The 60,948-nt window shown below is 43.4% G+C and overlaps 1 protein-coding gene across 1 annotated transcript; it reads left to right on the top strand.

The window, feature by feature from the left end:
- The first annotated feature begins 1,689 nt into the window (after nucleotides 1-1,689).
- Nucleotides 1,690-51,264, top strand: GASK1B (golgi associated kinase 1B). The gene is made up of 4 exons (XM_083172466.1): nucleotides 1,690-2,783; nucleotides 30,411-30,625; nucleotides 42,577-42,803; nucleotides 44,450-51,264. Exons 1-4 carry the CDS (start codon nucleotides 1,898-1,900, stop codon nucleotides 44,655-44,657), a joined length of 1,536 nt encoding a protein of 511 aa, XP_083028592.1. The 5' UTR covers nucleotides 1,690-1,897; the 3' UTR covers nucleotides 44,658-51,264.
- Nucleotides 51,265-60,948: the final 9,684 nt, after the last annotated feature.

Below are 60,948 nucleotides of genomic sequence, written 5' to 3'. Positions count from 1 at the left end.
CAGAGGCATAACTAGACATTCATAGACCCCATAGCAAAAGTTTGTATGGGCCCCCTATTTAGCAACAGTTGGTAATAAATGTATATAGCACATATACCTTAGACTAAAGATGGGCCCCCTTCAGCTCTGGGCCCCATAGCAGTTGCACCCCTTGCACCGATGGCAGTTACGCCTTTGTCACCAGCATTATGATCGACATGACTTTAGGTGGAGAAGATCATAAGATCAAAATGGGTAAGTTCGATGGGTGTGGACCAGCAAGTTGTTAGACAGTCATTAGGTTGACACCATTAGGTCGACATGTATTTATGTCGACATGGGTCAGAGTCGACATTCAGAAATGTCGACATGCATCTAGGTCAACACGGATTAGGTCGACAGGGTCATTATGTCGACATGGTCATTAGGTCGAGAAGGTCATTAGGTTGACATGGGTAAGGTTACAGGGTCATTAGGTCGACATGGGTAAGGTCGACAGTGAAAAAGTCGACATGTGTTTTTTTTACCCTTATGTCCTAGTGGATGCTAGGGCATGCAATATCGTCTGTTGGCACCAAAACGTACCACCACATCCCCTTGCATCTCCAAGCTTCGGGCACACTATTTTATTCTCCCACCACACCCTAGTGCATGGTAAGGCATGAAATACCACCTGTCGGCACATGTCGTGTTGACATGGACACCGAAACGTACCGTCATGTCGATCTAAACTCATGTTGACCTATCTGCATGTCGATCTAGTGGTGTCGACCTAATGCTTGTTGACCTACTTGGTGGTGACCCAATGACCGTATCCCAGGTCAACGGGGTCATTAGGTCAACATGGGTAAGGTCGACATTGAAAAAGTCAACATGTTTTGTTTTTTTACCGGAATGTCAACACATTCAACATAAACCCTAAAATGTAGCACTGCTGCGCTCTCCATGCTTCGGGAACACTATTTTATGCTCCTACCAAGCCCTAGTGGATGGTAGGGCATGAAATACTGCCTGTAGGCACATGTCGTGTCGCCATGGACATAGAAACATAGCACAGCGTCCCCTCGCATGGCAAGCGTCAGGCACAGTACCTCGCTACGCTTGGAACTCTATTTTATTATCCCACCACGCCCTAGTGGATGTTAGGGCATGAAATACCGCCCGTCGGCACATGTTGGCTCAAAAAACAGTAAAAAAACCCATGTCGAATTAATGACCCGGTCGACCTTACGCATGTCGTCCTAATGACCCTGTCGACCTAATGACTCTGTCGACCTAACCCATGTCGACCGTCCTGCATGTCGACCTTAAGTCATGTCGACATAAATGATTGTCGACCATCATGTTTTGTGACCCAATGACCGTATCCCACGTCAGACCCTATATCTTTTTCATATTAATACACAGACATGTTTCTCATTCTCCTGGCATTCCTAAACTATTATATATTGGGACACAGAAATGAAACTGTCAGTTCTTCTCAGAGTTCACGTTGCAGTTTTATATTAAAATACTTTGGTTGTGAGGGAATAAAACCACACTGAAGGGTTCTCTGTCCCTGTGAACAGGCATTTCCTGGTATGATAGAAGGCTATGGGTTTATTTTCTCACATGAACAATTCTTAGACAGGCAGCCCCTGACATTTGGACTGGAGATCTCCGCCTCGCTGTGTTTACACAGTTGTCTCCATTCATTCAGTGAGAGGAGGAATGACTTCCCTAGTGGTAGCTGATAAAAGGCTCTCTGCGGTGCAGTGTCAGAGTCACTGGGAGACCCAGCACATTCCTATTCTCAGGCTCAGCAGAAACTTCTTCAACTTCTTAAACAAACTATTTATTTGCTTCCAAGAAGCATGCAAGCTCCTCACCGGAGAGCCCAGCTTTGTGACAGCTGTCACTATGTAGAGTGCCTGGAGAGATGACCTCAGCTCGGACAGAGACACTCAGGAGCTCATATATACGCTTATTTTGCAGCAGGATCTTTAGGGCTTTGGGTGGGAGACGCCCCAAGGGCAGGAGAAGCCTGCTGCTGCTCTGCACTGCATGTCTTCTCTATGGGATCTTCATAGTCAGCCAGGTGGTGCACCTTCTGCCCCAGCACAAGCCCACTCACAGAGTGGATGGAGAGACTGCCACAAAGCAACCCAGGAGCTTGTTGGAACAGAACACCTTTTATGTGGACAATTCCCAGCCAGATGGGGGCGCCCTGAACAGTTCCTTCACCCTGCAGCCCAATGTTGTATACATCACCCTGAGGTCCAAGAGAATCAAACCAGCCAATATCAGGGGCACAGTGAGACCAAAGAAGAGGAGGAAATCTGTAGCTCTGGGGCAGAATGGGCATGCACCTGGCAACCTGCAAAGCATTGGCAGACCACTGGACCAACATTGGGAGGAGAATCCAAAAAGAGGAGCCCCCACCTATAAATCCAAAGGGCCAGAAATAATTAATTTAAGTGATGCAGTGGGGGAGACTAATAAGCATCCCAGTAACATAAGGATTTACAGTGACAGTGCTCCCCCATGGTTTGACGCAGAAGATATCAGAACAATGCGGTTCCTGGCAGACTCCAGGATCTATCAGATCAGACAGGTGCCTGCCAGCCATGCGCATCTCATTCACTTTAAAAGTCCGTCCAAGAAAAATTCTCTGTTATCCGCACCCAGCTCAATCTGCCAGGGAAGCTGCGGTCTCATTAGGAGACCCCTGGACATGAGTGAGGTCTTTGCTTTCCACTTGGATCGGATACTGGGGCTTAACCGGACGCTGCCATCAGTGGGCAGAAAGTTTGAGTTCGTCCAAGGTAAGAGGATCTATTGTCTCCACTGTAATGAGTCTGGTTTCCTGCAGTACATGTATCTGACAGCCAGCTGTCCAGGCTGCATCTCCGCCGCTGTATCTGGCACATTAAACATTATCTTATTATATATATTGTGCTGAGATACTGTAGTTGTCACATACTATCCTGAATACCTGCTGCAGATTTTTTTTTTAATATAACTTATTAGATATAAATAATTACATATATTGACGCACAAAGCAATTTGAAAAATACTTTGGCCCTTATTCTGATCGGTGCGGCCCGATCAGAATATGCGGCCGCAACCGTGCAGGCGAATCCCCGCCTTCCATACGGATCGCCACCTGCCGTCCGTATGCGGATATGTGGCGATCCGCATGAAATTGGACGGGGATACGCCTCCTCCATGGTGGGAGCAGCCCCTGCATTCGATGGTCGCCGAACATCGAATGCAGGGCCGCACGCTCCACCAGGTCCCGCAACACAAGACCACACGGACACTTGTCCGTGTAAAATCATGTATAGGGGCGGGCAGCTGACATCCGGCGATGTCAGATGCCCGCCCCGTACCCACGCGTCACGGCCTCATTACCATGCATACGCCCCGCGTTTGCATGGGAACGCCCATGAAACGCGGGGCGTATGCATAGGGTAATGAGGCTAAGTAGCCCCTCACGCCCCTCTACGCCCCCTGTGCGGCGTATAAAGAATCCGTGCGGCGAAATCGCCTGCACATGCGCAGAGTGACCTCTGCACATGCGCAGACGATCAACATCGGCGGTCCGTCCGCATGTGGGAATTTCCGCACCGATCAGAATAAGGGCCTTTGTCGGGCTGTCTGCATAGTCATCCTAATTCAGTGGTTGATAGTGCAGGTTTTGAGGATATCCCTACTTAAGCATTGGTAAATTCAAAGTACTTCAGTTTTATTATACCATCTGTGCACATACCTGAATATCCTTAAAACATGGATTGTTAGCAGCCCCCACCACCACCCCACCACACACACACACAAAGGAAAAGAATCAGCTTCTCAAAAGGGGATACTGCTGGGTGATATTGGCCTTGTGTGCCCCAAATGCCATAAGCATCTGTCAAATGGTTCCCCAGCAGCATGTTCCCCAAATACATACATTTCACATTTCATCATACATAGATACATACATACATACATACATACATACACTTCATCATTACAATACATTACTATATTACATGCCCCACCCCCTATATGCTGCACTACATTACTACATTATATACCTAATATGCTGCACTACATTACTACACTATATACTTCCTATACGCTTCACCATACCACTACAGTGCACACCCGTATACACTACACCGCATCACTACACTGCACGCCCATAAACACTACACCGAATCACTACACTGCACGTCCATATACACTACACCGCTTCACTACATTGCATGATTACACTGCATGCTCCTATACCACATGACTACACTGCATGCCCCTATACACTACACCACATCACTACACTGCATGCCCCTATACACTAAACCGCATGACTACACTGTACGTCCATATACACTACACCACATCACTACACTGCATGCCCCTATACACTACACCGCATGACTACACTGCACGTCCATATACACTACACCGCCATAGGCGAATCTAGAATTATGGTAATGAGTGGTCCCAGATCTAGACATAACAGTAGGGGGACCTTTGCGCAGCGTAGCCGCGCGTCAAAAGGGGGCGTGGCCTCATGGGAAGGAGGCATGGCATCACAAAAAGGGGTGTGGTATTACACTTAAGACCATACACAGTAATGCCCATTACACATTTTAGCAAACTCCGTAATACCCATTACACATAAAGCCACACGCCATAATGCCAATTACACATAAGGCCACACACCATAATGCCCATTACACATTGTGCCACACATCATGATGCCCATTACATACTATATAACAAACTGTAATGCCCATTACATATTTGCCACATAAGTGCTGCTAACCTACGTGCTCATTGCTAGGGGGTTCTTGCTTGATGGCACCATAGTACCCATTACACATGATGCCACACACCATAGTACCCATTACACATGATGCCGCGCACCATAGTACCCATTACACATGATGCTGCACACATAATGTCCCTTACACATGATGCTGCACACATAATGCCGCTTACACATGATGCTGCACACCGTAATGCCCCTTACACATTAAGCCACACATTATGCGTAATGCCCCCACATACCGCCACTTGTAGCGTCCCTTAAACAATGCCCCCAAAAGTGCCACTTACTGTAAATTTTTATATGAGCCTTCGCTGCTGCTGCAGGGAGAGATGGAGAGCAGTGCAGATGCTTCTATGGGGAGAGGTGCAGAGCGCAGCGCAGAGCACGCTCCCACTCTCCTCCTGTTGTCCCCTCTAGCCGAGTGGACATTTGAAATACTGTGCGCGCTGTTGTTGTGCGTGACATCGGGGGAGCACGCCGGGCGCCGGCACCACCTGATTAAAGGGGGGGGCGGGCTGAGGTGAAAGCGGGGAGAATAATTGGAGCGGAAGCTGCAGGGGTGACAGTCATTGACAGCTGGACAGAGAGCAGGGGGCTGCCCGGCTGTATTCAGAGCACTGCAGGTCACGGCTGTTTGAAATAATACCCCTTTCACAACAGAAAATGCAGGGATTTACCCGGGAATATGGTCATGCAGGGACATTCCTAGGCTGACCCCTTATACACCAGCCTAGTCCCTACATTTTCTGGTGTGAGGGGGAGAGACAACCACTCCCCTCTCCCTACCCCCCTTTAACCAACCAGCTATATCTTCGGAACCAACTGACCCATTTACATGAGACCAGTATCATATTGAAGAACTTTTGAGTTGGCTTCGAATGATTTTGGTCCCGTGAAACTGGGCTGTTTGGTTCCAGAGAAATCTGCCCTCAAAAAACATAAAAAGTAAAAAAAAAAACAGTTTAACCTCAATATCCCTGGAACAAATTAACCCATATGGATCCAGCCTGGTATCAGATTGAAGGCCCAACGATTTGGGTTTGACTGAGATAAACCTCGAGCTTCAGTGATGCCGAAGGGGGAACTGGCAGCCGTTGAACTGGGTGGGGGTCAGAATTAGCGCGTCCCTTGTTATCCTATAGGGAAAACGTTCCAGCTTTGCCTGGCAGTATCTCCGGTTCCCAGGGGGCTAGAGACACGGGGCTGGTATCGTTGGAAAGCCCCATTCCTCAGCTCCAATTGGGTGGTCCTGTGCACCCCCGGACCACCCCCTAGATTCGCCTATGTACACCGCATCACTACATTGCATGCCCCTATACAATACACCTCATCACTTCACTGCATGCCCCTATACACTACACCGCATGACCACACTGCACATCCATACACACTACACCGCATCACTACACTGCACGCCCATATACACTACACCACATCACTGCACTGCATGTCCATGCTGGGCCTAACCAATTTGATGTGTTATGCAAGATTTTGGCTGGTGCCCTCTAGCACTATTGCTCGTTCTGACTCAGCACCCCTCTCCCAGCACAGCACCTATCACCAGTAGCACAAATCACAGCAGCAGTCAGTAACACCCATCAGTCAGCAACCCCCTAACCTATAGAATTTCTCATCCACAAAGTTTTAACTTGACATTTTGGTACTCTGTAAAAGCAAGAGCATTGATGCCTCTACCCTCATATCTCAAATAGGAACAGCAAGTGCCTGCATCACACAGTAGTGTCCCTTTTCACATTACACTACACTGTGTTGCTCCTTATTCACATTACACCACATGGTGTTGCTCCATATTCACATTACACCACCCCACATTGCTCCTAATTCACAATACATCACACTGCATTGCCCCTTATTCACATTACACCACAAAATATTTCTGCTTATAGACATTACAATACACAGTATTGCTCCCATATCCCATTTTACCTCACAGTAGTACCTTTATACATGTTACACCACACAGTAGTGTATCTTATACACATAATGCCACACTGTAGTAGCTCCACGTATCACACCGTATCACACCGTAATGCCTCTTAAACATTATGCTACACATTAGTTATGTCCATATACACATAATGCCCACACATTATGCCACATTTTCCAAAACCTTTCATTGCCATTTGATAAATTGTATTATTATTGAGTTCCTGAAAGTTATATGATGTTGGAGGAGGCCTGGTTGGTGTGAATGGGATGTGGTTGACTAGATTAGGAACATATTATTTTATTATAGTAGCTCTGCCCCCCACCTCCAAACACACACCCACACACACCCATTGTGCGGTTAGGGGTGGCAAGTATGAGATGTTGCATTTCAGTTGCATAAGGAGTTCAGGGGAAGTTGTTTATCCTACAAAAAAATGCAAAAAGCAGAAAGATAAGTAGTTTACAATGGCGTTAGTACTGTAGTTTACAGTTTACTATAAATGTTAATTGGCTGCATGTGCCAGATCCAAGGACAATAAACAGTATGCACACAAAGTCAAATTTTTAGATGAACCATATCTACATTTTGCATGTCCTGCACAGGCACCTGAAGTACAGACACTGCTTCTCTGGGGCCTTCTTATCAATAGGATCAAGTTCCTGTAGGAATGGCCCCTGATTATCGATGATTCAAAATCAGTGATAGTCGATGACCAATGTTGAATACTTTTTTCACCAATGGGGAAGATGGTTTCCCACCATTTTTGATACACAAGTAACAAATATTTGTTTTTTTCAAGGAGACACAGAGCTTAGCGCAGTCCCGACACTCCCATGAAGCTCCGCCCCCAGGCTCTCTTATGCCCGCAGCCTAATAATTATAAAGCAGTGGTGACCTTTAGTGAGGGAATCCATCGATGGGTCCATTGAAGAAGGTTTCACACAATTGAGTTTACTCATCATTGGTACCATCGATGGTGACCAAAGATGGGTAACCAACAATGGCCATCCCTAGTCTTTCCGCATCCGGACTCTTGCAGATATTAAACTCAATGGGGCAGATGTATTAAGCCAGTCGAAGAGATAAACTGGAGATAAAGTGGAAGGAGATAACGCACCAGCCAATCAACTTTCAACTGTCATATTTCAAACACAGCTGATTGGCTGGTGCATTATCTCCTTCCACTTTATCTCCAGTTTATCTCTTCACCAGGCTTAATACATCTGCCCCAATATAAGATACTCAATCTCCCTTCAAACCACACTGTACTATGACAATTCTATTACTTACATTTCTATTTTCTTACATAGAACACTGTTGAACACTAATATTTTACCCAGCAGTCTCTACATAAATGGGGCTGATTGTGAACTGGGAATAAAGCAAAATAGTAACTGGGATGTACAGTAGCAAATAAAAGCTCAGCTGCACAAATAATCAGCATTCTGTATGGTTTTCATGCATTCTACAGCAGGTCCTAAACACGAGACGTTGTAATGCTTCTTAAGAAGACATCTGGTGAAATTGAAATAGAAATGAGCTCTCTACTATATCTATCATTTTATAGTATGTTCTTGGTCAATGATCGCTAGAAGCGCATCGGTTGCTATTGGTGACTACGCTTGTGCAGTGGTGCCGAGAAGGGGGGGAGGGGGCATGGGTACTTTTTGCCCTGGTCTGATGGAGACACGGGAATTACTTTTAAATATGTACAAAGTCATAAATGAAGTGCATTATAACTTGGGGGAAGATTCAGTGATGATCCGATGTTCCGATGGTGGGGTGTCTGCGCATGCGCGTATTTGCCCATGTGCAGACCCTGGGATCGAATGGCTTCAGCGAATTATACTCTCGCCGAGCTGTTTGCTCCAGAGGGGGAGACGGGGCTGAAGCGGGGGTATGGCCAGCGTTTTATGGGCGTTCCCATGAAAACACTGGGCATTCCCCTGGGAACGCAGAGGGGCCGATGCCTGCGCCCTCTTCGTTGGACTCCAACAGAAGTAAAAGACTGACTTTTATTTATGAAAGGAAGAGAAGTCATTTGATGATCATTCGGCGACCATCGGAGGATGGGGGAGGTTCCCACAGATGGGGGAGGTGTTCACATGAAATATCCACTCGCGGTCCATTTGCTTGGCGTCTTACCGCATTCGGACGTTGTGAGCGATCCGTACGGTAGGCGGGCCTAAGAACACTCGGTGCCCGTCCGAAATTCACATCCGTCTGATTCAACTTGAATAATGGACATTGTACAGATCCCCTCTGATATGTGCCATTGTGTGTGGTGGGGCCACAGTGATACTATTCACAGCAAATTACACCCTCAAACATGGGTAGATTCAGCTGTGAGCTAGCTTTTGCCACAGCAGGGAGACACACAGCGTGGGCTCCGTCTGCCATAACAATAGCCATTGCCAAAGTGGTCAGTCCAAGCCTGGAAGTCGGGACTATTCCATAACAAATGGACAAGCTTTGATCAGTTTGGGATATGTTCTTTACAGGTGGCCTACAAGCCCCAGCAATCCTGATCTGTCACTCTGGAACTTGTTGGGCAGTAAGAGTTACTGGCACCTGTAGTCCATCTGTAAAGAAAATATTAAAATGAAGACAAGTCATGTCCTATTTAAGCTGTATTGCATAGTTGCTGCCCGCAGGACTTCCGGCATATTCTTTCTTCAGGTGCTCTTTGCTTCTTCCCAACTGACTCCTTGCCACAGCCATGTTTTGGCCCGCACGGGCAGGGCAGTGATGCAGTAAGCCACCATCGCTAAACCTATGATCACTGCCGAACACTGTAAAAGAAACAGGCTAGAATTTCAGTTTGTAAAGATTGTAGAGCAATGTGAAATACAGCTGATAAATCTCTGACATACAGTAACTACTTATCTGAATTCTGTACATTAATATACAGTAATGTTTTAGAGGAATTCAGAGAATGCAATTTACAGTATCAATGGGTGTTTGTATTTTTGAATGTTGGTTATATTAAGCAAAAGGAATGTGTCATTAAACATTATTTAATCCTATCATCCTCCCTTATTCATTTTTTTTGCACCTCCAAGCACCTCTGGAGTTTCCCAGCAGCCCCCTCCACAGTGCCAAAGATGGAGGTGAGACCGCCAGAAGCTGCAGAGACCACCAGAGAGGGTTTTTTTTTAAAATATATATAAACTTGTTTATTTTTTTTATTGGATTCTGTGGGTATGAGAGTGCGAACACCTGTAAGGTATGCAACGTTTTTACCTCACACTCATTTGAATTTCCTTTCTTGGATTCTAAATTTTGTCTCCAAAAGAGATTGGAAATGAGAATTTTACCATTTCAGGTCCAACATCTAATCAGGCTTAATAGCCCTAGCGCTAGTAGCAGATCCAATGGTGAGCCACTTTAGAATAAGAACAGTAACATCGTTCAACATTCACTGTAGACCATTTTTGAATAAAAATAAATAAAAAATTACAATTAATTGAAACATTTAAACCAGACTATTTGAATTATCAAAAACATTTTTTGGACGGCAAAGGGTTAAAGGATACCAGAGCACTGGAATCTATATTGTAAAGTTACCATCACATGAGTCTGTAATGCAGCAGCACCAGATATTTGTATGTTGTGCCTACACCCAACAGAAATTTTGGTGATCTTCAGAGATTTGTCTGTATTTTACAAAGCTGAATAGTAGTTACTACTAGTATTCACTGGGGGAAATTTACTAAGATGTGTATTCTACTTTACATGTGATGTTGCTATGGGCAACCAATCAGATCCTGTCTACTATCTTCTAGAGGGTGCTAAATAAATAAGAAGTAGATTCTGATTGGTTGCCCATAGCAACTTCACATGTGAAGTAGAATACACATCTTAGTAAATTTCCCCCACTATGTTTTGACTAGTGGTCATAGAATGATTTAGAATGATTAGCTTTGCAAATTTTTTGTATAGAAAAAATAGGAATTCAGGGCCTGATTCATACCTGTTCGCTGGGCTGTGTATACTTGCAGCCTAGCAAACAGGCCAACACTGCCCTGCCAAACGCCCGCCTGCATCCCCTTGCTAGCATGCAATGGGATGTGCACAAGATCACATGCAGCCGACGGGGAGAGAAATCATTTGAAGGTTGCCGACCATAGATTAATTTTTCTCCCCTTCAGAAATCAAAGTCAGTCTAAATTGATCGCTGAATATGGATCGGGCGCCGATGTCATGTGACGTCAGTCGTCCACCCCGAGCAGACAAAGTCACTCCTGCGTTCCCCGGGGAATGCTCAAAGTTTTTATGGGTATGGCCTTAAACGCATAGGTTCTGTAATAAGTCCCTGTGATGTGCCTGCAAAATGTTATAGGCACATTGCTGCATGTACTGTATCGCTCATCTGGCATGCCCACTACAGTTCCCTCACTGTGCAATCTAGGGGTTGAAAATTGTATTTTGGCAAGCTTCAGTCTTATGTTCTGGCAGGCACACATGGGGCCTGATGAAGACCTGTACAAAGGGCCTAATTCAGAAATGTGCGCAACCCTAATGGTTTATGTACATCTCCAGTGATGTGAGATATGCAGATCTCATTCTACAAGATCACTCTCGGTGCTCTGGACATGACAGTGACAGGTTTGGGAGCAGACCTGGGATGGCAAGAGGTAGTGTTACATAAATTGGGGTATGTCAGCCCTGTTTTTTGGGTGTGCTGAAGCCAGGGCCAGACTAGGACCAGAAATCGGCCCTGGCATTTTGAGCACACATGCCCACCTCAGCCGTGCGTCAAAAAGGGGCGTGGCATCACAAAAAGGAGGCATTACACATTATGGAACACAACGTTATGCCCATTACACATTATGCCGCACATCGTAATGCCCATTACACATTAAGCGCACACCATAATGCCCATTACACATTAAGCGCAGACCTTAATGCCCATTACACAAAATGCTGCAAACAGTGATGCCCATTACTCAGTATGCTGCATACAGTTATACCCATTACACAATATGCTAGAAATAAGTCAGAGGTTCGTAGCCTAGGGTAGGATAAGACAAGGGGTATAGGAATAAGGACTAGTAGTCAGTCATAGACAAAAAACAAGAGCAGGACACTTACTATCTTGGCACTGTGGCACCACTGGCACTGGAACTCGGCTGGACGGATGAGATGATCCCATTGGGATCCAATGTCCCCTGGATGTCTTGAGTTCCTTCTCCCTCTGGCCACAGCTGTGGCCTGTTGCATATGCCGTGGTCTTTTTGCGTCACCTGGAGGCAGCGGGGTGGGCAGCAGGGTGCTCAGGAGCGGCGTGAGGGGCTGGGTGGTGCAGACTATAATGTGCGCCGGGCGGCCAGGACTGGAGGCAGCAGGGCAGGCAGCAGGGGGCTCAGGAGCGGCTGCCGTGTCATGTCGCTGCGGCGTGCAGACTAACGGGTGCCGGGCGGCCAGGGCTCAGGAACGGCTGCTGCGTCATGACGCTGCGGTGTCATGGCATCAATATGCAAATTACCTGCGTTTACCTGTGAAGGTATCCGCGTACGCTCGCCACGCTTCGGGCCCGGTGGCTCGCTGCGCTCGCCACACTAATCTATTCTCAACTCCACGCCGACGTGGATAGTGGATGTATGAAAAGGTCGTAGGACGCGTACCGCCGCCCCTCGCGGGCTCGCGGCGCTCTCCACACTTCGGGTTCACGTTTATAGTGGGGGGGTGGCGTGGGGGTGCATTTAACATTGTAAGCACCCATTAGGGTGCTTATACGATTTTTCATCGTATAGGGGGTCAAAATCGCGTCGCATCGCATGCCATCGGGTACATGCGATACGTTCATTGTACGATGCTGAAATCGGGCGCCGCCAAAATACACAAGTACCATCTTCTGATCTTACATGCTGCATGATGAAAGATCAGAAGATTTAACAAAAGGAACGCAAATGGGATCTAATCTTTGGTGAAGATGTGCGCTTGCCTTAAATCTTTTGTCCAGGACAGACTAATAAGAAAGATTTGAAGGCTAATTTATGCGCACATCTTAAGATCACAGATCTTTTTAGTGTGTGGGCACCATGAGACCATGGATAGTGCATACCTCCCAACAGTCCCGATTTTATCGGGACAGTCCCGATTTTATCGGGACAGTCCCGATTGTCAGGGCCTGTCCCGCTGTCCCACCCGCGGGCGGCAGTGTCCCGCGGTGTGGGGGGGCTGTTGGGAGTCCCCCCTGTCAGCTGCACAGCGTCTATTCCCGCAGCCAGGGGGCTGGGGGCATGGCTAGAGGCTCACAGAGCCTCTGGGTCATGCCCTCATAGCGGCAAAATTGGGGCGTGGCCTCGTGGGGGAGCCGCGAGTATAGGCCATGCCCCCAAATTAGGCCACGCCCCCGAAAATTTCGGCGCGCCTCAGGCACGTAGCAGCAGCGTCCCGACTGCTAAACTACCAAAGTTGGGAGGTATGATAGTGCAACCAACTCTGCTTGAGTCTGAACACTTCACCACCTTATATCATTGACACTTGCACCAGTCAAATGTACGCCCTGCGTCTCCTTCTGACATTCCGCCAAACATGGCCCTGTGTCTGCAGATCTGCATTTGGGAACGCAGCTGCATTCTCTGACAAGCCCATGAAATCAGTTTAACAAACTGCACTTCCATATGTATTATTGTTTTTCACAGAGACAAATCATGTTAATTGATAGCAAAGAAACGCATAAGAAATCGTAAAGCTTTTCTGTCTACAACTCATTTTTGCCATATCTTGTCAGCCTCCCTCTTAATTCAACAGTGTATAGCAGGTATATTTGTGCAGTAAGCATTAACCATTTGGCCAACACATCCACTTGCTGACATGCTGCTTGTCCAATTAAACTGAAAACGTATTCAGACTGCATGCTTTTGGTATATACATTACTTTAGTTACACTGCATATGGCTCAGGAAATGAATGTTATGCAGTCACTTTGTCAAGTATTTTTATATGCGGCTTAGCATTTAGCAGTTGTTGAGTTATATTTTAGACTGGAAGACGGTCACGCTATACTGTTCATGTTTCAGGAAACCATACGTCAACTAAAGACATAATTGATATAGATAAATCAGAGCAGTTTGGACTTGATATTTCCATGACTGCCGAACTGCAACGTACACGTATCAGTATTCACTTCATATTGGGCAGTAAACATAATAAGTTATTACTATAAATGCCATATAGCATTCAAATCTTAAGTGTAAGGGAGAAATTTACTAAGATGGGAGTTCTGTTTTACATGGGATGTTGCTAGGGGCAACTAATCAGATTCTATTATCTTCTAGAAGGTGCTAAATAAATAAGTAGATTCTGATTGGTTGCCAATACCAACATCCCATGTGAAACTCCCATCTTAGTAAATTTCCCCCAAGTGATTTAAGGCAGTGTTCTATTCCACTCAGCATTGTAATAATTCATTTCTGATAATTACACTCTGTTGCGGTGATTTGGTAGAGGAGCAGGATTTTTCACTGTAACCCAATGTGCAGCAGCCAAATAAATGCCAATCCTTTCTCTAGTCACAGTGCGGACTTCAACGTGAAAAGGATTCACCTATATTTTATGTTCTTCCTCTCTTCTACATCTTCAAAGAAAGTGTATGGTGAGACTGATGAAAGTCATGTACAGTATACTGCAACATCATAATAGTATGAGAGATTCAGAAAGTGAGAGATTTGGTAAGAAATATCCAGTTATTTTAAAGCTGCAATCATTTACACTTAAAAATCTATTGCAGTGTAAATGATTGCCGCTTTAAAAAACCCTGGAGATTTCTTACCAAATCTCTCACAAAGCCACCTTCAACGCCGCTCATCTGCTGGTTATACCAGCAAATAAGCGGCTTTCCCGATGATGATGCGGGAGCGCTCTTTGCTTGAGCGGCTTTCAGCTCAAAGTTGCCCAGTGTATATGGGCCTTAAGGGCACAAGAAAGATTATATCATTATCCTCAAGCCCTATAAACACTAAATGAGAAATGCAAATCACCCCATGGGTGATTTCATACCCCCACTATCCAACTACACATAGAGTTGATTTTATATAGTGTGGCTAGCGCAGCGAGCCACAGAGCCCGAAGCGTGGCGAGTGCAGCGAGCCCCGGGAGGGGACGCAGAATACATGTAAATTAATCCGCGGGGCTCGCTGCGCTCGCCGCGCTTCGCTCACCACACTATATAAAATCAACTCCATACGTAGTTGGGGGATGCGGTCATTGGTCAGAATGCATTTAGGTCTACAGTCATTAGGTCGACCCCACTAGGTCGACTGGCAGGAAGGTCGACCTGACTTAAGGTCGACATGGGCCAAGGTCGACATGACTTAAGGTCGATTTTGCATAAAGGTCGACATGAGGAAGGTCGACTGGTCATAAGGTCGACATGGGTTTTTCACTGTTTTTTGAGCCGACATGTGCCGACAGGCGGTATTTCATGCCCTACCATCCACTAGGGCGTGGTGGGAGAATAAAATAGTGTGCCGAGCGCAGCGAGGCACCGTGCCCGAAGCATTGCGAGCGAAGCGAGCGATGCGAGGGTCCGATTCTCATTGCCAACTGTGTCCATGTCGACTGTGTCGACATTCGGATCAAAAAACAGTGAAAAACCCATGTCGACCTTATGACCAGTCGACCTTCCTCATGTCGACCTTTATGCAAATTCGACCTTAAGTCATGTCGACCTTGGCCCATGTCGACCTTAAGTCAGGTCGACCTTCCTGCCAGTCGACCTAGTGGGGTCGACCTAATGACTGTAGACCTAGAATCATTCTGACGAATGATCCCAACCCGTAGTTGGATAGTGGGGGTATGAAATATAAAAATTGGGTCTTTACAATGAAAAACCGCATCGCATTGCATGCCTTAAGTAGTGGCATGCAATGATAAAATCGGGCGCCCATATAATACACAAGTACCTATACAATTTTAAATCGCATACCATTGTATATGCGATACAATGCCATACAATGCGATGGTATACAATTTAAAATTGTATAACATCGCCTGCCATTGCGTAACATCGCATGCCTTATGGTCTGCGATGTGATGGGCGCCGTGCTAGTACACAAGTACCCTTTTTACTTTATTCCCACGAAAAACACAGCAGTACTTTCATATGTTTCATAAGCATCTTTTTGATTCTCCAGATAATCTCATTGGAGTGATTGGAAGTCTTATAGTAAAAAAAGAAACGGGTCAGTTCTAGAAGGTGCACTAATATCCCCATTACCAATAAAAACAAAGCCAATATTAGATATAAAAATAAGAAAACGACACTAGCACTTAATATATATTATAACCATATGCCATCTAGTTATAGAGCCATTACCCATAAATTAGCACACAGTAGTGTATGTTTCTTTGGATTTTCTAATCTTTACTAATCACATAATTCAATAAACAGCAGGAAGCTATTTGGGGTATGAGATTAGTGTAATATAGCTGCTCTGTATTTGATGTTTGTTATCTGATTAAAATACCATTATTTCATTTAGCTGATCGTCATTCCTTGTATAGTTACTGACCCTTTAGCCATTGATGCTATTACAGGGCACAGAGCACATTGACTTTGTAGCATAGGTTGTTTCTGTACCATTGTATGTAGGATTTTTCTCCATGGTGACAGCTCTTTTATTATTTCCATTGACCGCTTTCTTCCTAGACCGTCAGTGCTAGAAAAAAGTAACACATAACCTCTTTAGCATCCGCTGGGTTTAAGCTGTATCATACTATTGCTGGCAGCATCTATAGGTATGTTTTAGCTTATATAGAGTCCACTATTCTAGAAATTGTTGTTTATGCCAAAAGACGAGAGAGGAAACGCTACTCATCCTATTGTTATGAGCAAACGCACAGCGTAAATGGGGTTATTTTGGTTCACTCTTTCTGACAAATTCCTTCTTAGATGGACAAAACCATGGGCACTACAGGTGGGGCAGATGTTACTTGTGCAGAGCGAATTAGATTTGGGTGGGGTTTTACTTCAAAGTGAGATCTATATTGCAGTGTAAAAATAAAGCAGTCCATATTTTCCCTGCACAGAAACAAAATAACTCACCCAAATTCTCTCTGTACCTTTTATAGCTGCTCCACTGCAGTGCACATGGTTTTGTCCATCTAAGAAGGAATTTGTCAGAAAGAGTGAACCAAAATAACCCCCAAAACCCTTTACAAAAATTGGAAGGGTTCGCAGAATATGATAATAACAAGGATGCACACAACCTACGAAGCATGAATAATAGGGCATTTAAAAGTACAACTGCATGATATATATAGATATATATAGGTCTATATATGTATATATAGATATATATATATATCTATATATAAACGTGGGCTGGTAGGGCAGCACGCGAGGGTCCTGGTGAAAAGAATGAGAGTCCAAACTGTGGGTTCCTTATCGACGTTTCAGTCGGCTAAGACTTTTATCAAGAACAGGATAGCATATATATATATATATATATATATATTTATATATATAGTTATTTGTAAGTGTAACGGCTCAGAATGATATCTGTTTCTAGAGCTCCAAGGCCTGTGTTTAGCATCCCGGCAGTGGGGATGCTGGAGCTCAAAATACCAATGCTGGCATGCCAACTCCCGCCAGGAGACGGGTGCCGGGATACTGACATCAGTTAGGATGTCCCTCCTTAATGTTACTTCTCACCTGTTCTTCCTTCCGCACCACTCTATTTCTGCCAACCATCACTAACTACCTATACCCTATGGAATCCAGTTTAAACTCCTTAGTCTCACCACATAAAGCACTTGGGCTCGAGCAACACATAGTGGCTAAGCAGATCCTGTTCAGCGGGGCATGCTTGGCCGGAAGGTCCCTGCACAAAGGCTCCTATAAGCTGCCCACACATATACGGCGGGGCTTCAAGCACCAGATCCTACCGCAGCATGCTGTGGTTGGACAGGATGACCAGATTTCAGGGAAAACACATACATTTGAATGCCTTAAGATCCTGTCTTGCAGGATCTGACCACAATGCTGTGTGTGACTCCACACAGCCTTCTTCCAGCCAAGCAGAGGGCTTTATACTCTCCTATTCCTTCTATATACTCAAACTCACTTTCTTCCACATAGACTTCTGCCCCTCTATTCAAGAGGCAAACACTGCCTTTCCTTTCCTCAACCTCAAATACTTCAAGTTCTTCATCAAACTCACTTATGCACACTAGATCCCTCCTGCATTGTTAAGCTACTTGTATCTCATGAATGTCCCCTCTCCTTGCCAAATCCTTTTTAAATGTAAGCAGCAGGCTGCCGCTACCTGGGTGTGTCTGTGCTGCCTGCAGTAGTGGAGAGAAGGAGATCCCCATCCAACTGGGTCCCAGCACCTACAAAATGTGTCTGATAGGTGCCAGGGCTAGCGCATAAGTGGTTGTGAGACTGCACATGTACAAAACAGGAGTGTCTTTCCACAGGAAGCCTGCTGTTTGCTAATTGCAGCCTGTACTGGCAGTAACAGAGGGAGAAAACACATCCCAATGGGACTGCCTTCTCTGCGGGTGACAGGCAGGTTGCACATCCAATGGGAAGTCACTGCTAGTCATGGAGCGGTATTCAATGACGTGGCGAGGGGGTTTTCTGCACGGCACGGATCGGGGGAGGAAAAGCCATCCGTGCAGTCAAACTCCCTCACAGTATTCAATGTTAGGGAGAAATTCCTGCCGTCAGAAGATGTCGAGGATCCCCTTAAATGACAAGGTTTGCCGCAAATGCGTTAAGTACTCTGACAGCGAGCTATCGGCACTGCCTGCCATCAAAGCTCACCACCAGAGCATTGAATACCCTCATAGTGTAGCCAGAGCAGTCACAGACTGTAACTGGCTCGATGAGGTGGTGGATTTTACTGGTGTACTGCAGCCCATAGGTTACATCTTGCACTGGTGATTGGTACGATTAACTCCTACAATGTATTAAGTAAACTAACATGAAACATAATTTAAATGTTTTCTTATTGCTAAGTAGAATCAATATTAAGCAATATATTCTGCCTACTGTGATTAGGATCTAAGGGCAGTATTCAATGAAAAAAATTCTCCGTGCATGGTGAGAGATTTTTTCTCTCGCCATGCACTCGCCCTGTTCCGGAGGGCTCGCTGCCACTCCTGCTCCCACTATTCAATGTGGTTAAGACTCGCCGCCACTCGCGGCGAATCTTAACCCCTGCAGCGGACGAGCGTCCGCGGCAGGGTGCTGGCAGGGAGCCGGGGTACGGTGGCAGCCAGGGAGATTAAAGTCTCCCTGGCTGCCCCAGAACATATGTGGAGGGGAGGTGGGCTCCCTGGGACCCAGGCAGCAAAAGCTGCCCCCCCCCTATAGCCAGCGGGGGACCCATTATTCACTGCACCCGATCGTGCATATGTAATGATCGGATGCAGTGAATATATGAATATCTAATGAGCGGCTCAAGAGCTCCGGCCCCCTGCTGGCTGCTCTGTGTAAAAAAATAATAATTTTTAAATTAAATATATATTCATGTGCTATAAGCACATGAATAAAAATAACATGCCCCTTCACAGAAAAAAAAATCCTGATTTTTTGACACCAAAATTAAAAAAAAACCTTTTAGTTTAAAAGTTCACATTCCAGTTCTCCCTGAAAAGATGGAGAATTGCTACACGGAGAGACACAGCGAAAATCACTTAAAAAGACGGCGAACATATCACATTGAATAGGGTGGTTCACTTTTGGAGAGCAAAATGATCCTTCCAACGTGAAAACAGCACAAACTCGCCATAAAACAAGGCAAATTTTTCTCATTGTATATATGTCTAAGAATATAAAGAATATATACTGTAAGACTGTGAGAATTTATGTAATAAGGTGACATTTGCATGTCTCCGCCCACTCTCTGTGAACATACAGAATAGGCACTGTTTGCTCAGGGATTAAATTGGAATGCAGATTTATTGGAAGTACGTGGGCACCTCTTGCTCCAGACAGTCTATCTTATGACTATGCATTATGCACTATGTATATTACATAAATTAGATAAATTGAGTTATAGCAAAAATGAATGTACAGATACAGCTAAAAGGAATGTATTCCTGCTCACCAGTTTCTCATTCACAGGTTCTTTCCCCACTATCACTGTGATAAATAGTTAGATTTTTGCAATAAGTTACCTGTTCACAATTTGAATTATCCAGGTGTGAATTGAAAGATTCTAAGTGCCTGATTCAGCATGGAACACATATGGTAAGCTGCTTGCTTGCTCCCCCTGCCTGCATTTGCGATCACAGTTCAATTTGATCATTGCAACCATCAGTTATGGTGTCCCTCTGTGACTGCAGCCTGAATAAGTCTAAAAGTGGCCATACACTATGCGACAAATCCCCCCGGAGCAGTTGCATCCAGTCCCCCTTCAGCTGACCGGGACACGGTTCACATGCGACATATTGCATGCGGTACTTCTGCATGCGATGTATCACATGCAATCCTCCCCCCCACCCGGAGGGAGCACGACCTGGCGATCTTACGTGCAGCATGTATGATCTCCAGCTCCGATCCGATGTGCATGGGACTGAATGTCACACACATGCTATGTGGGCCAATATCACCTGATTTCTCGTGCCTGATCTGCTGGAATCGGGTGAAATTGCATAGTGTATGGGGGTCTTAACCTTACTTAGGCTGCCTGTCACAGCCTGGCTTGCTAGGCCAAGGAAACTGCACCTTTTGGCACAGTCCTTGGCCTGGCGACTCCCCAAAAACAAAAGCAGTTTTCAGTCGACCATTCTTAGGTCCTAGTTACTGCCGACCATTAGAGTTCGACCTAGACAATGTCGACCCAGGGACAACATAACCCTGAACATTTGCATACGCAGGTGAATTAGGCATAAAGTTATTAAAAATGTGCTAGTCATGCAGCGGAAAGTAAAATGCATAAGGTCTACTATTGTGTAAACTAGACTACCGTTTATTTCTTAATAAAAGAATAGAATTTCATTTGTCTCCATATTGCATTAATAAAAGTGATCTTTCCCAGTGTAATTAAAATGTTTATGGATCTTACAGTAAAGCTGTGGTGTTTATTTGGATATTAACATTGATATGTGTCTGGCCAGCGTAAGACAAGAAGCAATTAAGGTCATGCTATACGATAAGTTCAGGCTATACGATAAGTATCTAAGCAGGGCTTCAGCTTTCCGCAGAGCAGTTTCCTCAGGAAGATGACTCAGATTTAAAATGCATCTGCTACATTTTGATACGATTGTTTTCAAACTCCTTTGTGACACTAATCTTGCTAACAGATTTACTGTAAAATATGGAAAAGTCATTATTTCCATTTTGGTTCTGGACAGCAACAGGCTGCTTATTAGGCAAAAAAGTTAAACAAACATATTACACACACAAAGTTCATTATAGGTTCTGACAAATACAAAACAAACCCTTTGGAATGCAGCTGTGATCTAACTACGCTACATTTCTTATACTGGCGAGATACTGACAAGCCAAAAACGCCTGCATATGTTAATTACAAGGCAGCTTTCAGTCATACTTTGCTATTGCTATTCTTAGTTACTCAAGCATGGGACCAAATATAATTAAAATATGTGGTAGCAGAACTCAATTTGATACTGTAGTACAACAAACTAAAGTTGGGTACAAACTGGGCTTTACTGTATATCATGGACGATATTGAAATTGTTGACAATATCACATATGTATCATCCAGTATGTACAGTGTGTACAAGCCGATCACCATAGATGATTTTTCCAGTACTTGGCTGCTGTAATAGAAGCAGCCTGATCAGGGCTGAAGCTGACGTCACATGACTTCCATTTAAACGCCTTTGCACACCAGTGTTTTCCATGATATTCCCAGAAAATGGCCCGTTACCGCCCCTAAACACCAGCTTTCTGTGAATCAACTTGCATACTGCCATCAATAACAGAAGCAGGATTTTATTGCAAGGTGGCTGTGCGCAATAGTACTAAGAGCCATACGCATGTGAAGTTGTACGATTATGCAAATTTGCAGCTGTGCAATCAGGTCTGAATAACCCCCTAATTAGCTATCAAAACATAAACTTGAGAGATCTTAAAAGTTAAATGTGTCCAAACCGTGTACAACATGTTTTTTATGGGTTCATTTTGAGTTGGACCTGTTATGATGTAGTTCATAATAAATATGAAAATTTAATCTGTGTTAATATATGCTTTAAGCTTATTATTATTATGAATAGTGTTTTGTTGTTAAAAAAATTATTACTTTTAAATAAATAACTGTCTCTTCCCCGGCCTAATCCGTCTGCATACATAATGTTCAGGATCCTGGCAGTCAGGATTTCGGTGATATTTGGAATCTGTGCTACTCTCCTGGCTGTAGTTGGGATACCAGCATCAGGATTATGAACGCCGCCATCCAAACCACCAGGGATGCTGATTCTCTACCCCAAAAATAATACAAGTGATTACAGCCTTTGATGGTAGCAGCAAGTACAGATGAACAATTGCATTTTTGTGTATCATTCACAACGAGAGTTGTTCGACCAATGCCACTGCCCAGGGTGCAATGCCGTGGGGTAGCAAAGTTGCTGGCCTGATAATGCCCTTTGGCAGCTTGTAGGCTGCCTTGAGTACAGGGCTTAAAATAGTCCTGGAGAGGTGGTGGAACTCCTTTCCCCCAACATAGAACTCCCCTAGACCAGTGCCAAGGAATTTGTGCAAGGAAGGGGGTTGGTCACACAATAGTAATGCAAGTTAAAATTACAACACACAGTAGCACAATCATATACACATTACACCGCATGCAGTGCCCCTTATACACATAATGTGCTGCTTATACACATCTGTCTCTGTCATTCCAGCAGCTCAATGTCCATGTCCCTCAGCAGCTCAATGCCATGTGTCCCTTGAGCAGCTTCCCCATCTCTGAGTCCCTCCAGCACCCTCTCTCCCTGTCTTCAGCAAGCTTGCTCCTCTTAGTGGCTCTTTTTCACTTCAGCGGCAGTGATGACATGACATCACATACGACGTGCCAGAAGAAGGAGCTGCTGGGACAGGCTTTTCTGTTGGAATTACTGTTCAGGGCTGTGGTAGAGGTGGAGCTCAGTTCCCCTATCATTAGAAGTGGTGGAACTCAGTTCCCCCGCACTTTAACCCCTGCTTGAGACCTTCCTGCTGCTCCACTGATATATTCTTGCTTCCCCAGTGCTGCTCAGTGATGTCATGATGTCTGTGCATGGGGGTAGGTGGTGCCAGCCCTGGATAGACTTGTGCATTGCTAAAGCTCTGAATATACAGTATTGTTGACATGTGCTTCCTCTTAATCTCAGAGCATATACAAATAGAAATCCAGTTAAGTTACTGTGACAGAATTATTTGAAATCATATTTATAATCTATGAAGTATTTCATGTCTTTTCATGTTGGTGATGTGATATTGTAATGAGACGGATTTATTTAGCGCAGCACAGAAGCATACATGCTAGGTATTTCTCAACAAAGTTATGCGATTACATATCTTTCTAGACAAGTGATAAGTTCAGTTACATTCGTACACAGGATGAGGGTGATGAGGGCACATTCTAAAGGGATGTCTGCCAGATGTTAAAGTAGAGATTAAGTGCTTGAACTCATTGAATAAAAACATACCAGATCATGGGATGAAAAGTGACATTTTTTACAGGAAAATATTTAACCCTTTGAGTGCCAACAGCTCTGTGAGAGATGCACAAAACATCCACTAAAATGCCAGTGTTGCTCACATTTGTTATATGAATTCAAATAAATGTTGTGCAAAATAACAGATATTTCCTATATAAGGTAAACATTACAGGTCATTATGATGAATACCAATGTTTGCTTGGCAATTTTCACACTTATTTTGACAAATTCCCTGGTCACTCTAAGGGTTTCACTTCTTAAGAGGATATATGGAAAATGTATATGGGATGCACATTATCAACAAAGAATATCTACTATTGAAGTACTTGTTAACACACAAAACAATGTAAAACATACTTTGTACTACGCAAATTGATACCGTATCTAATTTACTAACATTAATGGATGGGGGGGGGTTCAAAGTATGGAGAGAGCTATATTGGAGATAAATAAATGACTTACCAATCAGATCCTGTCATTTTTCAAAAACAGCTTGTAAAATGAGAGCGGAAAGCTGCTCACCATCGAAGTATATTTCCAGTGTGTGCTGTTTGTGTGTAGCCCAGAACTTACGATAAAAACAGGCTGATCAGGCCCGGTGCTGACATCAGAGTGCCGCTGGCCATGCCCCCACAGCGGTGAAAACGGGAACGTGGCCTTGCGGGAGCACCGCAAGCATACGTCATGCCTTCTGACCACTAGGCCACGCCCCCTAGATGCAGGAGGGTAGGCAACTATGTCCCATGAAAGCGTAATTTTGGAAACACATGTTATGGAGAAAAAAATGACTTCCTAGGAATTCAACACTGTAAAACATAACGATCATCATTACATAGTCACGGGCCAGAAAATATCATTGAAATGCTATTGAGCAAAGTATATCTGTCTGTAATTTCAAGAGGTAGTCCTGGGCATGTTTTTCAAATACCAACTGCACTATATATATATATATATATATATATATATATATATATATATATATTCACTTAGTTCGGCGGCACTCGCTCAAATAAATCGATCAAACCACTGGAGTATGATCGATTTAATATGTTTGATTATTGGTTTGATTGATTTATTTGAGCGAGTGTCGCCGAACGAAGTGAATATTGTGGAAACCCCAGCCAGGGTAACCAGGAGGGCACCGCCAAAGCTGTACTGGACGAGGAGTGCTGGCCTTATCTGTATTGTTTTATATATATATATATATATATATATATATATATATATATATATATATATATGTATTTTCTTTGCACTGTGAATGCAATTTTTTTATATCCTTCTTTTTTTCTTATCTAATTGTTCATATTTGTTGAAGAGGAGTTTGTAAAAAGCATGCCATGATCGCATTCAGCAAACTTGTCTTGTTTGGCATTGTGGTGCTCCAAGGTCAACTGAGACACTATTGTTTGTGATGTATTTAGATGCACTGGCACAATAGATCAAAGTATCCCTGCTAACTATTTCAAAGTGTTGCCGACTACAGTATATAATCTGTTGGATGAAGGGACTGAATAGAATGCTGGGACTTCCTGTAAGCCAGTTTAGTTTTTTTTTTGTCAGCTTACCATGTAGCTGCTGGTAAAGTAAATACATAGAATTCTATTTGCTTAGTCCCCCCATCCCTATTTATGAGTGGCAATGCCATTTAGAAAGCATGTTAAGCGAATTCTTGACATGAATACAATTTTTATCAGAGGGGGATTCGGTCACTAGGTCTACAAGCATTAGGCCGACACCCATCAGAGGCTGTTTATTATTTAGGTACTTGTGGAGTATCACGGCTCCCACGATGGGCATCGTATGCCAAAAAATCGCATCGCATGCGATTTGATCGCATGTGATCGCATACGATTTTGCTCTGAAAAGCATCCAAATGCATTGGAATTAGTATTAAACATGTTCAATGGCCCCCAACTGGCATTTTTTAGGCTGTACCACCCCCACTATCAACGCGAACCCGAAGCGTAGCGAGCCCGCGAGGGGCGGCGGTACGCGTCCTACGACCTTTTCATACCCCCACTATCCACGTCGGCGCGGAGCTGAGAATAGAAAGTGTGGCGAGCGCAGCGAGCCACCGAGCCCGAAGCGTGGCGAGCGCAGCGAACCCCGCGAGGGGACGCGGATACCTTCACAGGTATCCGCGTCCCCTCACGGGCTTCACAGGTGTCCGCGTGCGCTCGCCACGCTTCGGGCTCGGTGGCTCGGTACGCTCGCCACACTTTCTATTCTCAACTCCACGCCGACGTGGATAGTGGGGGTATGAAAAGGTCGTAGGACGCGTACCGCCGCCCCTCGCGTGCTCGCTGCGCTCACAACGCTTCGGGTTCGCGATGCGATTGCATGCGATGCGATTGCATACGATTTTGTAAAAAAACGGCCAAAATCGGTAAAAATCGTATCGCATCGCATGCCACTATATATGGCATGCGATGGCATGCGATGGGAGCCGTAATACTCCACAAGTACCATTATTTACCCTTTGAGTGCCAACTGAATTTGTCAAAAGAGGTGTAAAAATTGCCAAGCAAACATTTTCATTCATTATAACGACCTGTAATGTTTACCTTATATAGGAAATATCTGTTTTTTTGCACAACATTTATTTGAATTCATATAACAAATGTGAGCAACACTGGCATTATAGTGGAAATATTAAATTTTTACGCAAAATTTTTGATTTGGATTTATACAAGGGTGGATCAATAAGTAAATGTGTTTGAAGACAGGTGGCGCCGCTGATGAAAGTTGGTATTACTATCGTGTACAATCATCTTTCAAACAACACCATACCAAATTTAAGATTGATTCATAGGTTCGTTTTTTTTTTCCACCAAGACAATGCACCAGCTCCCTCATCCGGCGCTATGAATTATTTGTTTTTTTCTCTCGAGCCATGTTTTTAGGTTAGGGAAAAGAAAGAAGTTGCAGGGAGCCAAGTCGGGTGAGTACGACAGAGGCGGCAACAATTCATAGCACTATTCATGCAATTTGGCCGCAACAATTCCGGATGAGGGATCTGGTGCATTGTTGTGGTGGAAAAAAAACCTGACCTATGAATCAATCTGAAATTTGGTATGGCGTTGTTTGAAAGATGGTAGTAGTAGTAGTAGGATAGTAATACCAACTTTCCTCAGCAACATTACCTGTCCTCAACCATAGATACTTATGGATCCACCCTTGTATAACAAATGTGAGCGGCGCCGGCATTTTTAATGGTAATTTTGAACATCTCTCACAGGGATGTTGGCACTCAAAGGGATAAGCTGGGTAACAACTGGTGTGTATCTTTATTATGCTGTACAAATAAATCAGTTCACAAATGTATACAGGAATGCAGTGATATTGCAGAAGCTTGAATGACTGATGTTCTGTTCAGTGATGTGTGGTGAGGTCAGTGGCTAGGGAGGAACTGGCTAGTATCAGAGCCAGAATTACACACACACACACACACACACACACACATGATTTTGTGGAGAGGTTTGACTATAAATGATTAGAATTATGCAAAGGTAATCTTTATAAAGCACCATGCACACTAACGACCCACTCCACCTTCTGAACATTCCAGACAAGGACCATGCTGCAGCATGGCTCCCACTCCCCCCCTGTCGCTCCCTACCCATCAGCATTGGTAAGTGTGTATGCACTTGCCAATGCCTGCACCCCACCAGGTCCCCGTCACAGACAAATATCACTGGGTATACACATCTGCTAGTGTGTACCCGGCTTAAGTTATAAATATCATCTTTGTATCATTATAATCACTTTTCGAGTGTACAGGAATATGACAGATAATACACAGATACTTACACAGCTGCATTTTTTATAAGATATAGAATTGCTCATCATTGCAAGTGAAGCTGCCGCCCAGGAAATAATATAGATGGCCACCGTAGCCATTGTAAATTTCTCAGTGGCGTACAAATTTGCAGCACTGACGCAATAATGAACAACTTTGGCCCCTTGGGTTGGCCAGTACACAGTCTGGCCATTGCAGTGGCACCTATGGCACCATGTTTCTTTGTGTACATGATTGCAGCTGATGCAGATACTTGACTAAAAAATGGCCATGACACATCTGCGTTTTTGCTGCCATTCCATGTTAGCTCCCCTAAGCGGTAGCTTCCTGTCATTATTTCAAGGGTACCTTGGTGAATGTGCAGTGTGATTGTGGCACATGCTCAGTGTGCTGATATTTGCTCCATTGTGAAAACGTTGCCATTGAGTAGAAACCTGAATTAGGCCCTGAGCACATCGGAGCCCCTACGCTGCAGGTACAGTGGCTCGCTATGCTCACCACCGATTCTATTCTTTCTCTATGGGGGTCGTAAACCACGAGGGAGAATAGCCACTGCCCATCTGTCTGGCTTTTAGCAGTTGGGATTCCGACGTTGGTGAAATGACTGTCAGTCATCCGGTACCCAGTACGTGGGAGTGGTTGCCATGATCATGTCACTGTAGCCAGGCTAAGAGATTGCTGGCATTATACAGCGGGGAAGTAGCTTCAATGGCGCAAACCAGAGAGAATTGCACCATCAGCCATCCACGCTGTCCATTTTGCTCGTTAAGTGGACAGCAGGGCAGTTGTGTGGCTAATATCAGGAGTCCTTCTTGTTCTTTTGGGGGGCGACAGGGCCACACGATTTTTCGTGAGCTTCTTGTAGGCAAGTATGATTAAATGTGCACATGTGACATATTTATCTGGGGTTGGCAAGGATGCAACAGCAAAAGTACTTGATGGAACTGCATACCTCCCAACTGTATGATTGTTGGTGGTGGGCAGTTGGAAGAGTCCTCCCAGTCACTGCTCTGCTGAGCATGCACATGGCATCTACTCAATGGAGAGAGGGACTATTGGCAGGCCCAGCAGCACCCAAAGCACTGGGCATACCCCACAGTGGAAAAAGTGAGGTCATGGCTCATGGGACGGGCATTCTCTATGAGACCACACCTCCTAATTTCAGCCAGTCCCTTTTGCAGCTCCGATTAAGTTAGTGGTTATGGGCTAATGCAGAGTTTAACACAGTTTTGCTGTGGTTATTCCCACATTCTGTTCACAGAACTAAATGCAAATGTTTGTCATTATGTAGAATTATGCCAATTTCTGTGTCTGGGCCACACCTGTTTCATAGTCATCATAACCATCCTAATTATCAGTAAACAGTTGCAAAAGATCTGTCTTATACAGTAGCTGTCAAAATTAAGAGTATGAACATCTCTGTGTAGACCACAATTCCAACCATACTGTATGTCCTCTCTGAATTTAATTGACATAAGAGATGTGTTCCGTCCGTGTACATATGAATTTATATCGCTGATAGTTGTGTATAAATGTTTTCAGGGAACATGAATAATCTGTTCCACCAGCAGACTGCATAGGCAGAAAGATATGCCATTTCTGGATGCTACAGTAATTCAGGGTGGCCGACTTTTAAAAGCTCCTCTCCGGGAGAAGCCCTGAGAGGAGACTTTCAGCAGAAGTTGAGGGCGGGGCTTAAATGTGACATCATTAAGCCCCGTCCCCATGAAGGAAAGTTACTCACTTTGCCTATCTCCGTGGAGGGGGCGGGGCTAAATGACGCGATTGTGGCACTTTAGCCCCGACCCCTCCCCGGAGATCTGCAGAGTTAAGGTAATTTAAATGCCGCGGTCAGGGGGGGGGGGAGCGCAATCAGGGGGGAGCGGGGGTCCCCCAGAATCTGGGAGGGTTGGCCACCTTTCCGGGGGGCCAGGAGGGTGACCCGATTTTCGGGACCCTCCCTGCCATTCCGGGAGGGTAGGCAACCCTGCAGTGATTATAAACATTATGAAACTGAAAACCTATAGGGTGCTAACATTTATTGTTAAACTCTGCTTATTTGCATTAATTTGTCTTTAATAGTAATAATAATAACTATTAGTTTGTCTTATTATTATTATTAATAATAATAATAATAATAATAAATATTAGTAGTTGTAAACCTCATACACACAGGCGATGGGTGCAGGGCGGTTGTGCGACGTGCTTGAGCACGATTGCTCAGCACATATCGTGATACACACGCGATGCACACCGCAATGTGTGCTGAGTGATCTGTGCAGCGTGGGGCTTTGCCTATTCTTTACAGGCAAAGCCCCGCGATCTAGCAGGAAAGACAGTGCAAGCACTGTTATTCCCTGCGGACAATGGCGACGCGTGGAACTGCACATCGCCGCCACCCAGAGCAAAAAACACAGAGCGATCAGTGCTCCTCTGACTTGATAGCTTAGAAATGGTATGAAAATCGCCCCGTGTGTATGCCCCTTTAGTCTCTTATGAGCCCATCCCTTTCTACCCTTTGTTTACTAATTGTTTACTTGTTTATTAATTATACCCCTTGCATGGTGCACCTCAGATCTGGTTAATTGCCGGGTTGGTGATGTGTCGACCGGGGTCGAGTAGCGGTGTTAAAAGAACCAAAGCTTATATCCTGGGTTGACCAACTCTGCAATTTGACCTGGTTATAAGAAGGGTTAAACCTGGGTTGCCCTCTGTATAATGGGCGGACTGGGTTTAATGTGAACTGGCATTGCAATGTGAAATGGGTATTATTGTCTGTCTTGTACTTCCATGTTTTATGTGTGGCCTGTGTACTCCACTGTCCAGAGCTGTGGAGTCCTCCTAGACTGTAGGCAGAATCCCATAGATTGTAAGCTTGCGAGCAGGGCCCTCATACCTGTGACTGTCTGTAAATACCCAGTTTGTTGTATCACTGTCTCCTCTGTAAAGCGCAACGGAGTATGCTGCGCTATATAAGAAACGGTTAATAAATACATCACCCTCCTGGATCCCGCCATTCTTATTATTTTGTAATACAGGTGCCTGGGCCAGGACATTGCAATGCTTATTGTGTTGTTATGGCTTGGCAACCTTATTATGATGCGTTTTCATGTCATCCTTCTGTGCTTATATGATTCCTATCATGCTGTTCTTCACAATTGTCTGTCTGGGAATTCATGAAGGGAGGTCCAAAGGCTAGCATGATATACTATCGGAACTAGTTAACTGATATGCGGCATGTTCTTTGTTTTTCAGATGTACTTCCATGTCCTGTTATTTTGTGGGACTCCTCTTTACTTCCAACAGATAACAACACAAAATCTTCCCTTAAGCTGAAGTGGGGAAGTTACCAAAAGATCCTTACACACAAGTGTTGGCTGAATGGAAAAGTTCCCAAAATAGATCTTGGTTGTCCAGACATCCATCACCACGAGTGGTCCAAGCTGGCACTTTTTGATTTTCTTCTACAAGTAAGCAAATGTAAAATCAGAATATAAAGTCTTTTTTTAAGGTAGTTGCACAGGAGAATAAAGCATATTACCAATAAAGAAAACTCCTAATCTTATACCCAGATGTGTCCACGTACACCTAGCCTCCCTCGTCGTTAAACAGCCATTCTGGTATGTTGCGACTCAGTAGCGCCAGGCTTTTTTTGTGGCAACTTTTTCTATTAAATAGCATCTTATAATGCTGTATTACACCACTTTTTGGGAAAACACTGTAACATCCCATTTGTTTGCAGATACAGCAGCAGTGACACACTGAATTAGGTATGCTGCATATTATTTTAATAGGCAGAAGCTGCTTGTGTGTCCTACTCTGTTTTGCAAATGATGTGGTTTGTCTCCATGGCAATGGGAGACTTCTTCTGCCATCGAGAGACTTCTTGTATTTATGGCATTACAATCTTTTTTTCAAGTACCCCCAACCGGTCTGCAGCATACCACCAGGGATACACGTACCCCAGGTTGGCTAGAGGATATAGTAAAAGATATCACTCAGACCTCTCTTGTGTGTACACTCAATATCGTCAACTATGCCCATGCCCATTTCTACTGATATGGACTATATAGACTATATAGTATTGCTCCGTTAGTTTGATTGACATTTTTTTTATGACAGTGAAATAGTATAGCTACACATAATTTATATTCCATTAACAATATTATTTCATCATTATGGCTGAATCAAAAGTTAGCTAAATAAAATATTATGATGAACACAATCCCACTCACAGTTGCATGTTGTCTTAATGTTTGAAATGACTATGTGTAGAGAACCAAGGGTAAATATACAGCAATCTCTGCTGCAGAGAGCTGCTTATTGGCACTCGGCTGGAATGTTTCTGCCGAGATCTGGAGGGTCTCAGAATACCAGCCAGATAGGGTTTATCACACAGGCCCACAGAAGCCATTATTTTTAGGTTCCCTTTGAAGTTACTAGCTGTGACTCCTGGAGGTGTATTATGTTATATCCTGTAAGGAACATTCATAAAACAATGCCTTAAAACATCCCTATTGGAGAGCATTTATGTGTACATCTGTATGCGATAAACTTAGGCCCATGACATGTCTCCTGATTGGACGCCTGCCTTATCAGGAAGACCGAGATTAACCCTTTCATAACCACACATAATAAATGCCCAGGTGAGTCCTGTAGTAGCAATAAGAATAAAAAAGAGGAATTATTTATTATTAATTTTTTAGGGTAGCATATGACACATACATATGTTCTTCTGAAATGTGATGCATTTTCAGAGAAAGGATTTATATAGATATATATATATATATATAGGATACAGTAGCTGGCTACTGGAATGGCTCCTTTTGTGACTACGCTATGCTTACAATGTGTTATATCGTCCTGTGAGGATTATATTGGCCCCAAACATAGTACAAGTCTTTTAGAAATAGTTTGATGTATGTCATACTTCAGAGTACATGTCAGCTTATTAATAGGGATCTGCTTTTCATGTTAAAGATCCTATCAACAACTAAGTTAAGTGAGTGGGAAAAATTTCGAGAGACTTACCCTGCTAATCCCAGGTCACATCTACTCAGGAATACAACATATCTTTACTATTGTTTTATAAGCTATCGCGGCCATATGTATTTTATACATGCTGGTAGTTATCAATGTGTGTGTAATCTCCGCTGACCAATTACAACTGTACAATTGACCATTCACATTTCCAATATACATTTTTTTCAGTCTCCAAAAAATTTAATGAATCAAAAAGGGACACTTAAGCTGGATATACACTATGGGCCTTATTCTGGTTGAGTCGGATGGCTCGGAATGCAGACAGACGGCCGATGGTTGGTGTTTGCGCATGTGTAGAGGCGTATCTGCGCATGTGCGAACGTCGCGCACGTACGAATATGGCGTGAATTCTGTACAGAAAACAATCGGTTGGAACAATCCAAACAGGGGGTGGAGAGGGGTATGAAGGGCTGTTTGAGCTAATTACCATATGCGTACGCCCCGCGTTTCATGGGCGTTCCCATGAAAATAGAAAGTGCAATAGTTAGAGCTGTGTGAATGCGCAATAAAACCAAAGTGCTGCTAGCATACAGAACCACAGAGTAGATACACCTCCAACTACTCAGAAAGACAAATGCAACAGAAGATGGAGTGGAACTGAAAGATAGCGCTCAATGGTAGCTAGGTTCAGAGGGTGAATAGCCTCAAATAAGCAAAAAAAGTATTTTATATACAAAACCATATACAACTGGTCATATGTCGCACAGGATTTGAATACAATGGATGGATTCAATATTCCAAATAGATCCAAGTAGATTCTCCCCTATTAGGCATAAAGGGGAGACATAATAGGTAAAGACATGGTGCAGATCATTATGGTAAAAAAGGTTTTAATGTGGAAGATACACTTACAAAGTGTTGACGGTAATAAAAGCGTATGACGATGAATCCCAGGCAAAGCAGCAGGCATAAAGATGTTCAAGGAAGTTTCCTGTCCAGGGTCCCTTGGTCCGGAGTCAAGGGGGGCTCAGTCCAGGATCATCCTCAGCCGTGGAGAACTGCTACCGGGAAGTCAAGTGTCCATATGCCGATAAAACACACTTAACGCATTTCGGAAAACCAAGTTCCTTCTTAATCACACTTCTGAAGAAGGAACTTGGTTTTCCGAAACGCGTTAAGCCACACTTTGAGAAAGATACATCCAGTATCGAAACCGGTCGGTTAAGGAAGGCAGAGGACATTTTCTAAGGACCCCCATTGTGGACCAGCACCCAGGGACGCCTGTTTGGGTTACACACTTGCGCATTTTTGTCTGCATTTCTTGTGGACAAAACCACATGGTGAGAGTCCTTTGATTCATACTCTGTTTGTTCAATTTTATGATTTTTTTAAAATAAAAAAAAAGGTATTGCACTATTGTGTTCTCCTTTCCCCTTTTTTGAGTGACTATACTTAAAGGAGAAAGGAAGAAAAGGATCGTTTGGTGACGAACTAAGTCCCTCCATTGAGCTCACATGTCTGCTAATCTGAGTAGACACATCTGTTTGGTACAAGGCACATATATCTTGGACAATAGAATTTATTTTGCGTTACAATATTATACTATTGTGTTTCTCCTTCTCTTTTTTTGGGGCAAACCCCCCTGGAAAAGGAAAGAGGAGATTTTACATCCAGCGCCCAGGGAGCTGTTTGATTGTTCTTGTATTTGGTATTGTATGTTTTGAAGTGGTTCTTCATATAATTAGTACAGCACCCAGAGCTGCTCATAAGCGCACGGTAGATTGGTTTTAGTCCAAATTCCTACAGCTTTAAACACATGTCCGAGATCATCTCCCATCCGGCACCTTCGGCAAAGTCAAACCTATTCTACCAATCAGCGCCCCAGCCCCACCACCGCATGGCTCATACTGGTGTTGCATCTTACATTGCATTGCGTGAGTAAGACGGCTGGTCATACTTATGAGTTTGTTGAGAGGCTGAATAGGTATTGATTAGTCACAGCCTATAGTATTATAGACATTTCTAATGCTGGGTGCATACCTGGGTGATGAATCTGAGGTTCTGCATCACTGATGCAATATACAGGTATCTGTTTATAGACTACTCTGGGGTATACACCCACCTACGGGCTTACAGTCTAAGCTGTTCGCATGAATGGCTGATATATTAGCCAGTGTGTCTCCAGCTTAAGGCTAATAACCATACCCCTCTCTGCGCATAGCATACTTATACATACCTCCTGACTTTGTGGAGAGGAAAGTAGGGACTTTTGCAAGCGTCTGAGGCACGTGCCTTAAATTTAGGGGTGTGGCCTATGATTGCGGCACTCCCACAAGGCAAAGCCAATGTTTTGTACCTTTGTGGGGGCATGGCCAGCACTTCGTGAGCTGCTGGCCATACTCCCAGCCCGAAATTTGGAACAGTTGTGAAGTATGCTTTTATTTTCTTAATTCTTGTACCTTAGAGTATGTTCAGGAAACCCCTACTTCTGCATAGGCTGCAGAGAGAAGATTCCTTCTCTGGCACCCACAATTTTTTGAAAATTTTATACCCAGTCTCATGGCAGTCATAAAACTTAAAAATAAGTCATACTTATGTCTGCATGTCTCCCCCTGAATAAAGCCCCCAATGACATTTTAATCGGGCGCTGGACAACTCACAGACAGTCGGGATTCCGACAGTCATTACCCCGACGTCTTCCACGATCCCCATGAGGGAGAATAAAATAGGTGCCCACAGCGTGGCGAGCCCGCAAGGGGCTTCGTTGCGCTCCCCCCGATGTGCAGTCGGGATTCCGACGTCGGGCTAATGACTCTCGGAATCCTGACTGTCGGTGTGTTATACCACACCCTTTTATTCTTTCCTATACAAATATCACTATGGTTGCAACCTGTGTGCTTTTATCTGACATATGTAGCCCTGAGACCTCAGTATGTGTAATGTGTACCATTGGTTAATAGTTACAGCATTCCTCACCTTCCAGTTACATTCCCCAGGTATAGGAACTGTTTGTGCAATTAAACCTCAGCCTTTTCCCCCCCAGTAGTGATAGAAACTTTATTTATACATGAGCTAATAAGTAACAGACACGAGGAAGCTAAACAGAAGTGATTTATTAACTGAAATACTAATTGTCATTGCCGGACGCAGTGCAATGTTTTACTGCTCAAGCATCTTAGGTGGCCATACACTGCTACGAGAAGTCAATCCCTCTTGAGCCGCCCGGGATCTTCTGCATGTGATGTACCTCATACGATTGCGTTCCCGACTGCCGATGATGGGATGCCGAGTCAGACATCAGATGTGCAGCAGGTCCGGACAGCAGTGACAGTACAGTGTGCACAGTGGGGTTATGGCCAGCAGTGACAGTACAGTATGCACAGTGGGGTTATGGCCAGCAGGTACAGTTCAGTATGCGCAGTGGGGTTATGGCCAGCAGTGACAGTACAGTATGCACAATGGGGTTATGGCCAGCAGGGACAGTAAAGTATGCACATTGGGATTATGGCCAGTAGGGACAGTACAGTATATGCAGTGGGGTTATGGCCGGCAGGCACAGTACAGTATGCGCAGTGGGGTTATGGCCAGCAGGAACTGTACAATATTCACATTAAGGTTATGGCCAGTAGGGACAGTACAGTATGTGCAGTGGTGTTAAGGCCAGCAGTGACAGTACAGTATGCGCAGTGGTGTTATGCCAGTAGGTACAGTGCAGTATGTGCTGTGGGGTTATGGCCAGAAGGGACAGTACAATATGCACATTGGGGTTATGGCCAGTAGGGACAGTACAGTATGCACAGTGGGGTTAATGCCAGCAGTGACAGTACAGTATGCGCAGTGGGGTTATGGCCAGAAGGAACAGTACAGTATGCGCAGTGGGGTTATGGCCAGCAGGGACAGCGCAGTATGCACATTGGGGTTATGGCCAGTAGGGACAGTACAGTATGTGCAGTGGGATTATGGCCAGTAGTGACAGTACAGTATGCACAGTGGGGTTATGGCCAGTAGGGACAGTACAGTATGTGCAGTGAGGTTATGGCCAGCATTGACAGTACAGTATGCACATTGGGGTTATGGCCAGCAGTGACAGTACAGTGTGCACAGTGGGGTTATGGCCAGTAGGGACAGTACATTGTGCACAGTGGGGTTATGGCCAGCAGTGACAGTACAGTATGTGCAGTGGGCTTATGGCCAGCATTGACAGTACAGTATGCACATTGGGGTTATGGCCAGTAGGGATAGTAAAGTATGTGCAGTGGGGTTATGGCCAGCATTGACAGTACAGTATGCACAGTGGGGTTATGGCCAGCATTGACAGTACAGTATGCACATTGGGGTTATGGCCAGCAGTGACAGTACAGTATGCACATTGGGGTTATGGCCAGTAGGGACAGTACAGTATGTGCAGTGGGGTTATGGCCAGCATTGACAGTACAGTATGCGCAGTGCGGTTATGGCCAGCATTGACAGTACAGTATGCGCAGTGGGGTTATGGCCAGCATTGACAGTACAGTATGCACATTGGGGTTATGGCCAGCAGTGACAGTACAGTATGTGCAGTGGGGTTATGGCCAGCATTGACAGTACAGTATGTGCAGTGGGGTTATGGCCAGCATTGACAGTACAGTATGCACAGTGGGGTTATGGCCAACATTGACAGTACAGTATGCACATTGGCAAAAGATGCAAACACAGCTGCCCTGTCCAACTGAGAATCAGGCACTATAACAGGGGATAGAGGCTTGAAATCTGAAAGGTATCGATGGCAGAATAAACATGACAGTTACAATCATACAACATAGTACAGTAAAGGCTGGTGTTTAGACTGAAATCTGCCAGTCACATTACAATAGATGGAAAACCTGCTGCTTAGTCACTTTTATAATTAATATAAATACAGCTTTATCTTTAGCAACATAAAAAAGGGATGCTTCAATAGGAATTCTGCGGGGCTGTAATTGTACACACTGTAGTCCCTAACTTTAAGTGCTACTATTTTTAAAGGACTATTCTTGTGCAGTCTTAAGTGCATGCCATTGATAAGTGGGCTTCATAGATACAATAATATATGCAAATAATTAAAAGTATTAAAAATCTACAAGTATAAAATGATTGCACTAGATACAGACAGCCCCATGGTTCATGTAAATCAGAGCAACAGCCCTAATGTTATAGTAAGCAGAACTTTACATTTCAACACATGCACATTCCACTGCTCCAAATGGTGCACATTCCATACAAATCATCTGCTAAAATGGATCGTAAAAATAGTGCTCATAACTAAAAAAACTGTGCTCATAACTATATGTGTTCTTCCAGAGAACTTTGCCTTGTAATGTTTGCATTACGATGTTGACATTTACTTTATAATGGCTTCCCCCTCCCCCTTACCCCCTTTGCTGCACAATGCTACAATTTGTACACTGTGGCACAATCCCTTTTGTATGGATTTGAACCTGCAGAATACCCAAGGGTTCCAAGAGAGGGGGAGTGAGGTGGTACTAATTACCTGGGCCCACGTCAGACAAAGGGGCCCAGTGGGGGTCCTGATCCCCCCCCCCCCATTATCTGCCATCAGGAGCTTCAGCAGCTCTTCTGCTCAACCCAACACATGGTGCTCTTTGCTGGGGTGCAGTGTGGCAAGGGGGGGCATACCTCCCAACTGTCCCGTTTTTCACAGGATGGTCCCGTTTTTTTTTCATACAGTCCCGCGGGGCGGGCAGTTGGGAGTCCCCCCAGCCTGAAGGGAATAGACGCTGTGCTCATGTGCACATTATCTATTCAGCGACACAGAGGGCGGAAAACGGGGCGTGGCCAGACTGCACATTCATTTGCGTAGTCCACACCCTAATTTGCATATGCCACACCCTCATTTGTATAGACCACACCCCCTTTAAGTGTCCCTCTTTTACACATGAAGAAGTTGGGAGGTATGCTTAAAGTACTATTTTTAATTATTAGGTCACGCCCCTGAAAAATAACTGGGTCCATCTGGGCTCTTTACTCCCTTGAGAATGCCCATTTCTCTAGTGGGTGGGATCTGAGAGTCAGCAAAGCTTTCTGGACATTCTAATGCTGCCCATACACATCGCATCTAGCTCAAAACGCATGCAATATGCTTTTCTTTTACATACTTTTTGTTCCTTGCGATATGATGTATGCTGGAGCATACTAATAAAATAGCACTGTGTGTGTGGCCACCTTAAGACAGCAGACCAATAAGATCACTATTTCATCAGGTGCATTAGTATTATGTAGAAATTAGTATCTAATAGGGTAATTATGCAAATATAGCAGGATTGTTTTCACATCATTTGCCAATATAGCATGATTTTGTAGTTACGTGGTATGCTTATACAGCAGGATTTTGTCATCATGCCATACGTCTACGTCATGCTAAAGGAATACAAGTACAGTAAGATGATTAGTGTGCTTTGCCAATATTTCATACACTGTACAGCATTACTCACCAGCAGGTAGTCTTGGTAAAACAGATGTAAGTTGACACTTGGAGCCAAATGAAATAGGGTGCGATTTTTTTTTTTTTGTAATGTGCAACATTTTTTGGTACTTCTTTACTTTCACGGCGCATGGCGCCACGCGTCAGAGTCCCCTTGCGGGGCTCGCTTCGCTAGCCCACGCTGCGGGCTCGGTGGCTCGCTACGCTCGCCACGCTATTTAAAATCAACTCCATGCCAACATGGATAGTGGAGGTATGAACTATCCATGTTGGCATGGCGTTACCTTCGTTTATTTTACTTAGTTTGTGGCGAGCGTAACCCGTGAAAGTAAAGAAGTACCCATTTTTTTTTTGTTGTTCTAAAATTTAAAAAAAGAAAATTGCATGATTAACGACATCGCACACTTAAAAAATTGCACGTGTTACCGTTACACCAAAAAATCGCACATATCATACAGTATCAAATGTAATAGGATGCAATATTTAAAATCACACATAAAACCTTATCAAAATTCATAAGACTAATAGACCAGCAAAAGTTCTACATTCACGTTGTATTGTGTGTGTGTGTCTATGTTTTTATTTTAGTATTAGTTCGGCTGTAGAATTAATAAGTGCTGGCGGGCCCTTTAATGTCCTGCATACTGGTACTTGTCGTTTTCCAAGTACCTGCATTCAGGGGAGGCTTGCTGGAACTTTTAGTTGCACAGTAAAACCTAAATTAATTCTAATTTTACAATTCAGAAGCTATTAACCACAAGGATAGCCCCAGGCTTCAGCCCTGGCCCTTGGGTGGCCTGAGTGACACCCCTTTATTGGGCGGGACCTCACTCTCTAAGGGACCCATGCTGGGGCTGACCAGTTGGGGGTTAATGGAATGGCATCGGGCATATATAAAAGTGTCCCCCAGCCGTGGAATACGTTACTGACAGGTGGCGCCCGGTGCTGACTTTACAAATAAGGGGACCCCTACTTCTTTTATACCCCGTATTTTATAACTAGGACCGTTCCAAGAGCCAGCTGCTGGTTACAAGGAGCCTAGGCCTTGTTACACCATTGTTACACCATTTTCTTTAACATGTTCTAAAAAATTGCTCTGTACTAAGAAATCTACTCCTTTACTAATAAATTTCCAGAACCGCAAATTATTTCTGTTTTGCCCTTTAAAATCACACTCTATTACATGTGCGATTTTTGGGAATAAATTGCATGCTTAACATGTGCAATTTTCCAAAAGAAAATCGCACTCTATTACACTTGGTCCCTGGTGGCTACATTGGAAAATATGCCATTATGGTATAAAAAAAAACCTCTAATTTAAAATAAGTGTTCTGGTGATTTTCAGTCTTGGAGGTCACATGGGTAAACATGTCGGATATTCTGCTTTTCAAGGTAATTATTCCTGAATTGGGTTGCTTTATTAAAATGAAAGAGGACATATCAGTACATTCAACAACTTTTACCTCTCCAGCTGTTGTTGACTTAGAACTCCCAGCATAATAGTCCATCCAGCTGGCAGAGAACACTGGGTTTAAGAACAGCTGGGGAGCATGAGATTCTTGCTGTGTGCATTTTTCATACTTCCAGCAGGGTTATATTCCTGTTCACACTGATACATCTGTTAGAAAAATGAGACATCTTATACTACTTGTGATTAAAGATAATACATACATACATATTTGGGTACAAATTATGATAGAACACTGCTGATAAACACCTAGAGATGCCGCAGACAGGAGAGATACTTTTCTGCCCTTCAGAGCAAAACATACTCTTGGGAGCTTCTGCAGGGTTTATTTTACAAATCTCATCAGACCCAGAATCCCTGGCTGGGGGATTAGGAGTTTAGGCACAGTTTCTCTAAATATCAGACTCATTTAGGGGATATGCTTCTTTCTCTGTTAATGTGCTATCTCAGTGACCTTATAATGCCTCAGACGGCGAATATATCACAGAATATATTTTATGTAGAATGAACCTGATTGCTGTTTGTTATAGAGCAAAGTAACTTCAGACAGCGAATGAATGCTTGCGGTTGAGTCAGACTGCCTCATCATCTAGGAAAAGACCCTGTTCTGTCTGGCTTTAGTACCTATATTTAGCAGTGGCATCATACTATTATGTTCTCCAAACTAAACATAGCGTTGCCAGGGTGGTGGCCAGGATCAAACAGGAAACTTGCATCAGGCAATTTCCCAGCTGTTTATGTGGGGAATGTTCTAGACCTGCGTCTTATTCATTCCTTTCTAATCAACAGAATGAAAGATGAAATTCACAGCTATTATCTTTTCATCTTTATTATTCGGGATGTCTAATAGGCATGGAAGCTGGAGGGATTGCTAAAACAAAAGGGACTATGTTAAGGGCCTGATTCGGAGTCACACACTGTGCCATATGTGCCCATATTGGAAGTGGAGGGATTTTGCAGTAGTCAGAAACATTGTGAAGTTATTACCCAATATGCCTGCGCCAACACTGCATTGTGCACTCAAGGCTTTCTTTTATGTCTGTGTATCTTGTCTATTGCTGTACTACCTAAAATAGTGGGCTCCAACCTAATTGGGTTTGAGCTACTTGAGACAAACCTCCTTAAGAGCTACTAAAATTTTGGGTAAAAAAAATCTAAAAAATCTCCCTAATAGCCAAAAAATGCCTCTTACGCATTATACCACATATTGCAATGCTTATTACACATTATACCACACCCTGTAATGCCCCTGACACAATATTCCACACACCACAATGCCCCAGACACAATATGCCACAAACCGCAATGCCCCTGACACAATATGCCACACACCGCAATACCCGACACAATATGCCACACACTGCAATGCCCCTGAAACAATATGCCACACATATGGTCTAGCCACCTGGATCGCTGTAGCGAGCTACCAGTAGCTCACGAGCAATGGTCTAGTGACCACAGATGTATTATATGCATTGTTTTGATGTCTGTAAAGAGCCTTGGGTCCTGTTGGAGAAAGTGCGCTATATAAATCTAACTTTATGTGTGTTTAAGTTACTGTACATGTTTCTTAAGATTCTTCTAAATTAAAATTAATACAGGTTGAGTATCCCTTATCTGAAATGCTCGGGACCACGAGCATTCTGGATAAGGGATTTTTCCGGATTTTGGAATAATTTTTTTTAAACATACTCACCTGTCCCATGGTGGTGCCCCGGTGGTCCCTCGGAGTCCATGGAGTCCTCCGGTGTCCATGGCAGGCCTTCAGCTGCGTCTCCAGCTGTCCCAGGAGTGCATTGCGCGAGTTCCCAGGCGCGCCGGTGATGTCACGCGCGCACACACTCGCGCAATGCACTCCTGGGACCGCTGGAGTTGACGGAGAGTATGCTGAAGGCCTGCCGTGGACGCCGGGGGACTTGGTAAGTATAAAAAAAAGGGTTAGGGGGGTAAAAAAATTATTCTAATTATTAAAAAAAAACACGGTTTTTGGAATAATTCGGATACGGGATGCCCGGATACGGGATACTCAACCTGTACAGTAAGCTCTAATGGTTTTTTTCATACTGACATTCTTTCTGCAACAACTATGCACTTTAAAATCTTAGCTGAACATTTTTCTGTAAATAGCCATTAAATGTTATTGGAGTGTTTCACACCAGAGATTTTCCTCTAGAGAACTTCTGGCAACTGCTACCGACGGCAACTTAGCTCAGTGGAAAAAAAACACTATTGGAAAAAGCAAATATATTAAAATGAATAGGATTTATAGCGGAGCTTTGTCTGCGTAGCATTCATCAAAATCACCTGTAAACTATGTTAGTTTTACAGTAGCAACTTTCAGCACTGGGAAATGATTACAGCAAAATGTAAGCAAACATAAATGTTAGTTGTGGTAAATCTGCAGTTGAAGAATTGCCGCTGTGACATTAGCATTATTAAAAGTCTATACCATTTATGGCATGTGGTTATGGTGTATAATGGTGAATGATATCTCTGTGACTTTCATACAGGTCTACACTCGACTTGACAAACACTGCTGTGGCTTCAGACCTCGAAAAGAAGACACCTGTGTGCAAGAAGGGTTACACTTGAAATGTGCAGACCCTCGCAATATAGACCTGACACATATTGTACAAAAGAAGAATGACCCTCGGCATTTGGTTTTTATTAGTAACAAAGGATATTTTGACAGAAGTGAAGATAATTTGGATTTTAAGTTGCTGGAAGGAATAAAAGAGTAAGTATTGCACCGCAGGCAGGTGGGAGGTTGGGTGGAAGTAAAGGTGAGTTGGTGTGTGGGTGGCTGTGAGAGATGGAGGGCCAATGGGTAGGTGGGCATGAGGACAAATGGGTAAGAAAGTGTTAATAACAGTTCTACAGCATTTACCTGTGGAAATTGTAATTGCATCAGTGCTTTAATGCATTTGCCACCCCACTCATTTCAAGAGTCTGTATGGAGAAATGTAACAGAATTTTAAATCACTGTCCCCGGGAGCTGGATTGTTATGTTCCTGTGTCTGCCCCTCTCCTTACCTCTCTTTCCTACTTATTGCCCCTGTTTATCCGTGGTCCCCGGAACTTATCAGCAGATCAGTGAGGCCACCCAACATGTCATGATTGAAGCCACCCTGTGGTCTATGTGGTGGAGGTCAGCCCCCAGGTTCTTTAGCCTGTCATTCTGTGCCCTGGGTAACAGGTATAGTTGGATCCGTGCAGTGTACATGTCCAAGGATTCACCAATTAGCAGCATATAGGGAAGTGGAATTAAGTCTATCTTTCATCTATTCTCCAGCTTTCTGCTGGCCAGCACATTACCTTGGTCATTTTTGTGGAATTGTTTCTGGACCTTCTCCTTCTGGTTCTCCAAGTGTCTGCATAGCAGTGAGGCTTGCTGAGACCTGTAGTTCAACTGTAAATAACAATATTAATTCTATTTTTCAAACCATTAACCCCACATCTTCTCAACCAGAAGTGAAGCAAATAGCCCCCAGCTTTCAGCCCTGGTTTGGGAACACTAGTTTGGGGGAAGTTACATGGTGTTAATTGGATCCCCTTAGTAAGGGAATACTTCAGCGCTAAACCAATTAGGTATGTAGAGAGTTAATGTGTCACAATCCAAATGGTCAAACAGATGATCCAATAGGTACGGGGTTGTGAACTCCAGCAACAGATTTCTCCCTCACAAGAGGATCTTAGGTCAATTTAAGAAAGAAGTTTGGGTCCTAGTGTCGGTTTTTCTTATCCACACTGGTCTTTTGTTCTCTCTAGTTCTCATGGAGAACAGACAGAATTTTCTTTCTATCTATTCACCGTTCTTCATTTTTTCTGAGTTCCGGAAGCAATCCGGAAATACACGGATCCGCAAATCCATGTTTTTTTCTGTAGTAACGGCCGCTAATTCATGATTTTAGCGTCTGTTTACGCCAAATGCAGATTTAGCTTATCAAAGAGCCGGATCTGCAAACATGAATCCTGGCCGTTTTCCTTGTGAAAATGTCTGGGATTCAATAGCAAAATTCCCTTATTTTCAGAAATAACGGGATATTGCTATTCAAGAGTGAATACCCCCCTTAGTGTAGGACAGTGAATGAGGGTCAAATCCACATTTAATTTTTCTAATTTGAAATGGAGCAATGTCAAGTACAGCACTGTGCTTACAAGTGTTGATTATTAGAAGCTGTAGCACTTGTATTGGTATGGGTCATTGGGTCGATAGAAATACTATATGAAATAATACGATAAAAAAATACATTTATTAACTAGTCCAAGTGAACAAATTGCACACACTTTAAAAGCTGTTTGCAACTTTCTACTTTCTAGATTCTGACCAATTAGGAGAAACTTCATCTTCACATGTAATTACAAAAACTGTTGTTTTTTCAGGTTTCCTGAATCTGCTGTGTCCGTGCTCAAAAGTCATAGACTACGGGAAAAACTCCTCCAGTCTTTCTTTCTGGACAAGATCTTCTGGGAGAGTCAAGGGGGCCGCCAAGGGATTGAAAAGCTCATTGATGTTATAGAGAGAAGGGCTAAAATTCTGCTTACTTACATCAATGCTCATGGACTTAAAGTCCTGCCAATGAATGATTAAACTGACCAAATGACATCATAAAACCAGACAGTGAATATGTGTCACATTTACTTGAACAGCACACAATGCATTGATACAAATGATAAAACCTACAAAGGGAAAAAGTAATTAGCGATGATGTCATATAGACAGACAGGAGCATCAGATAAGGCTTTCCTCGGTTACTGTGAGGAGCACTGCTAAACAATTTATGGAGAAGAGGAATACCGGGGGCATTGTGTGGAAAGAGGTAATTTCCATTTGATTTGGCATATTTTAAACATAGTCCAAATCATGAAAGAAACGCTTATCCAAAACATTGTTTGTTTCTTACAGAGATAATATGTTCCATAGGTTTATTACCACGTGTACATTGGTCCACATCATGCTGAATTATCTTCAGGATTGTAAAACAACTGTTATGTTGAGAACCAAAACGGCATTCTATATTGGGCATTTGCTATTTATGCAGAAAAACATTGTATGTTGTATTGCATGCATCTATCTACAATCTAATATGTTCCCTCTATTATAGCTTGGGTATCAGTACTCCAACTAACAGCAGTGGGAAATGTTTTCTAGAATATGCATATAACTTATTTCAGAAAAACGATTACAGGGCTCTATTTCTGAAAGGTAAAGCCATGCTTCGGTTAGGTGTCTGGGTAATTTAAGAAATGCCTAATGCAGGGGATTTAAGAGTTAGCTCCTACTTTAGCAAAATGAACACTGCAAACCCCAGTCTCCATTATTCCCAATAGAGACTGTAGCCCAGGCCAATGTACCAAGCACTGAAAATTCTAGTTATTATGAGCTTGGCCAAAATAGGAACACCATTGTCAGATGGTGATAGCAGTTTTATTCCTATGGGGAGAACATAACTTGAGATTCATCTTCTGATCCCTTCCCCATCAGTCTCCGTGCTCCTCCCTTCCCTGCTATCTCTGCTTGGTTCTGTGCACGTGTAGTGTGAGAGCAACTCCTACAGTATAACTTATAGTGCAGGACACTGAACTCGGACAGCTCCTATTGGAGATAGTAGGACGACAACATTCTGTTGTTAAATTCCAAGCACAAAATCATCTCATCACTACAATATGCAATAATAAAACGTTACATTCAGTGATGCCCTATAATGATACATAGACCCCTAGGGGTAAATGTACTAAGATGGGAGTTCTATTGAAGATGGGATGTTTCCCATAGAAACCACTAAGGTTCTATTTCTTATTTATTTAGCACCTACTAGAAGATAATAGAATCTGATTGGTTTCTATGGGCAACATAATATCTTCAACAGACCTCCCATTTTAGTTACTTTACTATATGATACAGATTCATTAGATGATGTATTATGTAAAAGAATTGAAGTGTAGTGCTGATCAGTAGTGCTTCCAGAGTAGGGCTGCAGCACAGTCCAAATTTCAAACAGGGAAGCCACCAACTGCCCCCCCCCCCCACTTTCTGCAGCCGCCAATGTTACTGATCATTGTAGTGAAGACGGAGCATGTTAGAACATGTTGAAAAGTGTCAGTTTGTATAAAGAACTCCACCTAAATTTGAAAACAAATTCAGCAGCCTGCTGACCATGTAGTGCGTGGGGACACACCACTTAGCGCATATAGACATCCATGTTATTATGTATATAATATATGTGCTGGATGGACCCTCTGTATACATTGGGCACCCTGGAATCAGCATAAGGCTTCATGCACTTCTAAACCTGCCCCTAGACTCCCGAGAAACTAGCCAGAGGGAGTCCTTAGACTCCTTACGGCTTAGAAGGATTGTGTGAAGCATTATGCTGATTCCCGGGCAATGTACAGTATGCAGTGCTGCCAATCCTTGGGGAACCCGTCAATACATACATGATAACATGCATGTTTGTGTGTGCTAAGCAGTCTTCGAAGCCCCACCCCTCACTTCATGGTGGGCCCTGCAGCCCAGGGGCTACATACAGTATGCTGCTTAAAATGATAAGTTCAGGGAGAGGGGCATCACTTAGACACAGAACTAAATGTTATATGTTGGATGCAGTAACGGTTTAGTATATATACAGCTATGTATAACATATAGCTGCGTATAAAAGAGCTATATGAACTCCTAGAGCTATATTGAGATGGATTTGCACTTGGATAATTTTCTGGCAGATGCGGATTTGGACTTTGTATAGTGTAATATATGCAGATTGGTTCCGCCACAGGCCCAGAAAACCATGCACATCCATATACATCTATGTAAATATGTGCTTGACCTACAGTGTTACAGCTTTTTATTATTTTATACATATTCTTCTGTCTAATGAAATGTTATAAAATATGGGAATATGCGCATAATAATTGAGCCTGACATAAACCTGGTATGTTAGCTATTTGGACAGCTTCGTACATTTTGCAAGTTGTGTAACGAAGGCAATGCATTTTTTTAGTGAACACATATGATGTTATATGGAATATGTTCAGACCCAGCATCAGTCCCTTTATCTGCTGGATACTGGGGAGATCAGCATGGTTTTAAGGGGTGTGGTATAGGGTTCCGACAGTCGGGATCCCAACAGTCATTAGCCCGACGTCGGGCTCCCGACTGCCCGGACTCAGACAGCCTGGTGAGCGCAACAAAGCCCCTTGCGGGCACGGTGGCTCGCTATGCTCGCCACCTATTCTATTCTCCCTCTATGGGCCATGAGGGAAAATAGCGGGTGGCCGTCAGGCACCTGTCTGTCGGCATTTTGACAGTCGGGATCCCGACGTTGGGTAAATGACTGTCGGGATCCCGACTGTCGGGACCGCGTCCGGCACCCGGTTTTAAGCAGTATTGCTAGCAGAGAAGGTGGTCATGGAATACATCCTATTTGCTGTCCATGGAGCTTATATTTAATTAACATGAACAGCACTAGATATTTTTGTAATTTAAATGAAACAGACAATTTCCTTCCATTATTTAATGTCTTCAATGCTATACCATAAACTATTAAAACGAATGCTTCATGCACAATATTCTACAACACAACAAGGAAAACAAAGGAGAAGGAAGGGTATGGAGCGCTAATGAGCTGTCAGAGGACAGCGAAACATGTTAGGGAGCACCAGCTTGTTTTAACCCAATTTAAAAACGCATGTTGGACTGATTAGATTCTATTCCCTTGGCCATACTGGTCCATGCTTGAATATACCTGCAAAAATCAGCCGTGACAAGTATTTCATTTACAACCGGGACACCACCACCTGCTCAATTTTGGATTGGACTTTCGCATTAAATTGTGAGGATACCTCTAAACATCTGAGGAACACCTATTCCCTCCAGCGAACTTGAATCATCCAGCCAGGTTTATGGATTCTCATTACTAATAAGCACGGACTGCACCAGGAGTCATATGACAACATACAAGCAAAGAGACCAGTGAGACCATACAAGTGTATAAGTATACAAACACCCAACTTTCCTACATGCAATTTAACTGATTCTTTAAAAAAAATGTATCTTTTATATTTATTTTTTATTTGCAATTGGTACTATATCACCTGTACAATTGTCGCTAATTAACCTTTTAAATATTCATTTACTTTATGGAATATTAATAAATTAATTGTAATGCTCAATTGATCCAATTTTTAGCTCATTAGCGCTCCATACCCTTCCTTCTTTTTTGTTTGCTAACATTGGGGTTTGACACCCCTATAGTAGGAGCAGCTAGGCTCAACACACATATAGGGGCCCATTTTTTCCTTTTCAAAGGAAAAATGCCCTTTTCTTTTCAAGGAAAACAAAGGGCCTGATTAAGTGCCACTCGCTAAGCAGCAGTTGTTCCCTGCCCACTCCTCTCTGTGCGCGAACTTGTCGATACGCATGCGCAGTGACGCACTAACGGTCCCCGCAGCAAATTTGCTGTGGGCCAACTGATGTTGAATCAGGCCCAAAGAGTATTATACATTTAAACCATCATACATAAATGGCTATAAAATTATACAATTAAACATCTTTTGTATAGAACAAATGAAATAAAACTATATAGAAAGTAAATTATATGTTGGGACCTATAGTTATGTTTTAAAGCATAAATTGTTTATTTTGAAATGTGACCAAAATAATATATATTTTCTTTTTTTTTTTTTTTTTTCAATGTGTCCAAGCCAATGGCTTATACTGATGTTTGTTTAACTTTTTTAGTCTTTTTTTTTAACTTATAATATTTTTTAAATTGCTAAATTGAAAAAATTTACTGACAATCAGTATTTCTTACATTCAAAATATGTATGCAGTTCAAACAGGAAAGTAGTATCATCTGCACACAAACACAGTTTGGGATGCAGATGTCCATTATGCAGGTATATTAAAGTGTTATGCTGGGTACACACTAGGCAGTTCCTGGCATTGGTGATACAGGTCGAGTATCCCGTATCCGAGTATCCGTTATCCGAATTATTCCAAAATACGGACATTCCAGAAAGTAAAAAAAAAATTTTTTTTTGCTAAAAACTCACTGGGGACATTTGTAACAGCATCACTGGGGACATGATATGTAACTGGCACTATATATGTGCAAGACAATGATTGCTTGGCATTCAAATTCAGTGCTGAGATAGTACACACATTTTGTTTCACGTTTTGAAACCTTGTTTTTTGAACAATTAAAATATATTTGTGTGTATTTTATGTGGTAATAAAATATATTTGTGTGTATATTATGTGTTTATACAGCATGAATGCAAGATACTTCAAAATACATCATTGAAATATTAAAATATTCCGAAATACGGAATAATCCGTTATCCAAAATTCTCCTGGTCCCGAGCATTTTGGATACGGGATACTCAACCTGTATTGTTAACTATCAGGAAACACGATATAGTGCATACACACTGACCGATATTGGTGTAATATCTATCAATGCCGTCACCTGTCCCCTGCTCCATACATGCTGTACTTGACTAGATAGTCAACATTGAGCACACACACACACACTGGACAGTTTGCACTATTAATCATTAACAATATTGTCCAAATCGCTAACAATATATCACCAAGTTCTTACCCAGCTTTCCGTGGCATACTTGTGTTTAGTACCCAAATCCTACATTGGCCGTGAAGAAAGAGCTGCCAAGTGGAGTAACACGTACACGTGTAATAAATCAGCCCATGGGTAAATGTAATGGGTGTGAGTTACAGACAGCATCACAATTGTGTCAATTCAGACGCAACAGTTAAAGGGGCATTTTTTAGTAATTTAGAAATTCAAGCTGGTAATGACTTTCAAACAACTGCCGCTAAAGAAAATAAAAAATCTCACAGCTATTATATTTACCTTCATGTGTCATTCATTTTCTTCTCTCCATAAGGGGCCATTTACCATTAAATATTTACTCATATTCCTTGAAAAAACACCCATTTTCAGGGGATATCTGCAGATATTTAGGCCCTTATTCTGGTTCACTTGCAAAGGCTAATTCCTTCTCAAATGGACAAAACCATGTGCACTGCAGGTGGGGCAGATGTAACTTGTGCAGAGAAAGTTAGATTTGGGTGGGGTTTTACGTCAAAGTGAGATCTATATTGCAGTGTCAAAATAAAGCAGTTAATATTTTCCCTGCACAAAAACAAGATAACTCACCCAAACTAACTCTCTCTGCACATGTTACATCTGCCCCACCTGCAGTGCACATAGTTTTGTCCATTTGAGAAGAAATTTGCCTTTGTGAGTGAACCAGAATAATCCCCTTATTATCATCCCAATGTATAAAGGAGGGGCTGCAGCAGATATCTCTTATACCTGCATTGTTACCTCCATTTATGACAGTGGCTGCAGCCCCCATAGGTTATCTGTTGCTGTAGTTTATGATATACACTATGTAGAATTCCAAAAGTCCTTTGGAACCCCCTTCCCCCACATGGCAATGGTCACCATGCATGTGAGATGGGCATGCCTCATATGCCCAGGCGTCCCAACATAGGATCAAAGAGACTGCTGATGCAGTCTCTTCTATCCAATCACATTGCAGGGATGGCTCCTTTCAGAGCCCCTGTCCCACATGTGTTTTTTTCACACATCCAGGCGGTATAATTATCTTCTACAATGCCAGTTTGGGCACTAATATCGCACACGGATGGCACTTCAGTTATTATTGCTTAATGGTGCCCTAACTAACAATCTTTCTTCCAATTTCTCTTCACATTAATTATATAGAGCCTGTATTATTTCCTGGTTGATCATAGAATATTAGAAGTAACATATATCAGAAGCATGAAATACTGTACAATATATACTAACCAACAGTTGCGTTTAACTTTTTTGTACTTTGCTTTTATTTTAAGTAATGATTAATAAACATCTGATATGTTTACACTCAGTCTAAAAGAAAAAAAAATGCTCGTAACATTTAAGGGTTTATTAACACAAAAATTGTAGCACTTGAATTTTTGCAAAATCAAAATAAATCACCTGTGATCTGTTTATAGTGTTATGTGTTTGAGACTTACCTGTAACAGAATTTGTGTTATGAAATTACACTGTTCAACACTTATGCCAAAACCATGTGTTACAAATGGTAACATTTAAAAATCTTTTTTACCATGTTGGTAAGTGTCTTATTTGTAAAATGATGGGAAGGTGAGTAAATAAAATATATAAAAACAATAAGTCTTTTTTTTATTTCGTTAACAATTTATACTACATAAACATAAAACAATTTGTACTCCTATGAATCTTAAGGCCCCCACACACACTAGTCCGACTTGTCCTGAGGACCCAATTTCCCCTGAGCTCCACCGGCAGCTCCTCAGGCAAGCTCACTAACGATTTGGCACTTGATGTGCCATTTTTTAAATGGTATAATATAAAAAAAAAAAAAAACCTGGGTGGGATCCGGTCTGCATTGAGTGCCTGGGGGAGACTGTGCAGAGGTGGGGTGAAAGCGCTGAGCTGCAGGTGCTGTATGGCCAGTGGCAGCAGAATTTTTAAAAATGTCAAAAGACAGGCAGCCGTTGATTGACTGAGAGAGCTCACCGCTTATTGGTCGAGTCGTTTTAATTTTTTTTAAATTGTGCCCCGCTGGCCGCACGGCACCTGCAGCTCAGTGCTTCCTGGACACTGCCCGTCCTGCCGCTGTAGGTCACTACTGGGCACTTAATGCAGCCGAGATTCTGCCTCTGCCTGCCCATCGTAGGTGTGTGCCCTACGGATCAGGCCCAACACATTGTGGATGCTTAAAAGCACCTGCGATGTGCTGTTGGTGGGTCCGATCTGATAGATTGAACCTGCAGCAGGTTCGGGTCTAACTCGATGTCAAACACATCTGATTTCTCAGCGGTGAAAAGTCCCAAATCAGATAAGGGTACTCTTTACCTAGAAGGGCGCCTGCGATTGGAATCGCGGGCGTCGGGGGTAAAATCGCGGGCATCGCGGGTAAATCGCGGGTACATAAAAATCTGCTGCCCGCGATGACCGCGATTTTCCCATAGGGAACAATGTTAAAAAGGCTGATTGACCACGATTTTCATGTAAAATGCCTCAATGCCCGCGATTTGGCCATAGGAATCAATGTTAAATGGGCTACAGAGCCCAAATAGGCACAATTAACCCTTAAATGTCCCCCCAAATTTTTAACGCCACCCCACGATCCACGCCAACCCGAAGCGTGGCGAGCGCAGCGAGCCCGCGAGGGGCGGCGGTACGCGTCCTCCGACCTTTTCATGCCCTACTATCCACGTCGGCGTGGAGTTGAGAATAGAATAGTGTGGCGAGCGCAGCGAGCCACCGAGCCCGAAGCGTGGCGAGCGCAGCGAGCCCCGCGAGGGGACGCGGATACCTTCACAGGTAAACTGCAAGGGGTCACTTGGGGCCAGTGAGCCAAGTATTGGCAACACTATTAGATCTATGAAGAATAGATCTTGGATCTATTAATTAGTAATTTTTGATTCTCTATGATGGACATTGGTAACAAAATACAAAAATATTTAAAAAAAATAGTGGTATAGGAAGGGACAACATTTTATGACAAACCGGGGACATTTAAGTATGCCATTATCACCTTCTAAATCAATGTTATTGTTAGGTAATAGCCTACAATACTCATAACGTTAAAGTGCACTCAGTGGTGTAGCAATAGCCCCCACGTTGGCTTGCATTTGCTTGGTGACTTGAGGTCTGTGGAGCTACTGCTGCCACTGCCTGAATCTCAGACTGTGGTCCTGTTGTGTCTTCCCTCTTTGAAAATATCCCTCCTAAAATGTTTGCCTCATAGGGGACTATTATTATAGATCATAGAGGAGTGTGGCAGCCATTTTGGGAGGAACATTGTTAACGTAGTCAGAATTGAGAGACCTTGATGGCGGCCAGAGGAATTCCCTCGACAACAAGCAGGGGTTGGATTCAACTGTCGGCTGGGGAGTGCATGGCGAGCAGTGCATGGCAAGGTTAGTTGACAGGGGGGGGGGGGAGATATCAGCTGGTGAGCTATAAAGGGGAGTGGTCCCAGAAACTTTCTCCAGTGGGACTGTGTGCAATGTTTATAGTTACGCCAATGAGTGCACTTAAATAACATACTTTAGAGTAGAAGTGGTCTTGCATTATACATTTTCTAATCAGGACTTTATTATCCATAATGCTGACTTGAAGGAAGCCTAGGGAGGCTCAATATACCTGAAAGTCTGGTGCCTGGCCATGGATTAGTATGATCCTGCTTCTAATTTGTTCAATAGATCAAGAAATGAAATGTTGACATATTAAGACCCCAATACTTCTAAGCCCTGGTTTCCAATTTCCCAACATTAACAAAAATCCTGGTTGGTGGCCACCAATGATTGGCTATCAGGGAAAAGGGGACATTCTTAATTTAATAAAATCCCATGAAGAACCAAAGGTATTTTTTTGGTAAAGTTTAATAAATCTATATTGGGTGCAATGTGTGTATGTTTTATTACTTACCTTTTTTGAGTCCTGCATCAGAGCTGCAGCTATGGTAAAAAAAAAAAACACCAGCAACATGGCCGCAGCCCTTGCATTGTAGGTATTTTGTCTCTGGAACATATCACAATGCCCGTGAAGAGAAGGGGTCCCACCCAAAGTCTGCATATGGGCACCATCCTCTGTTAAAACACCCCTAGTTCCTATAATGATAAATGCAAGTTAGACTGATGTAATACCCCTATATACAGTACATCTTTTTTTTAAATAAAAAGACCATAGATACTCCAGGAGTTATACAGTAGACCCTCTGCCTTAAGTTCCATACACACTTGGCGACTATGCCCAGTGTGTATGGACAGCGATGACGTCAATCATCGCTGCGGGGAAAGCCCCTCAGTGCATTCACACTGAGTGGCTTTCCTCCTGCACGGTGCCGACTGAGGGGGGGAGGATGGTGTTGTATAGCGGAGGGGTATGCAAAGCCATCCTGACAGCCGCTCATCTGCTGGTATTACCAGCAGATGAATGGCTTTCCCGGAGATGTTGCGGGAGCGCACAGCAGCGCTCAATGCTCATCGCAGGGCCATACACACTGGGCAGCTTTGAGCTGAAAGCCGCTCAAACCTGCTGTTTTGAGTGACTTTCAGCTCAAAGTCGCCCAGTGTGTATGGGCCTTTATAGCTGTATTGTACATGACACTGGGTTGAACTTTTGGTGACCCTGTCAGCTTTCTGTATAAACAACATGATGTCACCTTTTAGGGTAAAACACCTCTGGCCAGCAACATCTGGAAAGTGGGAAAATCACTTCTGCTTACTAATGTTGGCTGCTTAAAGACTGTGTATCATGGCCACAGCCATATCACCTGTTTGCATCACTGCTTAAACTCTGCTTATTGTTGTTGGTTGTTAAGGACTGTGCATCAAAGCCGCAACCATACCACCTGTATGCATACCTGCTTGAGCTCTGCTTAGTAATGTTGGCTGCTTAAAGATTGTGTATCAAGGCCGCAGCCATATCACCTGTTTGCATCCCTGCTTAAAATCTGCCTATTGTTGTTTGCTAAGGACTGGTAATACCTTATTGGGTTTCGTAGGAGAGAATATGGTTGTTCAGGTAAGTAATTTCTTCTTTACAGGTTCACTTTTAAAGCATCCGGATAGTATATGACACGGGTAATTCCAAATGTGATAAGGTTTATACAATTTATTGAAGGAATAACAAGTATTGAGATTCACAAAACAAATATCATATGCATAGATCACATAAACAACTGCAATTCATATTTTATTTAACTGGAACAGCAGCCGGTGACTATATTCAATCACTTCGTTTCGGAAGGGTCCTAAGAACTAAAACGTTATGCAACCCTACCTTTTGACAACCAATAAATTTGTTATTAACTGTCAAAAAACAATTTCATGGCAGTATACAATGAATAACTCCTGTAATAACCATTATATTATTATTGCGCAATACTCTGAATACTTCTATGAGTGCACTAGTCTCTGTCTATAATGCGGAAAGAATGAGCGCTGTTCTTTCTGTTACAGAATTAGTCAGTTACTCAAGTACAAAGAGCCTTAGAAGCCTAAAGTTTCCCCTGAGTAGTCAAAGTGAAGTTTCCTTTTTAATCCTGTGAAGTGTAGATTCGCAACAAAGTATTTGTAATCCAAAGGGTAGTCAGCATTGACACGGTAATTTATACAGATTTAGTTATTGTATCCAATCAGGTAATTCTTTCCATATATGATCTGTTCTTCTGCTGGATACTCTGACAGGGTTGCATTAAAAGACCTTCCACAACTTATTTTGCTGCACTGTGCTAACAGGATGCGTACAAATTAGTCTCTTTTAAGCTGTAAGATATTCATATTCTAGAATTACTGCTTTTCTGATGTAATTTTAACTGAAAGCAAGGTCTAAAGTTAGCTGTTCCTTATTTCGTGAACTATACTGTCGGCAACCGTGTACTGAGTACTATACTAAGCCTTTGCTTCCAGCTGTGCTGTATTAGGAATAATATCTAACTGCAGGATAATAATGAGTAACTGAATAATGCGATGCTCCCTCACTTTTTCCTGTAGTTTGCTTTCTGGTTAGTAACTCTGGCTGATAGAACTTAGTTGGCAATTATCTTTAATATGAACTCAAATCTCTCAACTTGTACAAATATCAGTGAGGATGACAGTCAATATCGCAATTCTCTCTGTCCGTAGTTCGGGATTCAATACACTTGATATCAGTTGAATGAGTGCCTCGAATTGGGAATCCCTTTCTCTTCTCTTTAATATGTAGTGGAATTCGATAAAAGTAGAAATACAGCTGCCCCTCTTCTAGGCCTTCACTCCCCTTGATATTATGTTCTCTCTCTTATTATAATGCACAGTCTATGCGTGACTCTGTACGGAGGTCTCTCCCACTTTTACAATACAGGCGGTCTTAGCTGACTCACCACACCTCCTATCATCAGCCGGGTCTCTGACTCCACCTGAAGCGGGCCCACCACTGCGTCACTGCCGGAATGGGCAGTTTCTATCCGAGTCCAGACCCTGTGCAGATGTGCCTATTTTGGACTCCAAACTAGTAGAGCAGAGGCTTCTTTTGAGCATGGACCAGTATGCATGGGTTAGTTTGCCTGGAAAGTTAAAGCTGAATTGGTACAAATTTTTCTATGACCCTGCAATGCAGTGTTCTGCCCCAACTTGTGTGCTGGACCTTGTACAGATTATAGTTACATAGTTACAGTAAGTGATTTACTGCCCATTTATGTTATATAAGGAGCTAACAAGAGAACTAAATAAACATCAAAAAGTGACTTTGAAACAAACATAGATGTAAAGAATGCATCTTCATGGAGAATTGCTGTTCTAAACAGGAAATCCATAGCTTCCCAGATCCTTCCATTCCCAGAAGGCACATTGTGAGACTGTATCCAAGCTAAGGGAGATAGAAGGCAGCTGTTGGTAGAGGACATAACTAGTATGATCCCTAACCACTATCATTGTTATAAATTAACTTTAACCACCTAAACTAGTTAACGCAAGTTATTTTCTGCCATTAGTATGGACTACAGCTGACATACCAGAATGTTTCTCCCACTCTAATTAGATGCAGACTGTAAACCTAAAGGACATATTGTTCTCTCTGCACTTTACTCATGTCTCTAAAGGAAACATTACTCATGGATTGGGGTAAACTCAATTAAAAGCATTCTGCGGAAAATAATACATTTAATGAAAATCATTCCAATGAACTGTATTACTGTATTACAGTATAAATATGCTTTATGTATTTATACTAGGGATGTGCACCGGCCACTTTTCGTCTTTCGTGAAACATGTTTGGGGTCTGTACAGTATCTCCGGCAGTGTTTTGGATCTGCATCTGTTCCAAAACACCACCCTTCAGTCTTTCATGTTTTGGATCTGTATTTTAAAAACAAGATATACAGATGGCGCGGGTCTCTTCTTTGCAGGGGATGGCGATGCCAGCCGCCATCTCCTGCCACCCGCCATCTGTATCTGCGAAAGGGGACGCGCGCGCACGAGATGCGCGCGCGTCCCCTTTCGCACGGTTCCCCCGGGTCCCTGCCGGCTTGTCGGCGGTCACCCGGGTTCCCCACCGCCTCCCTCCCCCCACCCACCCTAACCCTGTCCGTCTCCCTGAAGCGGAGATGGACATGGTTCCCATCGCCCAGCCGCTTGGAAACTGAGACGCGCGTGCGCGTGAGACGCACGCGCATCTCAGTCAGGCTCCATCTGTAAAAATAGCTAAAGTCGCAGAATTAGGGTTTTGTTTATTTTTAACCTCAATAACATTAATTTCCACTCATTTCGTCTATCCAGAATACTTCACACCTCACAATGTTGTTTTTAGGCCAAAAGGTTGCACTGAGGGGGTTTGATGACTATGCTAAGCGACAAGTGGGCGTCACAAACACGTGGCCCACCTAGGAGTTGCACTGCAGCAGCAGACAGGATTTCAGTTTGAAAAAAAGGCCGCAAAAAAGCACATAATGCCAAAAAAGGAGGAGCAAGATGGAATTGTCCTTAGGCCCTCTCACCCACCTTTATGTTGCTTAAATAGGACGTGCACAAACCAATCATTTCAGCGACTGGTCTGCCATAAAACTGCCACACAACAGTGGCTGAAATGATTGTTTTTTTGGATGTGGTATAAGTCTCCGTCAGTGATCCCTTCAGTACGTACATCCTCACAGATTATCAATTCGTCCACCATTACAGGTCCCTTTTCAATCTCTGGAGGCAATTGCTGGTCTGCTTTGAAGAATCGATCATTGATTTTGATGAACATCATCTTCTCCGCATTTTGTGGACACACACTGACCTGGTTCCTGACTGCACTAAAACCACTTTCAGAGTACACACTGGAAGGGGGACAATTCAGGTAAAATAGAGCCAGTTTGTACAGGGACCTCCAAACTGCCTTTTTTTCCTGCCAATACATGTCTGACATGTCTATTTGGATGCTGTCACCAAAGTAATCCTCCACCATTTTTTCAATGGTGACAGCATCCTATGCAGCAACAGCAGACAATGTCAATGGCAGGTCCTTCAGTCCGGACCAGATTTCCAAACTCGCTCCTGCCTGCCCTGCATCACCGCCAGCGGGTCGGTAGGAAATTTGAGCCACAGGTGTGGGAGAAAATATAGGAGGAGTTATTGCCGTGTCACAGTCCGGTTCAAATGACAATCTCCTGACCAGCAGGTCTTTGCACAGCTGTAGACTTGTATGTGCCGGAAACAGAGACACAACATACGATCTAAAACAAGGATCGAGCACAGTGGCCAGAATATATTCCTTTGACTTCATTAGATTGACCACCCTGGTATCCTGGTAAAGCATATGAACGGCTTCATCCACAAGAGTTACATGCTTTGTGGAATCGCAACGCTTTAGCTCCTCCTTCACTTTCTCCAGCTGCTTCTGCAACAGCCTGATCAGGGGAATGATCTGACTCAAGCTAGCAGTATTGGAACTGACTTCACGTGTGGCAAGATGAAACGACTGGAGAACCTTGTAAACACGGAAATCAGTCTCCACTGCGCTTGAGTCAGGTTCATCCCAGCTCCTTTGACTATGTCATAGGTGGCTGTGTAGGCTTGAATGGCCTTTTGTTGCTCCTGCATGCTCTGCAGCATATAGAGGGTGGAGTTCCAGTGTGTCACAACCTCTTGTTTGAGGTGATGGCAGGGCAGGTTAAGTTTTTTGGATCTGTTTTTTTTAAAATGGTGTATGCATTGTATATATGAATATGAATGTGTCATGAATATGAATTGGTGTATTTTTGGCATAGTAAATGCGCAAAAATATGAATATGACTAAAATATTCGTATTTACTAAGACGAATACGAATATTTTAGCCATATTTCCTCCTATAGGTAAAAGCTGACCTCCACTGACCAACTTCTAAACTCTTTTCACTGCTTCATACATCTCCCCCTAAATTTCATGGCTGTGACTGGCTAGAAATACAAAAAATTATTGCTCTGCTAGGCAACATACAGAGGCCTCATCATGTACCATCCATCCACAATTTGTTTATAAAGAACTATTTAAGGACTGTTTACTGTTGTTGCATATTGGACTTTAATGTTACAAACTTTCCTGTACACACTGTGTACTGTGAGCCTCGGTTTTAATAAGTGATAAATTATACAATTAGTCCTACTGTATAACTGACTATGCGCAGTCGCAAAACATCGCTCCCCTGCGCAAACACGCAGTGGGGCAAGTGAACCATGAATAAGGCCCAAAATACAGATGATATCCAGGGTCTAGATTTATGGCACATGCACATTTTTTATCTACCGGCGATAGCGACGAGTGGTCATGCATCACTATCGCTATTGGCTCTACACACACAGCGATGTATGCTTCATTTCTACGTGATTTAGAGAAATTAAGACATATCGCTTAGAAAATGGCTTATTATCACAATGGCCCTTATTCTGGTTGGTGCGGTAATATCCGCGTGCGTTCGTGCCGCCGTTGTTTTGTGTCTGCGCATGTGCAGAGGCGTCTCTGCCCATGTGCGAGCGGGACGCACGGCCACATTCTGCATGAAATGTGTACACTACGAACAGGGGGTGGAGAGGGGCGTGAAGGGCTGTTTGGGCTCATTAACATATGCATACGCCCCGTGTTTCATTGGCGTTCCCATGCAAACGCTGGGCGGACGTATGGTAATGCGGCCGTGACGCACGTGTAGGGGGCGGACATATGACATTGCCGGATGTCAGCTGCCCGCCCAGATCCCTGCTTTTGCACGGAGAAATGCCCGTGTGGTCTGAGGTTGCGGGAGCTGCCTGGCCACTCGGTCCTGCATTCGATGGTCTGCGACCATCGAATGATGGGGGAGGTTCCCTGAGATGGAGGAGGTGTATTCATGAGAAATGCACGTGCGGTCCGTTCGGACAGCTTCTTACGGCGTACGGACGGAGTTCGCAATCCGTATGGAAGGCGGGGTTTAGGACGCACGGTGCTGGCCGCATGTTCGGATCCGGCAGCACCGATCAGAATAAGGGCCAATGTGTGTAGGCACCTTTACTGTATAGCAAGGAGGCTCAAAACATGACTTAATCAATGTACTTAAAGTGCTGCAATATGCTCACCATGGTAATAAGAATAGCATTAGGACTATTGTTTTATCATTAAGCCTTTGTTCGAACTCCTTCTGCAATTAAATTACAGAGAAATAACTTGGAGTTGCAAAAAAAGTTCTTCCTAAACATTTTAGGCAAAGAAATGAAACATTTGGATTCCAAGACAAGACCTGTGAAATCATTCATGATTGCCCTTTAAAATATCGAGCAGACTTACTGTGATCTTGCCGATTCCTGCAAGTTGCAGGCTATTTCATTTCCTTCATAAAATGTTGGTTGTTCCTTCATGAACTATACATGACTTCATCTCTGATAAAAAGCTAAGAGAAGCTCGTACCTTTGCTGCAACTTATCCATTTCACTGTCATGTTGAATGTGATATGTTTGATGATGACAAATGTCATAAGTACCTTTTCAAAATGTTTGGCATTTAAAAACATTGTAATACAGGAGGCATCTGACTTAAGCTCCACCCCCGGACTTAAGCCCCACCTAACACCTCTGCTCCCTGCTGCTCCGCACCCAGTGACACTGGCCTTATGCATCACCTCCCACATGATATAATCTTTCAACTTCTTTTCATCCTATTAATAAATATAAAGGTATTTGCTCAAAAATAATTGTTTCTGAGACAAATTAAATGGGGTCTTTTTTGCTACAGCGAATTAAAAAAAACAATGTGCATATATGTGATGACTAAATGCAGTAGATTTAGTGGTTACTGTATCTTTAAATATTTGACCACTGCCTGCCTATTGTGTAAGACCCATTTCTGTCCCCA

The sequence above is a fragment of the Crinia signifera genome, chromosome 1 (genome assembly GCF_055691185.1).
Source record: "Crinia signifera chromosome 1, ASM5569118v1, whole genome shotgun sequence".
NCBI lineage: Eukaryota > Metazoa > Chordata > Amphibia > Anura > Myobatrachidae > Crinia > Crinia signifera.
The sequence above is the reverse complement of the archived record's forward strand: the minus strand, read 5'-3'. Positions and strand labels throughout refer to the sequence as shown.

What these genes read in the sequence shown, in the direction of transcription:
- GASK1B (XM_083172466.1), top strand. Translation starts at nt 1,898, where the DNA reads ATGACCTCAGCTCGGACAGAGACACTCAGGAGCTCATATATACGCTTA. An exon ending in AAAGTTTGAGTTCGTCCAAG is followed by an intron (nt 2,784 to 30,410) that starts GTAAGAGGATCT and finishes TTTGTTTTTCAG; the next exon opens with ATGTACTTCCATGTCCTGTT. An exon ending in TTTTTGATTTTCTTCTACAA is followed by an intron (nt 30,626 to 42,576) that starts GTAAGCAAATGT and finishes ACTTTCATACAG; the next exon opens with GTCTACACTCGACTTGACAA.